Source organism: Ischnura elegans, chromosome 3, assembly GCF_921293095.1.
Source record: "Ischnura elegans chromosome 3, ioIscEleg1.1, whole genome shotgun sequence".
NCBI classification, from domain to species: Eukaryota; Metazoa; Arthropoda; class Insecta; order Odonata; family Coenagrionidae; genus Ischnura; species Ischnura elegans.
The window spans coordinates 79,964,938-80,037,026 of NC_060248.1; the positions used below are offsets into that span (position 1 = coordinate 79,964,938).

Consider the following 72,089-nt stretch of genomic DNA (forward strand, 5'->3'; position numbering starts at 1 on the left):
GGAGACTCCGGGAAAAATCGACAAGCCTGACACATTTTTTCCTCACACCCACAACGAATTTTTGAGGGGACTCGGGCCCCCTCGAGTCGGCACCACTGATTCCCACAGTTAGCGACCTAAATAGGATCAATGCATAGCATGGTGATCGATTTCTGAGAGAATAGAACTAGTGAAACTAGGATATAGAGAAAAATATCTCGATCATTCTTCTGCAAAGAATAATCTACCATTCCTCTAGATACAGCAAATTAAGTTCGCTCAAATTAGCTCGCGTCGCCATCACGACAGCGTTGAAATTCTGCCATTCCCTACCTTTAACCCTGGAGGCACGGGCCCTCAACGCCGCGGCGCTGCGTTTCCTTTTTCTTTCCCCCTCTAGGGGATCTCGGGCGTCTCCGACGTGGTTCCCGGCCCTCGAGAGTGTATCACCGGGCCCGCCCTAGGGTCTCGATTCCGTGGTGAAACTAGGGCAATTTTCATTTTACTTTCTATTGCATCTCGAACTCTTGCCGACTATATTCTCCATTTTAGTGAAAGTGTTTAGCGCAAGTGTAACGATGGGTTTGCCTGTTTTCACCCATATATTAGATAAGCTCAAGTCTTTCCATCTTTTCTACTCGTGGTATATCTACCTGTTTGGAGGTCTAATTGGATAACATAATATCGCTTTTTGAGCGTCTTAATCAGGATTATTAAGACAATCGGCATGATTGATATTTTATTTCAAGTGTCAATCAAAGTAAAATGCTATCGTAGACGACAGTGATAAATCCATTGACATATGTTTTACAAAATAGTACTAACTAGCTAACTACAAACATGTTGTCGTACGTTCGTAGTTGCTAGAAGATTCCTATTATTGGAAAAATCACGAATGCCATGATAACTAGCTTTTAGGACCTAATATTAGCGTCCGATAGTTTGACACAAAGCCAAATAGAGATTTTAAAAATTCTACCAACAAAAATATTTCTCCATATTTAAATAGGCATAAGAATTCTGTTTGAGCAAGCATATATTATTTCCTTCGCAGGAAGTGAAGTAGTGATTAATCATTAGTCGGTTGTCTTTTTTTTATCGTCGGTACCGGCTTTACTGGTTTAAAAACGGCGCGTATTTTTATCGGAAGTCAGATTAGTCCTCAGCATACAAAATTGTCGCAAGAGCTAATGGTCATGAAAGATAACATATTGCATCCAATGAAATTTTCAAGATACATTTTCCAAGCCGTCATAACCACTCTAGGACCTTGAAATAAATCTTTTTTTTTATCCCTAGCGACCCTTCTGGACTTCCTGTCTTTAGGCCGGCCTCTTCAGCTAATCGGAAGCGTTAACAAAAATTGATAAATACAAGTCGGACCGTCTCCGCAAAGTCACCGTTGGGTATGTGTTGTTGCCGCGGAATAATTAACACCAACAAATTCAGGTTTGGTTTCTTCATTATTGACGAGCCCGAGCGATAATACATTTGGGTATTCGCAGCGGACGAAGGCCCAGATGTGGGACCTTGGAGGATACATTCACGAGGGCCGGGAGCCAAGTAACTATAACTTCCGAGAAAAATATGCGCCATATTTCAGTAATGCCAGGATTGACGAAAAACAACTAATGATTAATAAGAACTTCGCTTCCTGCGAAGAAGGAAATTATATATGCTGTTTTATGTATGTATGCTCAAACAGAATTCTTGTACCTATTTTTAATTATGGGCATTTTGAAGGAAGATTTTTTAAAATATCTATTTGGTTTTGTGTCAAATTATTGGACATTAATATTTAGTTCCTGAAAACTAGTTTTTATGGCATTCGGGACACTTTCCCTGTAGTAATAATAATCTTCAATCAACTTATACACCCAGTCACTTCGGGGGGGAGAGTAAGGAGAAAAAGGAACAGAAGAAATTTAGGTGAGCCCGAAGACGCCTCCAGGGTAGGGATAGAGAAGGAAGGGTTTGAGATGGAAGTACCTCACGCTGTGGTTTACCATTAGCGAAACCATAATTTGATTCGCATACAGAAATGGAATAATAGTCTAGAAATAAGGCCATTCCGTGGATTTATATCCGTAGATTGGGTAACTTGACAGAGGATGAGGTCCCAGAGTGGGCCCTTAGAAGGTTACAACCATCGGGGCTGGGACCCAGTAACTTAACTGATTCGCCCATTCATTCCGGGAAGGTATTTAGTGGGGAAGAAAAACCAAAAGAAGCGCTGCCACAATGGGGAGCCTCCGGGGTGAGGATTGGATCGGAAGGGAGAGGATAGGGAAATCCTAACGCCATCATTAGGGCGGCGTGGGCCACTACTTGCAGAACACAATTTTTTGTGTCTATACAGAAGGGAAAGATTTTCCTACAAAGAAAAATAAAATCATACGATACTTCCGTAGAAAGTTGGGCATTCAAAGCAGATGAGGACCCAGGGTAGGCTGATAGCGCTTTCCCTTCCATTTTTTTAATTATATTTTTTTCAAAAAAATTTTAGGAAAAAAAGAAATGATTGATTGCTGCCCTCTAATGCTCTTATTTTATCGTTTAAAGTAAAAATCTACTGGTTTTAATCGTATCCATGTTCTACCAGTTTTTTCTTGGAAAATTTTCGATATGTGATACTCATCTCTTAAAATAATGTATAATCCCTTGAGCCCTTGTATAATCGCAGTGCCTTGTAATGTCGAGCTTCAGTAGCGGATACAGAAAACACTCAAGGGGGGGCACAAAAGATATCTTGAGTAGCCTTTAATTTTATGGTAATAACAAATACTCAAGTAGCAGGCAGAGTAAAAGAAAATTTTAATTAAAGCAATTATACACATACGTCAAACAATGCCATCTTATGATACAAAAAAGTCACAATTGTGGTTCTGCAATGTTTGGCAATACAGGCGGACCCGCAAGGGAGGGGCGTGCCCCCAATCTGTATCCGCGACTGGCTAAACTTGTCATTGGATCTGATACTAGCACTAGTGGTGTCGAGTCAGCCTCAATGTTGGACCGCATGGGGTTAAGAGGGTACAACACACAAGGGCCGCGAGCCAAGCTTAAATGCCCACTTATCCTGGGCAGGGGTGTGGATAGGAAGGAAGCGCTGCCTCGCTGTGGTAGGGAGCCCACCGATGCCTCTGGGGTGAGGATAGGGATGGAGAGGAAAGGATAGGGAAATTCCACCTCATCATTAGGATAATATGGGCCACTACTAGGGTGTTCCATTAATTACGTGACGTGATTTTTGGACTCCCTCTTCCTCCTTAGTGAGTTATCGAGAGATCTGGCTTGACTCCGTCCGTCTAATCTCACCTGAGATTGTTCAAAATATGTATTTGCAGTGTAAATAAGTTAATCTATACTTTATTACGTTGGATTTATTAGAAAAAAAAAAAACAATTTTTAAAATTATTTTTATTTAAGATTAGTTAAGACTAGTATTCAAGGCTACTAAGGTGGTAGTCTACAATCACATTTTAAACTGTTCTTTGCAGAAAAAAATTAGTTGATACTTGCCTGAGGACCCTCGCTGTCCTCCACGTGAGATTGGGTGAAAATCGGCTAGACCACTCATCTCCCAAAATACCTCACGTGATTAATGGATGCCCCCTGCTGATAACATGATTTTCTGTTCCTACAGAAATGGCAGAATATTCTATACATAAAAATATTCAACAGATTTTTTTCCGGAGAAACCTGGGTGTTCACAATAAAACTTCCTCTGCATTCATAATAACAGGCCCTTTCATAGTTGCCTTGAAGTCACTTGTTGCCTGCTCCGCGTCCTTAGCACCGATGCATTTCTGGTGTGCCGGTTAACTGTGCCTCCACGTGAACACGCCACAGGTTATAGATATAGCTGGAGAAGGGGGTATCTTCACCCTCCATTCTTCGAGAAAGTAGGAAGACACAGCAGGGCCGGAACTAGGAGTTTTGTAAGGGGGGAATGATCAGTTTGCCGTCCCTCCCTTACCAACATAATAACCCCCACAATACTAAATAATAATAAATTCGTAAGCTATTTTTTGAGATTCACAAGTTTTTGAATTACAAACCATATGCTTGCTATTAACAGTTTATGTTATCATTACTTAATAATTTATAATTATTGTTAAATAATATAATTAAATTAAATAAATAACTTTTATATATACTTTTATATATGTACTTTTATATACTTTATATAAATTAAATAACTTTTTTGATAAAGTTTTCTAATTTTGCCACCCCATGAAATCTGTCGCCAGGGCCACGTGCCCCCTCCGCCCCACCCTAGTTCTGAGATAGTCACATGCAGGTAGAAATATGCTTCAGGAGATGCTTTGTTGGCATACGGGTTGCCTATACTTTTTTTTCAAATAATTTGCACACAATGGAAAACCATAAATTTCATTAAATCTACAGATATAAAAGACGATGCCTGTTTGTCCGTCCGCTATGTGTTACAATACGGCTGCACAGATTGCGACCTAAGTTAATACATCTCATGCTCCCAGAAAAATTCGAAGTCTTTCATTATTTTGGACCACTCATTTGGTGGAGACAGGGGACTAACAAGAGCTTTCAAGGCATGAATTAAGTCAAACTGAGATTTTCCAAAACTACAATTGCCAATTTAAACTCACTTTTTCAGTTTTTAATAAGAAATAAATATACTTTTTATCATTAAAAGTGGTACATAGTGCCTATATTTCTCGGTAGGACCTCCCCACTATGGTTATGATAGGATGTAAAGCTTCACCAGCAAATTATGGCTGTTTGCATTCTGCAGGTTTTAGGTTCAGTTAAAATCTCAGTTTGTGCCTCGAGTCAAGTTTTCATGTGAATTGATGAGATGATTGATATCAAAATCAATAGCAGAGGAAAATAGATAAGCCTAGTCCAACAAATTGTAGGAATACTGGCCCAAACAGACACTTTAAGGAAGTAATTCCCATGACTCATTACGATACATAGTTTCTTTGACAAGCCAGTCAGCAATTAAATGGAAAAATTCAAATCAGAGGTAGAGCATATCCCTAGCTTAGCCAGCATAAATGAATATTGCATATACAGGATGAGGGATCAGCTCCATTCACTGGGCCACCTCTCACATAAGTGAATTTTTTAGGGCACCTGAAGGCATAACCTGAGATTTTAACCTAGAACCCTTTCATCAGCAGCCAAGCACTCTAACACGTAGATACAACAGTCCCCAAGAGTGGTTAGAAAACAATTAATCGAGAGTTAAAATTTCAGAAGAAATTGAAGGAAAATGATTTGCACAACAATAGCGAGGAATACTACAGGCCATTAATTACTAAATATTACTAAATCTGAGCTCCATTACATTGTCAATAATTAAAAACTTTTGTTTTTCTCGCTGTAGTTCAACAATAAAGGCATCCCAGGATCTAGAAACAGACAAAAATGAAGGCATACATGGTTGCTTTTGCCCTAACAGTACTCATTGCAGGTGAGTAGTAGTGAATGATATAGCTTTCATTTTAGTTCATAGTCTTCTAAAGTTTTTCATTAACATATGGGAATTTATTCTAGCAAAAAAAACCTAATTTTTATACAGTAAGAAATTGCAAAATTGACTAATGAATAATATGCTAAATAAAATTTACCATGATTACTTTCAGGTTTACTCTTGGTTGAGAGTGTTCCCACAGCATACTCTGACGAATTGGTATGTCCTTTAAGCATCCTGTTATATATATATTAAAGGCTAAAATTAATTATGCACATAGACGTAAGTTGTTGATGAAATACACATTAGGTTATATGAAGGCAGGCAGAATATATAAGTTAATGGTTTAATTAAGGAGGAAAATTGTCAACCTCATAAATGGTTTTAGCAATACATACATATACATCATAATTGCAAGGTCACATTCAAAATGCGAGATCTCAATTACAGTCGTATTCATGGATCAGAGCACTTCCAGAAGTCCGCCTCTCTTCTTTGTTTTTGAATGGGACTGGTTGTAATTTTTCACGCTGTTTCATGCTATAGCCACAGTCCATCAAAAAAACTCTCTTTTAACGGCATAAAGGCACATGTCAATGCTGAAGCCCTTCAGCAAGTTTTCTGCCTTTTGCTCCACAGTGTAGGTACACCATGCAGGAGAATCAGTTGAGGCTGTCTAGCATTATGAGATTGCCACTAACCTTGAAGTAACAACTTATGGTCAGAAATGGCTTGAGCATGTGGTGCAGAGGAGGTGCAGTTGCCCTATCTGCGCAGTACCCGCCCGTCGCTTTTATGGCGTTTTTGCAGAGCTATTGGAAAAAAACGGCCCTTGTAGGGGAATAAAGTTATCTTTGTAGATTCCATGTTGAACATTAATTAACAATGACCATGATTTCCATGCTGTTATATCATTTACAAGGATACTTTAATATTCATTAAAAAAGTAACTTTGTAATTGATATAACAGTATGGAAACTATGGTTGATGTTAATGCATTGTCAGTGTTGAAAGTACAAGGTAAAATTTATTTCCCTACCCTTTTCTTTATACAAGTGCTTTATCGTCCATAATCTCTTTATTAAATTAGAAACAGCAGTCACACATAAAAAGATAAACATACTACACTGCAGCTAGAAAAATGTGGACAAATTTGGGTTCATTCAGAGACAACACACTTAAGTCTGCATCTCTTAAAGATCTCATCTCATCGGTGTTTTGAACAGATAACCCCTTCCCCACTCGCTTGGACCTCAGGTTTCAGCTAAATGCAAAAAATAACATCATGCACAAAATGCATACATATTCTATAATCAAATTGAGAGCATCACTAAAAATTAACAATGTTTGAAAATAGGTTTTGCATGCATAGAAATCAGCAAACAAGTAACATGTTTAGGAGCCATGTTTCATTGAAATTGGAGATGGTTAGATCCAGTGCTAATTTTGTTGACTAAAATGACCCAATTACTTATTTTCACATGCCTTTTACTGTTTGAAATATGCATTTATAGATTTTCAGAGCCTTGCTTTTTTAAAGATTCAGATCAGTAAAAAACTGATGGGAATATGTTTTTCTCAGTGCACCAGACATAAATTTTATCATTTAATTTCATATTATTTCTATTTTCCTGGACCAGGAAAACCTAGTACAAAATATACCACAAGAGATGATTGGACAATTTCATGCAGATGAGAAGCCGGAATCAGAGGAGAATGCATTCCAGCAATTCCTCAGCAACCTCTTCAATATGATGAAACCTGGGAAGGGCGAACAGCCAAGTCAAGGAGATAAATAAGACTTCCATGTTTTCTACCCAAAAATCTATTGTAATTTATGAAAATGAATTTTCAACTAATTAATGCAAATGGACATACAATTTATGTAAATGGGTTTTAAAATAAATTAAATATTTTTAATTAAAAGCCTCTAAAGTATTTAATATTTGATTTAGTGACAGGAAAGGAATGAATATACAGCCTGGAAATTCAAGAGCAAGAACATTATTCTTGACATGGTTCCTCAAACAACGCATAGGTGAAGCAGCAAAAGGTTTTTAGAGAAACCACCATTCAAATATGAGCCATATTTTTCCATTATAGCTACAAGCCAAAATTGATTGTGAACAGTTGTTTTTGCTTTTTTTTCTTCTCAATTGGACGGAAATGTGAATTAGAAATACAGATTAGGTAAAAAGTCTAAGAGGAAGAGTATAAACAAGAAAAAATATTAAACCATTAATACCTATGGGTGCCATGTTTCTAATTACTATATTTCTTACCACCAGTGATCCTCTAAAAAATTTCACATTATCTTTTCTAGATACTCAAATTTCAGTGACAAAATTGAGAAAAATAGGTATTTTAAAAAGATAAAGTAAGAAATTGTAACAATGATGGTCATATATATGATTTTACACTTTCCCGGCGAACAACTTTAGAAAAATCTTCTCGGGATACCGCGCGGGTTAGATTATTTAAGAGCACCGACGTTTCGGGTACCGACTCGCTACCCATTCTCACGGCTACTGCTCAGTAGCCGTGAGAATGGGTAGCGAGTCGGTACCCGAAACGTCGGCGCTCTTAAATAATCTAACCCACGCGGTATCCCGAGAAGATTTTTCTACTGATGGTCATAGTTTTGCAGAGAATACCAAGATAGCATGTTAAACTTGCCACAAGTTTGTCTTGGCAAAGTTGCAAGTTTGATACAACTTTGTCATGAAAAGTCTGCTAACTTGCTGCAAGCTTGAATCAAATCTCCTAGGTATGCTTTTTCTAACTTGCTGCAAACTTGTCATATCTAACTATTTTAAAATTGGCTTTACCATGTACATGGAACTGAACTGAGGAAAAGGGTGGTGGTAGGAAGATGGAAAGCCATAAATGGATTTAGCAAGATTGTCAACAAATCAAATCACACACAAAATAAAAACCATGGCACACAGGAAAACACGAATAGGATTGAAGAAAGAAAGCGGAATGGAGAGAGAAGGAACACCTAAGTTAACACATTTTCAGCAGTGAGGCGGATCAGGTGCGGCATGGAAGTGAAGGCGACACTACATTCCTCAACCGGAAACACCCAGCAAAAAGCCAAAAGCCCTTTGGACCTTCAAATACATAGATGTTGGCCAATTTGATTCCTTCACTCCTTTCTGGAGAAACCAATGATTAGGACAGTCAACCGAAACCCAAGCCAAAGCCTTGACGCACTCTCCGGTTGCACCCCGTAAGGAAGTCGTTACTTCCACTTCTCAGAGGGACCACTTAGGATAAAGTGTCTTTCCTCGTTTTGAAATTCAGGATGAGCCCTCCAGCACACTAAAAAGAAGCCAGTGCCTAGTGTGATTAACTCATTAGGGTCTAGAGCAAGGGTCTTCAACCCGCAGCCCAGGGGCCACATGTGGCCTGCCGGCTTATTTCTTGTGGGCCCTAGAAGCTAAAGGAAATATTGTATTGAGCCACACTATATAAAATGTATTTCAACCTTCTCGTCAAAAATAAACAATGACCAAATCCACATTGATTAATTTATTTTCTTCACCAAAGAGATTATTACCCTTTGAAATGTTTTATTTTTTTATTTTATTGATGCGATGGTAAAGTGACATAGAGCAATGTGGTCCTCTGGGCAATGTGAAATAGATGTTTGTCCTTTGCAATAAAAAAGATTGAAGACCCCTGGTCCAGAGGATAGGACGAGAGAGGATACGGGGGTAAGGAAGTGACCGTAGCTCTATTGAATCTAGAGCTCTATTGGCAGACTCACATTATTTTCCAAGCCCAATGCAGTGGAAACTGAAAAGAAGAGCCCGAGCGCTACACTCTACAAAAATAATAGCTGAATCATACTGATAACCCCTTCCTCGGAACGGAATGGTAAATAGTGAATTTGGGAACCTGAGCCCCAGGGAAGAAATATCTCTAACCACTGATTTTTATTTTTCACTACTGTTACCCCTATATACCACTAACATATGCTGAAAACCTTTTCCGCATCGCCAGCTCCCAAAAAGAAAAAGTTTGTTTCTTGAACGGATGATGATTAAAACTTCCCTCAACGAAAGAGTTCAATATTTTAGTCGGCAAAGGTTATATCGCAAAAACAAATAATTTTCGAGGATTAGATGCTGTATATGATTAATATAAATGAGAAAAATAAATAATGGCCTGAGCAATTAGTGATGCACATTAAAATATTTTTAATCCGCATTGTGACGGATTGACTAACATGGCAAGCAGTGATCCAAAGACTACTACAAAATTGTATTACAACAAGAGTATAAATACTGAAAGCATTCATAAAACATGCTTCAAGTCAATGGAGTTTTTTGAAACTAAGAAGGCCTTTAATTATAAGCGCAATTGGTTGCAAAAGAAAACAGATAGATACTTCCTGAAATATCCATTCTCACAGAATGTTTCAAGATTTTTCCTTTACCGAGCGATGACTACAGCTTCCAAGTTTGAAGTTTCTTTGAGCCCTTCAACGTAAAGAGCATGAATTAACGGCGAAACATATGGAAAACCAGTGGTGAATATTGATAAAAAGTTTGGGAAGAGACAAAACATTGTAAAACAGTACCAAGGCTAGCCTTGTTTCAGAGGAGACAGTCCCTTTCCTAAAAATCCGACTACGAACCGAAGTTCGAGTGAGCTTATAATACATTCATGGGTGAATTTGAATAAATATTAATGTGTAAGCCAGGAATTCGGTTAGTTTTACAAGTAGATTAACACACTAAACCACTGAATTGATTCACCGATTAAAACAACGAATTAAAAACATGCATTAATGATACTTGATAATTTACCGGAGGAAGATAAAGAAAATGCTAACTATTTAACTCACAGAAAGTACTTTGAAAATTACGAGAGCGAAGATGAAGAGTAAAATCACATTAAACCACCAATAACTTAAAACTCCTTGACTGGACCTTCGCAAAATCGAGCATCGACATGAGTACATTCAGCTTTACCTGTAGCCTACGTTATTAATACCATTAATACGTAGCATGCGTAGGTATGAGTTGGTAAACTTCATAAGTCAGACCTCCGCGAAATTGAGTGATTCAGGAAAAATTAATTAATTATGAATCGATAAAATTTGAACGAATTCGGGCAAGTTTTCAGTTTTTATAACCATTCCATCGTGTCCACAATTCCGCCATACTTTTCAACACCAAATGCCATAATTTACAGAGCCATCTGCTTGACACTCTCTCATGCTGGGGATGTAGCTCAGTGGTAGAGCGTTCGCTTTGCATGTGAAAGGTCCCGGGTTCGATCCCCGGCATCTCCACAATTTTTGTAATTTTTCAGTGGCGCATTTGAAACTAAGTTTTCACAGCTCGTGATTGATCCTTTTCTTCACTTCTATAATTTCATTTTCTGCTGCTAGATTCTTCTTTTAAACCTTTTAGTGCCTGCCCATTTTTCCTGATTTGCTGAAGAATGCCAGGCTCAATTTGTAGGTTTGCTCTAAAAAAAAAAAATTGTATAAAGCCTAATATGCATTTTCTGAAATTAATTTTTTTTTCGTTGACTCTCAATACTTACGGGTATGTTAAAGTATGATAGATACAAAAAAATAGAGACAAAATCTATATGAAGCTCAAAAAATAAAAGACATCAGTGCAAAATAAGCCCGGCCGATATATTGGCCCTTGGCACTCTTCGTATATACTACCCGGGCCGATGGATCGGCCCCCTGGCACTAAAAGGGCTAATAGCAAGCCCTCTTCTCCTGTGCTATTCTACTGACTGCCAGTGACGCAGTGAGGGGGTTTTGGGGGATTAACATCCCCCTCCCCCCAGAAGTCAGAGAGATTTTACAATTTAATCCGTTTTACTTAATTGGATAAATGTAACTTATTGAATAGTATGTGGATTAATAAAATGTCCCTCAGAAAGCCATAAAACTCACCACTAATCTTAAAAATTTTGCGCTGTAAATGCGCCTTAATATTTGCCCAGCCTCTTCTTCTTTGCTGAGTACTTTATACTTTTTACACAACATACTCTATCTTAGTCATATTTTTGTTGCCATTTAACTGATATCTGGCCATCCTCCTCTCCATATTTGTTTAATTAGACAAGTATAAAAGATCTCTTCTTCAAATCATTTTGTCTCGGCTATGACTATTATGTTGTTCGAAAATCGCAGCTTACTAGGTAATTCAAATTCTTGACCCATTAGTAATAGCCATTATCTCAGTCTGAGGGACCCTCAGCCCTTTGCAGGCATATGCCCCTCTGTGGCATGGGTTGATATTCAAGACATATATACACTGGTTTTACACAATGTACATTGATTCAATGAAAATAAAATTAATTTCATGTGCTTTACTGAGCATGTTCAACTTTTTAAATGAAACTCCTGTGATTTAAATAATTTTGGATCAAATCGAATCAATCCGGAGAATCAACCCTATTTTTTATAAAAAGCAGCAAATATTTCTTTAGAAAAATTACTAAATGAAAAATAATATGATCCTCGATGATTATTACAAAGGGAATGCGAATACAGATGAGATCAGGTACTTGCTCCCTGTTTCCGAGTAAAAGGCGTGACCTCTATGGACTTGGGTCCCAACACCTAGAAGTGCTTCTGCACTTCGGAGGTAAAAACGAAGGGACGGGGGGATCGGGTTGGTGTGGTGGCTAGAGTGTTGGCTTCCCACCCGGCGTGCTCGGGTTCAAATCGCGGCAGTGGCAGAGAATTTTCATAGACTACCCGATCCCTGCTTGAGTGTTGTGTGGAGGACATTTCAAGCGCAACAGTCCGTCCGTCGGATGGGACGTTAAGCCGTGGTCCCCTAGGCGCCTTTCGTTAAGAGCAGGCTAATGCCGACGCCAGGTTTCTCTCCACCCTTACCTCCATACCTCATGGTGCAAATGACCTCAGCTGTCGGTCGCCTCCTCCAAATACCATACGAAGGGATGGATTTATAAGTTGTTCGTCTTGTTGACCAGATGCTAATAAATACACACATCATTAGTAGGAAAAGGGCTAAGATTACGTATGTTATTTGCCTAGGGCACTATTTTTGTAACTGAAAGGTCGATGACAGATTCAAAAGAATTGAAAAAAATAAATAAATAAAAAAAATTCAGTATCTTTTTTTTTCTCTTACCTTGCAAGAGTCATTCATAACTCTTAAGAAAATACAATAGTGCCATGAAATAGCTATCATATTTCTAGTACTTCAAACCAGGCCTCTCTTGGCTCAACCTCTCACTCCCTACTAACGTGCACATATTTCTATTGGTTGCTATGGTGGATGCCACTCTCCATCCATTTTTATGGATATTTAGTGTATGTTTTCATATTAACTTTACTCAAGTAACCCCACCAAATATTGGTTAACAAGCCCCTCCCCCCCAAATTTTCAATGGTGCACTATGTGCCAGAAACCAGCTGTAGCTAGTCAATTTTATTTATCTTCCCTGCTTTAATTTCTTTTGGTTAGCACAGTAAGTTATGTACTTGCTGGCACACAAGGTGTGCACAGCAAGTAACTTAAAAAACTACAAATTTATACACAAAATTGGTGCAAACCACTAAAAGATTTCAAAATAGAATAAATCCGCATTATTTCTCTTTCAACAAAATTAATAGGCATGGAAGGGTCCACAATGACCAGTAGGCCTTGATGCAAACATCTTTAACTGCGCCAAAACAATGCCTTATCATCTGAACTTTCAAGGCATGGTGCAAAAACACATTTGAGGGAGCCATATCGGGAGTATCAGAAGACTGATCAACAGTTAGCACCTTTGAATGGTCAAGAAACAGGTCACAAGGAAGGTGGTCTGAGCTGACACTGTCAAGGTGATGATTCCAACTATGTATTCTTAGTGCATATCGTGATAAATCCAATAAACCCTATATCTGGTCTCTTTAGAACTTCCAAACAGAAAATGGCTTTAAAGATTTTTATAATCTTGCACAAACTTGGGTGGACAATCATCTTATGCCTGAGAAAAAATGGAGCAATCAAATCTTGTATTTTATTTCCCTTGGTGGTAGTCTTCAAACAAGATTTCCATACCTTGATTTATCATGGGTTTAAAAACATCATTATGGCGCTGGTTGAGATATATCCAACAAACAATATTCACCAGTACCCTTCCTTTTCATGGAAAGTTTCCTTTGTAGCTAGCCCAGTTTCATAAAATATTTTAAGCAATCAATGATCAATACATTTCAAGTCTGGCTAAGACTCAAAAATGATGAAACAAAAATGTAATGAAACTGGATATCTTACTGTGCAAAAAAAAGTGGAAAATTTTAGTTCATTCAACACGAGATGCACTTCAAGACATACATATATCCATAAATATTTGGATGAGAGAAATTAAATACATATGTACGTATTGCTGTGATACAAGAATGGAATGGAAAGCTGAATACAGTGGAATAGCGACACTCCCGCTATATCGAGAGATAGCCGATGCACCGTCAATTGACCCTATAATAAGCGTGTTAAAAAAATCGTTTTAACGACACCCTTTAGGTGCTGCCTCTCGCCATAGCGAGGGTTTCACCGCCGGAAGACTTTCATCAAGACTCCTTAACCTCTATAATTTCTAGCGATCTGTTAGATATGAAGTTAATGGAGTGCTCAGTCTCAAATTTATGTGGTTAACTGTCGTTCGATAAATAAGTAGTTAATTTGGTGAAAATATTGTGGCATTAGCATTCGCGAATGCTTCATCTTCTTTTGTTCCTCGGACGGCAGAAAGCAGTCGGCAGCATACCCGCACGTCCGTGAATAGAAAGCATTTGATGGCAGTCACCATGGCCAAAAAACACCAAACACGTCTAAGTGAGAAAATAAAAATAAAGGAGTAATATGAGAGAGTCGAAATTAATGTATCTTCCTATTCGCTCTGCAAAATTATAAAAACACAGAAGCGCCCAAGGAATGCAGACGATGAATAGTTATAAGTAGCTTTGTTCGGGTGGTTTTGCCCATTCCAATCTGCGGGAACTTCTGAGAAAGGGGCTACGCCCAAGCCTAAAGCGGAACATTTCAGGGATAGATTGCGAATCGAGAATTTTAAGAGTGCAGAAGGTTGATTATACTAATGCGAAGCACCAAAGCGTTATCTCCCCTCATAATTGCTGGTCATGCCTGCGGTGTAAACCCGAAGTCGTGGAAGAAAGGACTCCGATCGTAAGTATCTTTAGAAGTATTCCCCGCGTCATATAACATAGACGAAACGGAACTTTTTTACATACAACTCCCCGACAAAACCCTTGCAGTATGAGGTATTTCTTGCAATGATGCCTCTAAATATAGGTAGTGCGCCTTAGCGATGATGTAGGATGTACGAAGCAATGATACTCAGCGTGAATTGCCCGGATGGACGTATTTATTCTCCGTTGCGGATTTACAAGGGTGAACTATTCGCGTCAGTGGTCGGAGTCGTACTGGCGCTCTCTTTTGTCACGTGGGTAGCCGAGCATCCCCTGGTGGCCGCTGGAAGAACTCGCAGAACAACTAACTCGTTTGCAGTGCCGTGGTAAACTCGGTGTATTACTTCAAATACGTTCCGAGCGTAACACTCAAAAAGAAACTTTTTTTCAACAACGGCAATTTTAATCACATCATTTTTCAAGCTTAGCAAATTTTTTACCGTAGATTGTGTAGGTATTACATTATTTGATAGAAAAAGTCTTCCAAGGCGGGAACGTTATACAACCTTCCACCGTTTTCGCCTGTAGAAACAAATGTAACGCGTTATTTCACTTCACTGCCGCATAACGTACAGAAACAATAAACATACACCAATGGAAACATTTGAGGCATTAAATAACCGCGATACTGTTTTATCAATTAATTTTTGAATTTTCAGTGGAAAATACCAAAATAATAGAATGATCACGTAAATGAACTAATTAAGTGCATAGAAAAATGGCTTCGTCGGTTGTGCATTGGCATAATGATTGACGAAACAATGCTTTCCATGATTTTTATTCAGTGCGGCGCTTATAAATTGTTTGAATAGTTAGTCATTGTTTGAGTTAGGAAATTTAGTGATGCAAAAAAAACATCGCCTTTCGTCTGGATTTATGCTTACGTTTATCGGATAGATGTTCATCTGTCGCCGCACCACTCCTGTTCCTGTATATCTGTTCGCAAAAGGTATATTGGCTATTATTTGCTCCACCTCCGGTAAAGCGACAATTCGCTATAGCGAGTGTTTATTAGTACACCGTGGGGTGTCGTTATATCGAGGTTGCACTGTACATATTTAGTTTTTTTTGGTAAAATATTTCAGGTTCATAGATTATCACACTTAGGCTATTATATCATTGGCAAAACAATATTATCCATGTGACCGACTTGAGCTTACCAGAAGGCTAAAAAAAAGGACAGCATGGATAAAAGGGAGATAATTCTGGAGTACACCTCATCTACTGATCAAACCTTCAGAGCATTCTAGTATTTCTCTAACAAGGAAAGTCCCTCAAGTGTCACCAGTAGATCTTGCTCAAATGCTGCTAATTAATAGGAAACGGATACCCAAAAGGTGTAGTTTTCATTTTATCTGCCAACGCTCAGTAACTTTCGAGATACTTTGTGCAGCCTGCAGCACAATAATACTACGTCCCTTATTAACCCTAGCAACGGATTACATATAAGGATCTACTGTTGTGCTGCGGTATGTTCAAATTTAGACGTTTTTCTGGTACTTTTCATCGCAAATATCTCAAAACATACATATAGAGCATTGGCAGCTGGGAAAAAAGTTACACCTCACACAGAGATGTAGCCAGGAATTTTGTTTGGGGTGGTCCACCAAATTTTTTAAAAACAAGGTATTAAGTAGAGGGTTTTAAACTAATTTTCACACTTTTCATAATCGAAAAAACTTCATAAAAAAAAATATATTGTAAATTAATGATTTTCCAATATCTGGTTTTCTTTTGTGATAAAAGTAAGTGTGCTTTTATATTTTGGGGGGTCCAGACCCACCTGACCCTCCCACTCGCCACTGACTTCATGGGCATCAATTTCCTATGACCTAGTAAAATTTAAACTAAATCTAGTGGTGTCACTTGAGGTGCCTACTTCCCTTGTAAGAGCTATTACAACAATAACTAAAATATTTTTAAAAAATTAAGGGATTAGGATAACTTGACCATTGGCATGACAACAAAGACCATAACATTTGAGAATTATTCTTAACAGATTTAATGGATAACTTGCCCAGAAAAACAGCAATAAGCATCTTGGAGCATTTCACACATGAATTCCATTCAATATACTCTTCATACATACACGCATAAATTATAAAAATATCACAATATTTAACATTAAAATTTACATCAGTAAAATTTATAAGAACCTGTAAGGCCTCAGATGCCTCGTCCATTAATAAATATAAAACATTTTTTAAAAAATCATTCAGGTACAAGAAGATTGACATTACCACCAGTTTGAATAGAGCCAATATATTTCTCTTCAAGGCCTCTTATGGACAACACCTCTGAGGGAAGAATTGGACCCTTCTTCTCCTAAAAGCAATAAAAGTAATATATTCTCAGTAATTCAACTCCAAAGTACATTAATATACAAAGTAAATAACTTAATATTGTAGCATACCATTCCAATAAATACTGCTAAGAAAACACAAACTTACATTATGATTAAATGATGAAATAATTGAATCATTTTCAAGGAAATTACATTGACTATCAGCTAAAATATCCATTAGATGCATCCTTACCCTCATCATTGGAGCCCTTTCCCAATGCGCACTGCCACAATTGTTACAAGGCTTCAACGGACACAATTCTAGGCTCACAGTCCTATTCCCACAATCATGACACTTGAAGAATCGCTTCACAGCATTAACAACCTTTGTTGGATGTCCTTCAGATTTGCAATACTCAGAGGCAGAAAATGCCAAATATTTGCACTGAAATAATAATGGAGCAATGTGAAACACCTAAAGAAATTTTTTCAAGATTCAATCATTCACAATACACACATTTAATAATGCATAAAAAACCATGATTTAAATACCAATTTTTGCATTTTATAGGATACATATATAAGATAAAAAAAAAGCTCTCAGCAAATAGCACATGTGAATGATGTGGACCTAAGAAAAGTCATCACCTTATATCTAGAGTGATATGCTATTTTTACTCCATGATCAGTCCACCATCTGCAATACATTTTCATGGCTGGATGCAATGCCATTTTAATTCCCTGTTCTGCCTTGCCCACTCTTTGTCATTTGCAGAGACACGGAAATATTCAAGAAACCAGTCTCTAAGCATTTGAACATCAAGTTGGGTCAGACATAAGCATGCAGTGCCACATGGGGAGTTTGAGCTAGTACTACATATTTGGGAGGGTAATGACAGTCAGCCTCCTAAAGTTCCAAATCAATTAATCATAACTGCTTGGAAATTTCGGTAAAATATTGTTTAATCCCATTTTCTTGGGAACATGAAGTGGATGATCAAGCTTATACACATATTAATTGAATTTCAACAATTCAGTGCACATATTAATGTTTTAATGAATATATTTTGGATGCTCACAGTTTCTTGCACTACCCTTGGCCACTGATACAAGAATTTAAAACACCAGCTTTTTTTGGCCATGAGAAGTACTTGACAAAAAAGGCCCAAATGAACACATATATTGTAACGGTTAGCCACCAACCATTTTATTTTATGTTGTATGCTTTGTTTTGAACTCGCGGGCCCGATCGAGGCCCGATCCAGCCATACTATCGAATCATCCGATTCGATAGTATGGCTGGTTTTCGCACGCCGCCGTCCCTAGGGACGGCATAAAAAGGCGCGGCGGGTTAGGACGGAGGACAGAAAAAGGAGTGCAACGATGTTGTAGTGAGTGGTGAGTGAAATAATTGAAACCAAGGACAGGAAGTTCGACACCGCGGAGCCATACGGACGCAGTAACGTCAAGGACAGAACGTAAAGTATCTGCACTCCATTCCCCCCCCCAGTGAAGACCCCCCGCCTCGTATACAGTGAACACTGTTCGTGTGTGGGAAAAGGGATTTTTTTTAATCTTTGGTTGTTATAACTTGGTCCTTTCATTGTTCAACAATTCTTTTTGATGCTATAATAAATTGTTATTTCTGTATTGTAAGGTGGCTAACCGTCATTTCCATCCGAATCATCAGCGTATTTTACTCGTGGGCGAACCCCAACACCCATCTGGGATTTCAAAATTTTCCAATTTTTTTTAATTTCGTGCAAATAACCACTTCCTTGGGACGTAGGCATCAGGGGAAGGGAGGACCCATTGAACGGGCTGGTTACAATATGGATTTAATTGGTATAATTCTTAATAATTAATGAAATTATTGCATACCTTCAGGCATCTCACTGCTTTACACTCCAGCTTGTAAGTGTTCAGCATTTTTTCCTCCATCTTTTCTTTCTTCTCTAAGCCGTGAAAATATTTCTCTTCAGCCTCCAAGTCTGCAATTTCCAACAACTCTGCATGCTTGGAGCCTTTCTCCATCAACTCCTTCATTTTCTCAGCACTAAATTTAAGGGAGAGGTTGTCCTCAGGGCCCCTCTTATTCACACTATTTGGAGAAACATTTTGACTGGTTCCAGCACCTGCACACAACAAAGAAATTTCTCATTGAATAAGAGAGAGAGGGGACCTCTTTCTTTGGCCAGGAAGAATAAACAGTTGAAGAGGAATTCCAAAAAGGTGGCCAGTGACACCTCTCCAAATTCATTCATAAAGAGTAAAATTAAAAATCAACTTCCCAAAATTTATAAGCTCAGGTACCACAATTCCCATCAGCAAGCAAAAACAAGAAAATCCACAAACAAAAAACATATGAAATATTGACAGATGATAGGCATATAACCTTCAGAATGAGGGGAGTGGGAAATTTCTCAAAGAGAAGGCAATGCATACATACAAAATAATTATTAGCCTTAGAAATTATTTTCTCTCACCTTTGAATGGGGAAAATTTCCCTCCCCACAATATATCTGCCCGATTCAAGCTATCTATATGAAAAAAATATGTACATAGTAAACAGGCAAGAGTTGTCCTGGTGGATTAATACACTCACTAAGCACTGCCTCTTCAGAGCAATTCCATGTCATTACAAATCAGTGAGATTTATACAATGTTAATGTATATTAAAGAATTATTTTTATACTTATTATGTATTGCATGATTATTAATGTTACCCACCATAAGAATATTGATAAAATTAATAGAACAGGTCATTTTGCTAAAAATTACTGCAGTTAATTGTGATATTTTAAAGGAACATAGGCCAAAAGCAAGTGATATCACAGACAATACCATAGAAAATAATAAAAATTACCTACACATGATTGGGATCAAGAGACAAGAACAGAGTTTCTGAACTGAAAATCTTTACATCAAAAGTTGTGATTGATACTATGTGGGTTTTCCAATAGAAAACAACCAACATTTTACAATCTCTGGAAAAACACAACCAGCTTTAAAGCATCTTAAGCCCTTGAAGCTCCAGGAGAAATCAGGAATTATAATCTTCCCTATTCGTTGAATGGCCACGTCTGAGTTTTTTCTTCACATGCCTAAGTATTGCTTTCGATAAATAATGAATACTTGTGAGCGAGGACTCAAAATACCCACCCTCTCCTTCAGCATCCCTATTCCTCTTCCTTGATACTGCTTTGGTTTCATTTTTGACTGCGTTTGGATCATTTTTCTGCAGTGGTCCATTCTTCTTGATCCATTGTAGGGCTTGAAGCTAAAAATATACAACACAACAACATAAAGTAAGCGACTACTTAGGTATTGCACATTGACTAAGGAATGACTTTGAGATCATTCACATCATGGATGAATAGGAGTTAATAAGAGTAAAACCATACCATGATTTGAAATAATAAAACAGCAAAACAGCTTAATTATTTAATTTAAAAGGTAAATATATCATAGGGTGGTTTTCTTTTTAATTGCCTTAATCGAAAGATTATTACTTCTGGAGTACGTATTTCACACTTTTAAATTTTTAAATGATATCTATTTTTCGCGATTAATTGATCAAATCATTGGCCAAATCTAATACCTAATTCTTCAGGTGAGAAAGCGTTTCATTCTAGATTTTTCAGGATCGATAAATGGGAAATAATTTTTCAAGTTTCTTTGAATCCGATTATGTTTTGTTAAGTGTGCTTCTTTCACTGCCTTTCCTGACTGATTGGCAACAGCTATAATCAGAACTAAGCAATTTTTTTGCATCTAGCTGCTGTCCTACCTTCCCTCAACACCTGGGGATGGTTATCAAAAGGGAACCAGCGACATTAAACATTTCGGCCAATTTGTAAATTATATAGTACTATGGTTATACCGCAGCTACCCAGCACTGAGTTTGAAAACACCATCATGATAGGTTGTGTTTTGCGGTAGGACTGTTTTTTTTATCGTAGCTCCAGATTTAAATATCGAACAAAGGATAGGAATTTTAAAATGCCAAAAGTTAGTGATACTGTTCATACCAGGGCAAGTGAATTCAGCTGAGAAGGATTTTATGTGAAAGACAGAGTATGATTGTGCAAAGTTTGCGATAAAATATTTTAATTTGAAAGATGTGACAATTTGTTAAAGCACATCAGTAGCGATACACATAAACGTGCGAAAGAAAGGGGACCTGCAAAACGACAGCTATCATTTGAACACACAGTCACTCAGTCAAAGAAAGCAAAGGAGGAGCTTGTTGTTGCTACTACAAAAGCATATTTAAAGGCTTTACTTAGTGCAGAGAAACGTGACAATTCAAAAATTCTGGAATAGCTCTCGAAGTTACATATATGAGGTAGTGGGAATTTACCATTTTCCGTACTAACCAAGACTACATACTTGAGCCATTCATATACCTTGAACCAATATAAATTGAACACTTACTTTCATTTAGTTTTATCAGAAATTTTGTACAATCCAAATTGTGTTAAATGTTACGTAAAATGCTTAATAAGAGTATAAGTATTCATGAAACGTTTGCCATAAAATGATAAAATGCCTAAAAATGTGGGAAAATTATAGCATTATAATAACACCGCCAAGATTTTCTATCATACCGAAAACACATGGTTTTAAAACGAATTTTAGCGAAAAATAAAACCACTTTCTTGGACCTCTACTAATCACATTTGAGACTGACTGAGCTTGATCGCTAAAGCATTGACAGCATTGGTTGAAACTATTACTGCTATGTCATCAGCATATAATACAGGTGAATTACCTATATGCTGCTGACACACTTTGCTTCTGCCAAGCATCTGGGTAACTTTCTAAAAACCTTTAATACAGCCAAATTTCAATTTTACCTTTGCCCGGTTTTTCTGCTTCTGATTGAAGGAACAGTCCAGATCAATACTTCCTCCGCCATTCGCCCCTCTGCCAAGCATTGGAGACAAAAATGCCTGGGATAGTTTTGGACTGCTAATGACCTGAGATGGGGTTGCTTCAACTTTCTTCACTTGCCTACTAATGCTCTGCATTACTTGAGAAGGAGAAGCTTCCGCCTTTTTATTCAGTTTTCCCAGGCTTTCAAGAACACATTTACCTCTGGTGATTGACGCAGACTTCAAACTACAACAAAATGTAGAAAACATTGAATGACACTTCCTTTGCGTACAATTATGGCATAATTAAAGTTGAAACGACCAAGAAATTTAAAAATCGAAACCAATTTGGCAATGTCTTGACAATGGGTCGTAAAGACTTTATCTCCGTTGAGGTACCTGTAGAAACTAAGATTAATTTAGACATAACTTAAACTAAAAGAGTGTGCTTCCCAGGTGAATCACAACGAAGATCATATGTAGCTGTTACAACCCACTGAAACAAGAGTTTTAACTCACTTCCTAACTCCATTCTGATAAGGAAATACAGTGAGTCCTCGTTTAACGTCACTTACCGTTCCTGAAAAATGTGACGATAAACGAAATGACGTTAATCGAAGCATAATATCCCATAAGAAATAATGTAAAAAGTGAATATTGGCTCCTAGACCTCACAATTCCTACGCGAAAAAAATGTAAGCGTATCATTTGTGGGGCAATTTGTACGGTGGGAATGCCAAACTATCGCATAGATACGAGTTCCTGTCCACAAATGAAAAAACGACTTCGTTTTCTTCCACTAATTTATTTTGACGGTACGACATCAAAAACGAAGTCGTTTTTTCATTTGTGAACTTCAACTTCTACAAAGTTGAGCCTCACACCATTGAACGAGTTCCTGTCTTCATCGACGACAATAGCAGCGGTGACGTAAATCCTTCTCCATTTTTGTATCTTCCAGCATTTGCATTTCGGCTTCGCTATGGTGGTCGCCCGGGCGAGCGTCGCCTGGGGCCTGGGCATCATCATCGCTGAAACATCGTCGCAGTTACAGGAACCAAAATTATTGTGAACTCGGCAAAAAAAGTGACGACAAAAACTCCGAGTTCTACACGGAAAAATACCTTGAATTCACTTTTTAGGTTCCTGAAAACCATTATGTCAAGTAAAACCTTGCGCACCTACGTAAGAATTAATTTTGAAGAAATTTTTGCTAAAACCGTAATCGCAGTTAAGAATAAACACACCGTTTTACACTTTGCTTAGACTGACTGTATTACTGCCCACAAAACGAACAACCTGCAACGCCCACCGCTTCGCCTTTTTTTCGCGCGAAATTTAAAAGACTTGACGTTATCGCGAAGCGTAGGTGCGATAAACGAATGACGGTCTCAAAATTTTCGTGACGTTATCGCGAAATGACGTTAAACGGGGTGACGTAGAACGAGGACTCACTGTAGGTACAGTAAACTCTTGATTTTACGAAGCAGGATTTTACGAAGTTTTCGATTTTACGAAGTGATATTGCGGTCCCGGTGAAAAGCCTATGCTAAATACATGGCGCTATTCGATTATACGAAGTTTCTATTATACGAATTTTTTTGAATTTACGAACCTCGGCTCGGTCCCTAGGAGCAAATGGCATTCGTTTATACGAACTACGGCGAAAAATTTGTTAACAAAACTAGTTACGCCGGCGTAAGTAGCTAAAAAATCAGCGCTTCCAACTGTGGTCCATCAAAAGTGGGAAATCATAAATGATAATGCAACTTTGGAGAGAAATGGGTCGCCAAAAACCTCACTGTGGGAATTTAGGGGGAGTAGGAGTTAAGTTAAAATATCGCGGCTGACATTATGCCCCTATTTACGTGCCTGTTCGTAAACATAGCATCGACAATAATTCGTAGTTTAACATGTCAGGAAGGTCGCGCGGAGTATTTCGTACACCCCTAATTAACCCTTTGCACTGCTGTGAACGTACTTCGAAGACTACTTGACTACTTTTCACCGAAGCACTTCGAAGGGTCCCTAATCCGGGACCCTTTCCTCGACGAGCTCACCCTCGCTGGCCCCTGAAACTGGGCTATTTTTTAATGCATTACCTGACGCAACCCTGGGTTTCAAAGGGCAAAGGTGCCATGGGGGGAAAAAGAGTAAAGTGCGTGTTACTGTGGGGCTGTGCGTCAACCAAACGGGCACGGACAAAATAAGCCCGTTGTCATTGGGAAATTTGAAAGGCCACGGTGCTTAAAACATGTAAAATTGGAAGCCCTCCCCGTTTTTTACCATGCAAATAAAAACAGCTGGATGACCCGAGAAATTTTCCAGCAAACGGTTATACGTCTACAGAGAAAAATTGCTGGAGAGAACAGCAAAATTGTTTTAATAATGGATAATGCCACCTTTCATAAATACGTGGAAGATCTAAAATTGGCTAATGTTCGAGTCCTCTTTTTACCCCCGAACTCGATTAGCAAGTCCCAGCCCTTGGACCAAGGCATTATCCAGAATTTTAAAGTCCTATACCGGAAGAAGCTTGAGCGGTATTACTTGCGATGGATCGGTATGTATACATTCATCTATTTTGCTCATGTGCGTTTGGATATCGATTTAGATATTTTTATTCATGATTATCATTCTTTCAAATCTATTTGCTACTTTTATAAATGGGAACAGAAATTAATAACATCCCGAAATGGACGTTGATACATGCAATCCGCGCCATATTATCTTTTCGTGTATATATTGGCCTTTGTGAATGAACAACTTAAATATCTTAAGTACTGGGCTCTATTTACCGCCAATTTATATTTCAGGCTTCTCGTAATGAAGACGCACTTCCAAGTCTAACCATGAACTTTCTTCTCACGCGCTTCCCCGTTCTCCCATGCTGTGGTTCTGTCTTTCCAAAGCCGTCCCTTCCCTCCTGCCGCCTTTGGCTGATCTTGCTGACACCCACCTTACGCATCCCAAACCCCTCCTTCCCCAGCATTTCCCATTCACTCCCTCCCTAAGGAGACTGAGCTTGTGTGCGTCGCAAAAAAATACGGCCCCCAAAAGTAGACTGAGGCAGAGCTGAAGGCCATTTCCCCACCCTTCTTTGCCCTGCCCCCTTCACCAGTCCTTGTGCTGACCACACTTCTTCCCTCAGGCAATCCCCATCCCACTCTTATTCACCCCACCCACTGGGAACGTTCCCCGATTGTGGAGAAGGGCATGGTTCATCTTTACCTGCAACGGGGGGAGGTTATTAACCGGAGAGAGGCGGAAGAAGTATCTTCCACTATAGGGAAAATGGTGCCGCGCTTATAATTGTCTCTTTTCTTCTCAGCTGACTTTTCAATTGAAATTAATTTTTTTGCTCTTTCCACACTATATTTATTTACGATTATGCCGTGACTATTTTTTAGTGCTAAAACTAAGAAAATCTTTTCTCTATGTCAATGATCCTTTGCCTAACTTTCAATACGGCGGAGAAAGGAACACGAAAACTAAATGAGGTGACGGTACAGGTTTTTGCGTGTCATTTTTTGGGAATTCACGCTAGCGAACCAATACTTAACCACGTTGAGAAATGATAAAACGTCTCTTGTAGGAAAACAATCAATGTGGATAATAACGTTTCTATTTTTATTTCTCCGATACTGTAAGATGTTTCTCCTGTCGTTTTCCGGTTGGAACCTTGCTCCTGTCGGCATAAAAGGAGAGAAACATACTATATGAACAGGTCACCTCACACCCGGTATGAAGAATACAGTCCTGATGAAGAATTAAGTCTTTTATGGCAACGTCTGCGAAGATGATGGAACACAGTAGTCGGACGGAGAAATCAAACAGAATTTACTTCAAATATTCGCCAGAAGATAATCACATCCTACGTTATTTATGATCGTAATTGAATCTCAGTGAAAATAGAGCACATTCTGCTGAAAATACGAAGTAACTCGAAATATTAACTTACGAAGGCTATTTTGGAAACGGGCTAAGACCCTTGTTTTTCTTTTTTTCTCGTCACTGAGCGATAGAGGGCGACATAAATGGCGGTTAGGCCGGCTGCCGCTAAAATTCCGTGGGTGTCAGAAACAAATATCTATCTTTTCCATACTTAATAGTAACTATTGGCTCCTAACCACAAATTTATAACTGTTAATTCTTATAATAAACATCGCAATTCATTATTTGATTACGTTTTCTAAACTGGTCGGGAATTTCTTTAGCGATCGTTGATGTTGAAGTATGAACAAGGAATGGGAATTTTATAGTGGTATAATTATTTAACGATTTTTCACATGATAAATCGATAGCAAAAAGCCTTCTCTATGAATTATACCGAGAATAACCACCGAAAACATTTAAATAAGACCACTAAAGACAAAAAACGGCGGAAGAAACAAAAGCGAACATTTTTTTCGTGACTTATGAAAAAGGTTTGAATTTACGAAACTCGATTTTACGAAGTGCCAATTTTCCGGTCCCACTGACTTCGTAAAATCAAGAGTTTACTGTAGTTCAAAAGGGTTAAAGCTAGGGATGGATGGATTCAGGAATTTTTTTGGATCCAAATCTGAATTGGATCCCTGATTTTCTGAGTCGAATCTTTGAATATTTTCAGATCCAAATGGACTTTTAATTGCCTGCTATAAAACGAAGTAATTATTCAAGTCTTTACAATCAAAGGCATGCTATTTTGATTATCATACACATTTTAATATTTTTACCAATTGAAAATCATTTTTATAAGCTTTCAAGTTATTTTAAAATAACACTAATATCTTTAGATGTTCAGGATCTAAACAGCTATACTTAGTATCACATAATAAGCCAGTGGTGCTTAAGGCTGTCTCACTGGCAACAGCAGCAGGGGGATTACAGAGAAACTTTTTCGCTAGCCTCTTACGTGTGTGTTGAAGGAGATTCCTTTGTCTTCCAATATTCAATTACCCAAGAATTTGAAAGAGAAGGTTCACAAAAATACCATTCAATTTCTTCTAAAACACAACCAGAAAGCCCTTTGTTGCTTGTTAACTCAATAAAGAGGCTGTGATACTGAACCTCTTGGGTTTGGCTATACACCCATGCCTTGTATAGCACAATTTCGATTAGCTTAATTTTGATGTAGCGCATATTCGTTCCTCGGGGAAACATTGCAACACAGGGTAGCCTAATCAAAAAACTTTAACACTCTCATGATAAAACGTGAACTTGTGCTAAGTACACACGAAATTGCTATCATTTTACGCATATTAATAGCATTGCTTGCCTCTAATCTTCTATTTTGTTCATATAAATCGAAATCCATTGTTGTGCAATGGCCAAAAGCATTACTCGCCACTAAGTCCAGATTGTCGGCCTACCAAAGTAATTTATCTCATCTCCTAAACAGAATGACAATAGTTAATTTAGATCATTAATTAAGCGTGGAGCTAGTGGAAATGAGTTTTTTTGAAGCAATAAGGTTTGAGACGTAATTTTGGCCATCATAGGTTATTGGGCGATTGACTTCCTGGTAGATGATCTACGCTAAACCCTTCAAGGTCATCGGTACTCACGGTGGAGATAGAAGTTGCGTATGAATAGCATCAACACATAAAAGGGTCTGCAATAGTCTCAAACACAATGGCTTCATTCCCTCCCAGCAGTCATAGGCCCTCTGCATCTCAGGAATACCGTGCAGTAGTAGACGGTGATTTCGATAGAGCCATACAGAGTAAAAACCATGAGAACAATGGCAAAAAATAGGAATGCAGGTAGAAAAATCAAGAAGTTATGAAGAAAACCCTTAAACCTAGAAGAGAAATTGAAAGAGGTCAATTGCTTTGAAAATGGAGAGCGTCAAAACGATATTGCGCGGAAGTTTAAACTCTCGATGCCTTATTCTGAATAAAGACGAAGTTAAAACATCAGTGATCTCAGCCACACCAACTTCAACCAAGTGGTCAACACATACGGAAAGTTCATTGTGAATCTGTACAAAAAGACGAGGGTCGTAATCGCTCCGAGACATTCAGTGAAAGCTCCGGTTGGTTCCAGAATTTTAAATGGCAAGCAGCTACTTTCAGTGTGGTGATATTAGGTGAATCTGCAAGTGTTGATAGTGCAGTCACTGCAACATTTTCTGACGAACTCGAAGCTGTGATTGAAATTGGCTCCTTTCCCCCTTAACTAGTTTTTAGTATCGACGAGACGATATTGTTTTGGAAAATAATGCAATCTCGTTCATTGATTGTGAGGGAAGGAAAACTGGATCAGGTTTCAAGGCATTTAAAGACTGTTTCATGTAGCTGCTAATGCCTCGGGGGACTTCAAATTAAAGCCAGTTATGATTTATCATTCACAAACTCCGCGAGCAATGAAATAGTATTCAAATTAGCACTAGCCTGTTATTTCGATGAGTGACAAAGGGGCCTGGGTGACACAATAATTGTTTTTAGACTGGTTTGAAAAGTAGTCAACTATTGGCAATGCATTACGAACCCCTGAGATAGCATATGGTAGCCCACACGCACAATACGAGGGAATTTCAAAAGCACGTATGTTTTTTTTTACGTGAATAAAAGTCTTTGAATGCTTGCCTACTATCTTTAATGATATTTTAAACTTTAAAAGTCTTTATGAATAAGGTTTTTTAAGGCTCTTAATATGAAAATATATGGTTTAGGGGAAATTCGATACCCATCACCTATGCTACCAGGAACGCATCCCTATCTAACCAATGTTAAAACGCTCTCATATAAATGCAAATTCGTATAGAGCAAAGACCCCAAGGAATGCATTCCTTGTGCTATACGAGGCATGGGTGTATTATATATTTTGCATTTAGACCTGAAGGTAGGCTTCTATCTTTGGAGAAATTATCGGCCAAATTCAAATTTTCCAGTTGCCTCCAGAAACCGGGTGAATTTGAAGCAGGTAAGTTGAAAAAGGACAGTGGGTGAGAGGGGGAGGGATTAATAACGTTTCCATTGTTCTCATTTAACTTGATATTTCCCTTCAAAGCTAATGATTTATGGTCTGCTGGGTCTCAGAGAGGAAAAAAATGTCAGAGCAATTGGCCACGGGCTGATGGAGGGCTGAGGGAGAGGGTTAGTGGTTTTGTGAAATCTGCGACGTAAATAGTTACTTTTGACGTGGTTATTATATTATGGCACTTATCTCTCTACTTGTCTGTCATATTTTGCCTTAAAATTATCCATTGCTGAAATTCTGCGATGCAACCCCTACGAGAGCTTTTAAACAAAATGGTTCACGAGTAGGACAAGTATCGCAGTGTATTGGTGCATGCGAAGAGAGAATTGGAACTCTTATGTGACACTGCATTAACTGAAGCATTAATTTAAAATCTCTGACACAGATTCGATGTCTTTTGTGACTTTGGATCCAATGTATCTGGTGAAGGGCAATATCCACAGATATTTGGATCTCATGTATCCAATCCGACCATCCCTAGTAGAAACCCATTGCAAAACAGTGAGGAATTTCATCATAGCTTCAACATTAGTCCATTTTCAGTGAGGGCCTACACTCCTTTATGGAAAAAGCATTCAATCACATCATTATTTCTACTTACACAGAGGGAGAAGATTGGGCTTGAGCAGATGATGATGATGAACTGCCCGCTGGACTGGCCATTAGCCGGCTTAATCGGTCAGCATCCTTCATTTGATAGTTGGTGCTAAGTCCTCTGGAAACCAAGGGAGAGCTCTGATCTAGTTCAAGCTTTGGAGCATCAAAAAAGTCAGAAAGTTTTTTTAACCTCTGCTCATCTTTAGCTTTGTTCTTGCTGGTCTTTTTGGAAGCAACAAAACTCTTTCCCCCGTAGAAGACCTGAAATAAAAACGTGATGAAAGAAAAAAATTAAGAATTACATGCATTGAAGGGCAGAGGACTGCTAGCCTACCACATAACTACTTCAATCTCATAAGATAAATGGGAAAATATGACACTGATCTTCAAAACCAACAAATATGTTTGAATACAAAAATTAACCTCAGGAGTAACGACTAATGAACATCTACTTTAATAAGATCAGTAAACAAGCATTTCTATAATTTTTGGACAAATCATTTTGAATAGTACATACAATATGCAAAAGATCCTTCCCTTCTATATATTACTCAATTTTACTGATTTTTGCAGTACCTAATTACATATTCAGTTTCAGGGTATGTATACTCCTTTCAGAAAAATTGGAGCCGAATATTGTGACAAAGGAGTTGATGCCAATACAATAATCAAAAATGTAACATTACCAACTGAGCATGGATTCTATGAATGAACTCCATTTCCTCTTACAAAACTGGCAAGAAAATAAATTAATTTTATAGTTTTTTACACGGCTGAAAATAAATTTCTTGCACCTAATTACAAGCCTTTTAAGATGCCTTATATAATCATCATCCTAATTTAATACTACAACCCAGTGGTGTAACTAGGAATATGCTTTGGGGGAGATGGAGGAGGCAACCCCCCCAGGCAACAGGGGGTTCGGGAAAATTTGTGAAAAATGGCATGCCTGGAAATACATTTTTACATCATTTTGGCAATTAAATTTTAACTTAAAACAGATGCAGTTATTATGCATTAAAACTGGACAATAGTTTTAAATATTTTAATAATGTCTCTGAGGGTTTGGGGGGGCATCCACCTCATCCCCCCCATAAATACGCCACTGCTCCAACCAACAGAAAAAGTCTCTTACCTCATTTTTTCCCAACACTTTATTTTTCAAGGACTGAAGACTTCCACCAGTAGGAGATTGAAGCTCTGACCTTTGAGAGAACTTCTTGTATTCTGATTGCACATGGTACACACAGTACTCACAGTCACCCATGTTGACAAATGAAGTACACTTCTCTCCATTCTTTTTCCTTAAATGACAAGAAATTGTTAGATATAACTTCCAGCAAAACAATTTGCCAGTGATCCATCTGTTTTATGACCCATTCCCAATAAAATTTTCAATCATACGCCATAGTCATTTTGTGACTGAAAAAAATTTACAAATCTTTTTATTCCCTTAGGTGCACTTGACAAACAGATTAAAAGCTGATTACCCAAATCTTATATTAAATGAACAGAACTTAAAAAGAGCAGTTCTACAATACTTAGAGAAAGCTACAACATAAGAACTTTCAATTCACAAGACAAAACTCAACATGGCAGCCATGCATCCCCCAAAATAGGGTCGTTTCCTATTATTTTTTTATTGCCTAAATCGAAAGATTATTACTCCTGGATTATGTGTTTCACGCTTTTAGATTTTTAAATGACGATATCTATTTTTCGCGATTAAATGAAAAGTGAAAATTTTCAAGCGCGCGAAAACGCGAGGGCTAAGTATGAATGATGGGAAAACTCCGTGTGACGTCATTCTGGTTCCCACTGCCGCAAATGAGGTGACCTTGGGGCTAGGCTTTGAGCGCAGATACAACGCAGGATGCTAGCAGGTAGCCGAGTACCATGCTAGCTGGTAGCAGTTGGCTTAAATAAGGATTATTAATACCTCATCAAATGAAGGAAACTTTCCGACCTTAGGCAGTGTTAATAGGTGATTATTAAGACATTTTTCCCTGAGCTCTGTGCCTTCTTGCATGCATTGCTAATCTCAGACGGTGTAAAACTCCTATCTACTCATATAGAAACTAGGTCACTGTGACGTCATGTGGAGTGGCATCGCATGGGTGCCAATCTGGCCTTTTTCAGATGAGGATAAAATTGACCATTGCCATTCGTCTAAACCGGTAATTCTAAAACCAAATAATTTGTATATTATGAATACACTAATGGTGGGTAACGAATCGCAATCAATACCTTTCATTAAGGAAACTACCCTATTGTACTACCAAGTAAACAATGAGAAAGGTATATAATCCAGGAATAGGAAAGAGAAAATGTAATTATTAGTGATGGGTCGATTCCAAAATTTTATCCATTCCGATCCCGATTCCGATTCTGAAATTTCGATTCCGATTCTACCGATACCGATTCCATCGATTCTGATGCCATTGGCTCCAAGAAAAATATTAATCCATCACTTAATTCCAGGCAATTAGAAAACCACTTTAAAAAATATTACTCTGTGAAAGAGTCAGTTGACAAAAGCATCTTTCATATCATCACTATGTAATTAAAATATAATAGCTAAATTTCAAAGCAGAACATACCTGAAAAGTGGTGTAACATGATAGGTATTACTTTAGAATATTGGCACTCATAATATGTCGACCATATATATGTATCCAAACTACAAGGGAGAGCCCTGAGTACAGAAATTTACTTAGCTGTAATAAAGATTGCATACTACGTATATGAATCATGTAATACTTGGCCCTTTCAAATTCTCAAGCAGAAAAACCAATTATTCTACATGCTCAGCCAGCAGGTTTTGACGTCTCCATGTTACATTATTACTGCCTGCAGAAAATTGCCTTTTGCTACACACTTGTGTGACTGGGCAAGTACTTTCCTACCAAAATTGCAAGATTTCAGAGACTTTGGAATTTTTATTAAAAATCATATCAACGATTTTTTTGGATCTTGAATCTTCATGGAATTCAAGTGGACGAAGCGAACGAACTAAAGAACTAAACTTCATTTTGTAGAGCCAAAAAAATTCTATACTTCTCACGTCATTTAATCAACCTTAAAATCTCCTTTTTTTCAGTTCAAGAAAGAAACTAAACGCTACAAATGAATATCACATCGGTCGGACGCAGTAATAAAAAAGGCTAAATGAGCCTTGTGGTGTGAAAACTACCCCTTCCGCGCGACTCACCTCGGCGAATGTGGAAAGGGAAAAAGGGTATCGGTTGTTGCCTTTCACGGAAACAGTTCATTTTTCTCTCTCTTAAGCATGCTGACATAATCTCTTCACTTTACTTCAATACCCGAGGCATATTTCTTATGCGTGGGATGGATCCGAAAAATATTCAATCCTTAGTATTTTCACTCGAGTAATGCGCTAAATGGTCTAGTCCATCTACACAATCCTTTTTAACATCCTCAGTTTAGTGTTTGAAGTCAATGAAGACGATTATCCATGCTTTAAATGATGATTTTCAAGACTAATGTTTTTAAAAACTTGAAAAATCGGCCTGAGTTACCGAGCCTTAGAGTTCCGCGGCGTGTAGCTCAGCCTTAACGCGGGATTGAAAAATCGCTCTTATTTCCTACATCACAAACGTTTTTTTCCAATATTTCTAATTAGTAATCTTTAGAAATCTCTACTTTATATTGTGGATCAAATTTTCCGAGTTATATTTTACGTAAACGAAAGATAATGTCTACTTTATGTCAAATTTCACGTGAAAAAGAGGTAGACCATTTTGCGTTGTAAAACCAGACAGATGAGAGTCAAAATCTTCAAAAGTCATTGAAAGTATAGGCAAATCACCAGATCAAAGGAATATTGCGTTTTTTATTCCATAAAACTCATACCAACGCATAACCACTTCGATAAATTCAAAGATTTTTTGAGGAAAAACGATATCTCGCGTGGTATTGAAAAATTGGTCATGTTTGGGCCTCTGTATCTCACCAAAGGTTCGTATTTATGTAAAATGGCATATAAATCTATATCTGGTAATGATTTATGAGTATTTATGCTAAGTTTCAAGTCTCTATCCCCAAAAAGGTCATTTTGGACTTTATTCCAGCTTTTTCCGATTTCGAACCAGTGTGCGCCGGGTAGGAAGACGATCGGCCGCCGCGGCTGGCGTAAAGGTATTCGGCGACCACGTCGACAACTATAGTGTATTCGGCAAGCTGAAACTACCAGGCCAAGGCATTAGAATGACTTATCGGCTTTAAAAACTGCATTATTACATGAGTTTCATGATAGCGCTTCCTGTCGGCAGATTGCTGGACCTACTAGCCTCGAAAGCTCTGTAACCTTAGCTACTCGACTCGACATTCGTAATGCTACTCGAAACGCTCGAGTCGAGTACCAACTACTCGATCGACTTGAATTTTCGAGTACTCGCACATCCCTGGAAGATATGTGTTTTGTTATTACGATTACGTGGCGCGAACATTCAAATGACTGTTGGAAACGCGGTCGTATATTTTGTTGTTTGAAGTACCACTGGAATCGGAATCGATTTTTCGCCTTGGCAAGTACTCGTTTTCGATTCCGGTTCTTGGCCGAGAATCGAGGAATCGAAGAAACGAGGAATCGAGGAATCGAACCGACCCATCACTAGTAATTATGCATTACAGAACTGCAATAGAGTATAACCATAGAATGTAACACCCTAGCTTTGGTCTACAAGAACTATTCAATTTCAATTAGTATCTGCATTTTTCTCACTCAACTATAACAAAATGAATTCAAAGTTACAATTTTATGTACGCACTTGAAAAATGTATGTTACAGATATTACATCACGCATGGGAAGTAGCAATTCTTCAGGCCAAAAATGCTGAGTAAAGTTTTGGATGAAATATTGCTAATTAGGTACAGCAGACTCCCCATTATCCGGGCGTGGCTTATCCGAGCACGATTTTCACTTTCTTTCAATGTTTTCTGCAATCTTTATAAAATATTACAATCAGACGCAAAATCAACAGAATTACTGCATTTTAATGCTAGGCTCCACCGGGCTTATTAATTCCATTGGAATCCCCTTCGTAAAACGGATTTTTTAAAATTTTCTCGCCGACAAGGAATGTTTCAAGTTTACTTGGACGTCTGCTCAAGTATTGAAAATGGCAATAAGCGGCAGAGAAAGAAACTCTTAATTAAGGTAAAAGATACTTCAACAATTAAACGATCACAAGTCAAGAAAAATATTATCCACGATCTTTAACTGTATGCTTCAATTGTAACTGCGCAATTATTGCTATGGTCTCTCATGCTGTTGAATACAACTCAAGAGAACTGGAAATTTCGTCGCACGTCGCTTATGCCATGATTAATCAAGGGCTAACTGGAGAGGAAGGGATTTGTAGAAGTTAAGGCAATGGGGGAAGTGGCACTGGCAAGACGTAGAGGCTAGTAAGTGTTCATCTGTAATTTATTCACTGATACAAACTGTCAATCCATAACCTTATGTGCAGTCTTCAACAAAATTTAATCGCTGAATGTGATCATTGCTGATTATATAAGAAATTATATTTTTGCTGCAAAATGGTGATTTATAGGTTCCAGAAAAACAATGTTAAATGATAAATAATCGAGAAAAATTTTCAGCAATTAAAATACACCATTAATTCTTAATTCTCCTGATTTGCAGACATGCTAGGCAAAATCAAACAAAGCAATATAAGACACCCTACATGAAGAACATACAAATACACATGCATTCATTTAAACCATGAAAAAACCAGAGGTAAATGAAGTATTTTTCAGAAAATAAATAAATAATGCTATGATCACCTAAAATATGAAAGTTTTACCAATTACATTAATATGCATGAACTAGTCATTTTATTTTGTTTGATTTAGGAATTTTTGTGGAATGTAAACAAGATTTCATTGGTGCATGGTGATATGTTTACAGTGTGCTGTCACTGAGAAATAAAGTTTAGATATCCCTTAGGAAAGTTAGTCAACAGCCACGATTATCTGTGTGATTTCAAAATTTATGTAGCTAGGATAAATGAATACAGCTACAGCAAGATAGGTTGCCAATAATACACAGCAATAACCGGTAAAGGACTTAAAAATGAGTACTTTTTTATGTTATCCAGTATTGAAGAATATACAAATACACATGCATTCATTTAAACCATGAAAAATCCAGAGGTAAATGAAGTATTTTTCAGGAAAAACTAAATAATGCTAACTATTATTATTATTCCTCTTATGTTAATTTTCAACTTGAGACATAATCCTGTGAAATTTTAACACCATTTAATACATGCATAGTGATATTTTTAGGTGACGAAAAATTCCTGAGGAGCCTACTGTGTCCAGAAATCTACTCCACTCAATTCCATATACTTAGCTAACATAGCAAGAGAGTTTCTATTATTTGTCAGATGATTTCTTACCATGATTTACAATAACCAAAGTCCTTTGAGGTACCAATCAGCAAAATTTTTTGGGCATTGTCAACTGATAAAGTTGCAATACAACTGGAATCCCTACAGAGAAATAAAAAAGCATAAGACAATAGCAATGGTCCACAAGGTTTATACAGCATGACAGGGTGTTCACTGTTAAATTGAAATACCATGAGATATCCAGGTTTAGCAAGGAAATTGGTTGATTTCCAGACTGGCATCCAATCTAAACTTGATTTTTGGAGTAAATATTGCTTATAGGGTAGGAATAACTGACAGCAATAATAGTTCAGTCATTTGTTTGATGCAAAGTTCAGGAAGTCTTCGGACACTAATGTTCCTCCGTTTTAAATATTCAAAACCTATGGAGAATAAATCACTAAGCCCAAACACTAGCCCGTTTTGGCAATAAATAGTGATAAATATTGCATTCAAGGTTATACTGACAAAATTTAAAGTTTATCTAAAGAATTTTATGGTTTTATGATGAGTGAGAATTATGAACAAACATTGAGAGTATGCAACCCCCGTGCCACCCATAATGTCTGCCTGGGGTGGCAAGCGCTCGATCTTGGGGCTTTCACTCGGGGACGAGAGGTCAAAATTGGAAAATATTTTAGGTGAACCATGCAAAATGTCCAAAGTATTGTTGGTTACCATATAAAATCAGTTGAAAAATACCAGCAGCTTCTTATCGCCATTCATATCCCAAAAACAAAAAATTGCCAAAATTTCTCAACTTTGAGCGCAATGCGGTACGTCTTCCCTTTATTCAATTGCAACAATATTTTACAGGATATGTTTTTATACCAGTTGGCATAAAATAAGAGGTTGTCCCAAAAGAAACTTGAAAAATCGACAAATATGGACCACCCTAGGATACCATTTTAAGATGGAAAAAACTTATCTCTACATGCAAGTCACCCCAGTGAGATGAAGTTAAATAAAGTCTCTATGTATACAATAAAACTTAAGCTCACACATTAACATATGAGAAAAAACCATGCAAGAATTACCACATTACTCTCATACATATACAACACCTACGCGGACTCCTTTTACATACTACCTCCTCCAAAAGCTATCTGCCTTGAACATTATTCACATTGCAGGGAATTTAAACCCAGAAGCAGCAGTAATCTAGAAGCAAAGTCCAGAACACAATCAGCTCTACTGACAGATTTCCAATTATGAGCTGCAAGTATGCAGATAAGCTACAACACTAACAGATAATTTCAAAGCACTGCCGGAACAAGTGACTTTGTACGCAGTCACGCGCACGGGTGCAAAGTTAAACACACCAATGGATGAAGTTCGCCATGAAAAAATATTTGACTTATCCGGGATTCGAGCCCAGATCTCCCAATTGCCGACAGTGGCTTAGTAAGCATGACCCTCACCACATGTGCCACAGTGTGGACTTGTGACGCCAACATCTTGTTTGGTAAAACCCATCCCAAAATTTGCTCTGAGAAAATGGCTTGGTGGTGTAACTGGCTATTACACCTGGCCGGCAATTGGGATATCCGGGTTGGAATCCTGGCTAAGTCAAATATTTTTTCATGGCAAACTTCATCCGTTGGTGTATTTAACAGATAATTGTTGAAATATAAAGTCATTAGAAGAGGAGCTTCCATTGTAAGGATTTAAATTTCTGTGAAAAATAGAAAAAGAGTCTAATAAAAATTATTATTTTGTGCAATAGATTTTTCCCAAAAATTCAACACATTGGGCTAGTTTATACAATTATTATAAAAATTCATGTGACAAAAAGGTGATTTTTCCAGGATACTTGCTGAATTCCCCTAGTTTTGCTAGAAGACCAAAAATCCCTGAGTAGCCCAAGTTTTCCTGGTTAGCTGACAACCAGGCATTATTTCAATACAAAAATGGAAGAAATAAGAAAGTAAGACAATGAAAAAGATTACCTGTTATTGAGGACGCTAGGATTAAGGATTCCCATCACAGTTCCAACGGGGAGCTTCCAGTGTGTTTTAAATGCACCACTAAACAAAAACAATGACACTTTTTTCAATCCTAATTTCAAATCACTAAGTGTCAATATTGAATATTGTGAACCCTGTAAACAGGAAACCAACAATGAAATAATTGTAATTTTCAAAATTTTATTTGTAATACTGATTCCTTGTTCATTTACCTTCTGGGATTTTTGGACATTAGATTTCTGAACAATTACACCAATAGTCACCCAATCAGCATCCAAGTCGCCATTGTTTATATGATTTTGTATATACGACATCATGACTAACTTTCGCCCAGCTAACTTTTCTTGCATTGATGTTGAGGAGACAAGAGGATTTCTGAAAATCAAAACATGAAAAATCAATATTCAGTTCTCACACCATAGTGAGTACCCAAAAAATTTCTGCAATAATGGGGTGCCACCATGCCCACCATCACATACATAGTGTGTTAAAGCATACAAAAGATTACAGTTTACAAAAATGTTACTCAGATAAACATCAGAAAAACATTTACATGAAATTAAACACTTTTTCTGTAAGAAATGTTGTGCATTTAAATATTTCACACTACCATTTGCTTACAATTCATAAATTACTATTTCAGAATTCATTTTTTCAGCACCTAGATCAACTACGCACAAGCCTATTAATGAATCCAAATTTTCAGGACGGTAGCCAGAAATGTTTTAGGGGTTTGTTTTGAAAAGGTATACTCCAAAAACTGACCCACCAAATATTTGAGGGGGCTTAAAATACTCGTTCCCCAGCTGACAATAGTTAATCTCACCTCATAAATTAATATGTAAAAAGAAAATAAAACTTACACCACTCTAATACCACATATTGGATCAAACTTCAGAGAATCCCCCTTCGCAGTTTGGCTCACTGGGGCAGCTAATTGACCTTTTTCTTTCCATGTCTTGCTCTTCCCTGATGGTCCCGAAAATGGCAAGCTTAGCCGCTTGCTTTCATCAATATGATTCATCATAGTTTTAACACTTTTTCCAAATTCATTCAGACGCTGCTGCTCAAAATACTTGTTGTCTTCATCTTCCGATGAATCAGTGTCACCAGCGTGAACAATGCTTGGTGCTTCATTCTGACTAAAGAGATCAGTGAGTCGGAGCCGCTGATTAGGTTTCTTTTCTTTCTTTGCCTCTGTCTCATTTTCTTGAGGTTTCAATGATTTTTTCTTCTCTTGAATTGGCTCGGATTCTGCGAATGAAACATAAAAAACAATGCAGTAAGATTACTTAATGAAAGAGTCATTTGCATCCACTTAGTGGAGAAAAAATGACATAATTATTCATAAAATGATGGGCGTTTAAGAACAGATCTGCAGCACTTTAAACGAAAACCCCCAACAAGGAATGTGATTTCAAGCATCGTTGTATTAGGCAAGGAAGAAATAAGAAAAATGAATAACGGCCAATGGGGCATCATAATGAGTTAAGTATTCTATCTTATATCCCCTGAAGCTACAAATAACATCAATGACACACTCAATTAATTCAAAACTGAATTTTGGTTAGGATGGGTAAATGTGGACCTCACCCCAGATCAAGTCACAGGCATGTGAATAACATATTTGGGGTATGGGGGCTAGCCTATCTTCCTTGCACATTAAGGATATTTGTTTGGGAGGGTCTAAAGTTTCCTTCAAGGCTTGGTACGTATGATGAATCAAAGAAATTTCCCAACAAATTGAGAGGCAACACTTATTCTCTCGGGGAAAATTTGACCCTGTCAATTGTTTCCCATTTTTGACTCTCTATTGGTTCTCCTGGCTTTTTTAGCCTTAGTGTCTTCATGTGTACGTGTGAGTGAGTGATTCTCCAGGCTTGCCGGATGACAGGTTGTTTTTCATTCCTGCGATCTTTAGTCCATCCCCGCAAACCAGTACAATAGTTCCTGGATTGGTGTAAAATGGACAAGTAGAATATGTTGTGGCTATTGGAGCACTTTATCTTACAATTCCTAATGAAGGCTTAAGAGCTCTAATCCTTATATTCACCTCTCTATAGTTATCTGTTATCTATGGCCCTACACTTGAATATTGAAATAATTTCCAGAGCCTTTCTTTTAGGAAGCAGTAACCAGCATTAAAATGTTGCTAAGAATATAATACTAAGCAAGACAAATGGTAAAACTTACATATTTATAATTTCTTTCCTACAGAGCTATGAACCACAGCACTTGAAATGGAGAATTCTCTGTAATTATACTTCCAGATCAAAAAGTAATCCTTGCATTTGTAATCACATTACCCTGATTTACGTGCATCTCCTTAGAATAAAATTCAGCAATAAACAGACTCTCATACTCAGTGATTCAACCAATAGCTTCGTTTGGATACGTGAGGGTAGATGTCAGCCCAAACTTATTCACTTGCATGTAAAGAACACATTCAGGGTAGGGGGCACAGTCTCTCCTCCTGAGCCACCAAGCACTTCCAAGGATTTTAGAGTGGGGTTGCCAACGTATCAGCCCGCAAGGCGAATTTAAACTCATCAAATGAGTTGCTCCCACCTGAAATCACCAGATGCTCCACTCACTGGACTGCCACATTCTACAGCAATACTTCAACAATAGACCTCATCTAATTTTGTCCAAGAGCATAGGTGGCACCACTGAATTCATTGGGAACTTTCTTGACCCATTGTAGATATCTGGCACCCTTCAGTCAGAAGACAAGTCTCATTTTGGAACCTTTCCTCCCTATCAAATACCCCAAAATACCCATCTCTGAGACTCAACCTACACCCCTACTTTTACCTCAAGGCAAAAGGACATTTTCTTAGGTGACACTCACAACACTTGATAATGCCGTAGCATATAATGAAACATGACACATGAATAAATTAAATGGAAAATTGAGCAATGTCTCATTAAATCATTCTTTGCCTCTCTTCAAATTGACAATGTTGAGCTAAATCATTTCTAACAAAGGGATTTCACTAGCATCAGGTGCCCAATCACAATGAAATTCACCAGATTTATAGTCCAAAATAATCTTGTCAATATTCAATGATAAAACAACACCCATTGCTCAATCTTGAAAGGGGGGAAAAAAACAAAAAATCAAACACCAAAGACTTGCTAGCCTCTGAGACAGCGGGGTAAAACCCTCACCAGCCAAACCAAAGGTTTGAGTTCCACCTAGGTAGGTTGCCCCAATCCAGGACATGAATGTTCATGTATTGTTGAATTTTTTATGTTGGGCCAAAGTGAAAGACCAAATAATGCTTTTCTCGGTGGTGTGGAAGTAAATAAATGAGGAATACCATTAATATCAAGGTGATGCATCACCTCTGTCAACAAAGGTGATTCTTAGGTTTGCAAATGATTTGTTATTTACTTTTCAGGATTGGAATATGTTATTTCCATAAATAAATAATGTTGTAACATCTGAAAGTCATGGGTTAGAAAGTTTAAAAATAATCATGGACTATTGGCCCAAGGGCATACCCAGGATCAAAACTACGGGGGGGAGAGGGGGCAAGCCATGGTTGCTCAAGTTATAGGTTAGATGGCATGGATAAGGTGAATGAAATTAACATTTTAAGGAAACTGTAACAGCTCTTTATAAGTTTTTAAAATTACTCGCTTGAAAAAATATTTTTTTCCTTAAAGACATTAGGTATATCTCAGCTCAAATAGCTACCAAATGGCTGCGTACTCCTAGGAAGGCCTATAGCACCTCTGAAAAATGGGAGGGAGGGCTAACTCTTGGAAATATCTATATGAGTAAGGAAAGGAGAGGAGGTGTGTCTACAAGGGGAAAGAGCAGTATGGAGGTTTCATAAAACCAAATAAATTTTGTACAGTGTTGTAAAACAGAGTCAAGTCCCAACAGATGGAAGAACAAATGATTTTGCAAATCAAGCAGTACCCAAAATAGGTGAGCCACAACCTCATTTCTGAAGGGACTGCAACAATGCTGAGGGGGTGAAAATGCCCCCCCAAGCCCTTCCCCAGTGCTCCTGCTTTACCACATAGACTGTACACGCAGGCCTTGCCAGAGTCACAAGAATACAACACTTGGATTACCAAAGATGGCACTGAATTAAAAAAAAACAAGTTGTCGTACTTTAGCACATTTAAGTGGAATTTTTCCAATTGGTATACCTGGTATTAGTGCAGTTAATAATGCCTAAAACCAATAAAAAGCTAAATTCAGGATTCTACGCAGCAAGATTTGAACAGGGCATTCCAAAAGGTCAAAAATGTCCCTGTATATCTTTACAGAGTGCTGCCTTGATCACTTTTCGAAAAATGGAGCACATATGGGAATTGATTTATCACACTTAAAATAGTTATGCCACTCTCAGTTAAGTCGAGTCATTATGTCAACAGCTATTCCGGCCATTAATTAACCAAACTAGTATTCCCTGCTCACCAGTTTTCACTTTCATTAACTGCAATTACCTTTAGGACAATCGTCTGCATCCGAATCTCCTTCCAGAAGATTGCCAAGTATTTCCATGTCATTGTCAGAGTCAGCATTACCTGTGATGAGAGCATCTGCAATGAATATTGATCACAATCAAGATCACATTGAACGAAAATATTGCTCATTCAGATACAAAATTGAGACACAGCTTCGACGAACAATCGAGACGACGTCCGCATGAATTCGCTGGTCCACATTCACAAAGTATGTTTAAGGTTTTGGATCAGACACAGCCCGAGAAAACGAATGAAAAAGAAAATTCGCAGACACATCATACACCAAGGATGAGCATAAACCCACATTGCTGATGGAATATCCTCAGACAGATTAATCTGTCACTGAATCATATAAATAAATTAAAAATTCGAAGGAACAAGTTAAAAGGGCCTACGTAAATATAGATTTTACAAGCATTGCTTGCGAATGTCTCTACATCACTCCGTATTCGGGATAGAAGTTTCCACCTAATGACCTTTGAATAAATTCTACATAATAATAAATAGCATTACCTTGACATATTTCACTCATGATTGACGATAATTAAACAAACGTTATTTGCGGGCTCGCTCTCACATCAACAACAGGACTTGGCGCCAGTTAGATTAATTGCACTATGTTCGTCAAGTAGAAACTATATGACAATAATAATCGTATAAAGGAGATAAAATTTTAAATCTAATGCATGAAAAACATATAAAATAAATTAAGTAAAATTAGATAACATTTTATGATTAAAATCTGTAAATCAAATGGAATAAAGAACTTATTTCTATGGCGCCAAAGTCAAACTAAGTTATCTTTTTTTCAATATAGGAATTGTATTTTCAATAGATGGACGCTGAATTATAGACCTCATCGCGCAAATACGATAAAATTTGATTTATTTTGTTCAAAAAGCAACATTGTGCTGGGGAGAACATACAATTGTCCAATTGAATACTATGGCTGGCCGGCAACAGGTTGAAATGGAGTTATCAGTGGAACGATTTGATACTGAAAATCTGAGTGTTTTGCTCTCCGAGAAATCAGTGGAACCGCAGATAGTATGCAATAGTGTTCGAGTAGTAACTCAATCCCTCTCAGTTATCGTTGTAAATCAATTGCAAAATGGACATGTGTTAATTTGAAGGAACTTCACAAGCATCAGACAACATTTTCAAAAATGAGAATAAGAATATTACCAACATTACGGTAATTTGGCATCAGAGCCCAATCAAGATATATCTAGTACTAGGCCTAGATATGAATTAGATGGAAATAATCTAGGGGTTTAATTTATATGAAGGAGGTCGTCATGTTGTACCAGTTGTACATGGTTGTACCTCTATCGCGAAGACCACCTGCGGAGAAGCTCTTGCTTTGGCAATCCTGCCAGCTATTGTAAACGGCATAAAGGAAAAACAGGTTGGCTAACTTCGCTATGCGGTCATTGGAAGTGTGGAGCGGTATAAAAACACGAAAATCTCGTGTTTTCTTTCGCAATTTGGAATTCATGTTTTGTTTGATGTGTAGCGGTGTAGCTCTATCGATGGTTGTGGATCCGTCCATCGGTCGTGGGTGAGGTGAAAGGTCTTGTTTCATTTGTTCGACATTCAAATGATTCAAATCTTCAAATATGTAAAAAATGAATACATACGCATGCGCTCTTTACGTTCTCAAAAATTTATTTGTGATGAAAATTCGGGTCTGGCCATTTCCACCGTGAATTATGCGGTTATTCTGTAGCTAACACTTTGGTTTTACAATCTTAAAGAGTTAAAAAAAGAAATTCTAAGGCATAAACGGTGCTGTAAAAATAGTACGCCAGCCTTCATCATGGGGAAATGGAGCAAAGAGGCGACAATAATGCTAATTGAAGAAATTAAGAAGCGTCCTTTTTTATATGACCCCTGCCACAAGAGTTATCACGATCGTGGAGCACGCCGAGCGGCTATGCAAGAAATTGCTGCTGTAATTTCTCAAGTACGTCCAGACACCCCGGGTGAGTATGTGCACGTCAAAATTGTGTTAAAATATATTTTTCAGCAGTCTCGGCTGTCAACTCGGAGTTGAATTTCATTTGTAGGTGAAGAGATAAAAATTAGATGGAGTGCACTGCGTTCTGCTTTCCAAGGATGCATATCTAAGATGAGACGGCAGCTGAATGGGACCTTGACGTCAGAATTCACCAAAGTTTGGTACTTTGATGAGATGTTATTTCTGTGCAAAGTGAGGCCGGCTAGAAATGGTTCATTCCGTATCGGCAACGAAGGAGCAGAGACGCGTGATAGTTTTGTTCAGGCAAGTATACACTTTGGTGAGCCTCTTTTCTCCTGAAATGTGATTCTCGAAGCATGATTTCTTTCAGGTATTGCAATCTTAATATTGGTATTCTGAAGTCCTCAATTCCTCAAGTTCCCTGAGGTTTGCCTTCTTAGTGTCCTTCTGTATGTGCCCCGTGTGCATATTTTTCCCTTCCTCGGTGGATTTTTTCTTCCTTCATATTTCGAGTATAATCAATGTGTCTAATTGCACGTTCACCAGGTCCTTCTTTGTCATGTGGTGGTCTGCAGTTCTCTCTTTTCTGCTATTTGTTGTAGTTAACTCCTTCACCCTATTCATCCATATGATATTCTACCAGGTCTAGAGGACCTCTACTCTGTTTTGTCCGTGTTTCTAAAGGCTTAGTTATGCGATGAATTAACATGTACTCTTAAATGTCTAAATGTATTAACAGATGAATACACGGTGTAACCACCCCACTTGTGCTAACGTATGAGCAAAAAATAGAACCTGCTCTGATTTTGTTCATACATTGATACATGTTCCATTCAGGCCCACCAAAATCATTCATGCATTCACGCAGTAACTCATATTAGTTATTGTACTGTGTAATCAGGCCTTAATACCTAGTTATCCATTTTTACCTCATTGCTTTCTTAGAATTAGTTAAAATGTGCCACATTATAGAGGACCACAACCTCTATAGCACTACCTTACCCTTCCTCTCCTGACATTCCATATCATTCTTTTGCACACTTGCTTTGTTGATTCTTGAAGTGCTTTTCATTTGTCTCACCTTCCTGCTAAGACCATCAACATTGTATTGCACCCGCAATTAATGCACCATCTCGTAGTAATATTCGGAAAGCTTAAAGAGTCTATCACTAAATGGCTATTTGGGTCCTTTAAGCCAATGAGCCATTTGAGAGCCAAATAGTGACTGTGTTGAATTTTCTCCCCTATATGTACGTAGCACCAGTATTGCACCATAGCAAAGGCAGCACTGCATAGTTCCTTTTCAGTTACCAAATGATTTATTTCAGCAGAATTTAGCTGACTAGATATGTATGCCATAGTGTGTTCTTCCCTTTCAACCTCTTGGGAAAGAACTGCCTATATTGCAAAGTTGAACGCAGCGGTAGAAGTAAGAAAGGGTTAATTAAGTCCTTTATATGATGGCATGGGGCTCTTAGTGAGGTCATTTTTGTAACTACTTAAAAGACCCTACACTTTCTTTATCCTAGTTGAACATTGCATCTTTTCTTAGTAACTGAGTCAATGACCACACTATTTCTTCATAACCAACTACAAAGCTATGATAACAGTTTGTAAATCCTAAAAAAAAGACTTAAGTTCCTTTGTGTTGGTGGGGATGGGAAATGTTTGCACAGTGGATACTTTTCCTGGGTACGATTGAACTACCTGCTTTGAGAATTATTAACCCTTTCCTCAGCAGACTTACACTAATCAAATAATTACACGAATTTCCACAGGGAGGAATGATGCATTGGTAACTTAAATGGCCAAAGCACTTGGTGGATCGGGGTTCAAATCCCAGTCAAGGTGAATGATTTTTTTCTCTGTGGACTTTTCGCACAATTTGTGCATTGCGGGTCACCCTGTTATAGTTATCACCATGGCTATCTTTGGTAAACTGAAAATTAACTAAAGAGAAGATGGCTACTTGAATGATTTGAAGGGCGTTGAGAAATCCAGGGAAGGGTTGGTAGATGAAATGGTGTTGAACAAGGTGGGGTATCTGTAAAAATAGTGACCTCTGGGAGAGAAAGATGGAATTTAAGTTGTTGTAGTTGGTGGTTATTACAATAGGCACAGATGGGAATGTGGAGTGAAAAGAATGGGAGAATTTCAGAGGAGCGGTACTTATCATGTAAGACATTTTTAATGAAAGAAAGATCATAAATATTCCTACGGATGCGTAATAATGGAGCAGACATTACTTCACAGCGAGAAGACTGACAGAGGTGAGGAATTCAGAGTCAGGCAACTGAAATGAAGAAATAACCTATTCATTCAAGAATTTTCAGGTTGGAATGGCAGGCAGCGGAGAAGATAATGGAGCATTGAGGGATTTGAGGATTGGGAGAACGCAGCCAGTGAATATAGCTTTCATGGCAATAGGGTCATTGATGGTAATGAATCTATGAAGAACAATTGACATAGCCTTTATTTAATTTAATTTAGGTGCTAAACAAAAGAATTGGAGGTCGAAAGTAACACTCAGGTCATTTTTTTTGGAAGAAATTGGAATTATTTCATGAAAAATAATCTAGTTATTAGGAGTGACAGTGCACTTTAAGGAAGAAGGTATGTATTTTGAATTACTCTTATTAATTTTTTGTTGCCAATTCAGGCTCTAGGCCTGGAGGGAATGAGGGGTAGACAGCAATGACTGAGATTCAGAAGTATTCTCAACACTTTTGAATATTTAGCAGTCATCTTCAAATAGCAGAATTCCACATGAGATGGAAAGTGCTTATTATGCTGTCACGCTGATTATATCGTCAATAATATGGTATAGTGATAAGGACTACTGTCAACATTAAAAGCAGTCTTTTCTTGGTCACCCTAGTGCATAGGTATCTGTTGATACCTGTTTGGCAAATTCAGCATTTAAAAGAAGCAGGAATTTTCCTAATAGACAATTGATGCCTCGAGGTTGGAGATGGGATATATGTCATGGATAGTCACCACGTTCAGCACTCAGAGGTCCATGCAAAATCAGTTGGGTGGCTTTCTGTTTGCCTATTTCTTTGGCACAATCACAATTGCGCCAATTGCGACCAGTCCCTGCGGAGACTGGAAGTCCATTGAATGCCAACCACTTTGGGCAGTAGCGATCGGGAAAATGCATTCGGCAGCTGTATCATGTTGTCACCGTGGGTGACTTGTCCGGTGGAGATAAGGTGGATGAGTGTTCTTTAGAGACTGCATCGCCTCCGGGGTCAGCTGCAGGAAGGTCGTCGGCCAAAATAAAAGCTGGTTTTATCCTGTCAATAGAAACAATAACATTATTGTTTTTAATTCCCAGGGTGAAATTCTTACTATCCCAGTTGATCACACGATATGGCCCGGTGTACGTAGGGCTTAAGCTGCCACGCTCTGTGTCATCTCTTAAGAAGACATGTGTAGATGTGGCAAGCTCCTTAAAAATGAATGTCCCTGGTGTGGCATGGCATGAGGTGGAAACAGGTTGCAAACGAGCTGTAAATTGTCGAAGCTGGACCACGAATTGGGTGATATCCAGGGGATGCTCGGAGTCAGGTCGAAGTCTCCAGAGAGCCTTAGTGGCTCGCCGTACAGTATCTCTGCAGTAGATGCCTGTATATCCTCCTTGAAGGTGCTCTGAATTCCGAGGAGAATAAATAGCGAGGCATCGTACCACGATGAACCGGGATGGCACATAAGCACTGCCTTTAATTGTCTATGTAGGCGCTCCACAATGCCGTTTGCTTGGGGGTGATTGGGTAATGATTGAGAGCGATGTGCACCTGTGAATACTGATAAAGCATAAAATAGTTTGGACTCAAATTGGTGGCCTTGATCCGTAGTTATGCGTTCCAGGCTGCCAAATCTTGAAATCCGGCCCTGGGTGAAAGCGTCTGCGACATCTTCGGCCGTGATCCTTTCTAGAGGATATACTTCTGGCCAGCGGGAGAAACAGTCTTTTGCTGTGAGGCAGTAGTGGAAGTTATTGGCCAATGGCAGTGGACCAGTGATGTCCAGATGAACATGCACAAAGCGGGCAAACAGTGGTGCGATGTGTCCGAGTGGCGAAGAGGCGTGCCAGGTAATTTTGGTTCATTGGCAAGCAACACATGTTCGACTCCAAGTGTGAACATCTCGTTGAATAAGAAGCCAGACGAATTGCTCTGCAACAAGCTTGGCAGCGGCATTAAGAACTGGGAGAGATTCGAAAACCTGCCGCCTTAGTGATGCTGGGACATATGGTCTGGTGTGACCAGTTGATATATTACAGTAAATTTCGGTAATTAGTCCAGGAATATGTATTCGTTGCAAATGCAATGATGAATTTCCACCGAGTACTTCTTGAAGTTCAGAATCTTCAAACTGACTTTGTGCAAGAGAGGCTAGCTCAACTGGTCACAGATTAATGGCGTCGGTTCGGGAAAGCGCATCTGCGGCGATATTTTCTGATTCGCTAATGTGGCGAATATCCATCGTAAATTGTGTAATGAAGGTGAGGTTAAGTTGGACAGGAGGAAGTTTGTTTCCCTGTTGCTGGAATGCAAAGCACAGCAGCTTATGGCGTGCTGCACTTTGAGGATGTGTTGGAAATCTCTTACCACCAAAGAAATTGCCAGGAGTTTACGGTAATATGCCAGCACTTAGACTGTCCAGTGGTGAGATTCTTGGAAAAAAAGCCCAGGGGTTGGCAACTATGGTCGACTTGTTGTTGTAAACAAGCACCTACCGCTGTTTGGGAGGCGTCCGTAAACAAGCCGAGGGTTGCTTCAGGAATGGGATGTGCCAGCATTGCCGTCCTGGAGATGGCAGTCTTGCAACCCGAAAAAGCTTTTTCCATAGGCGGTGTCTATTTGTTGCTCTGCAAACTGCGAAGTCCGTAAAGGGCCGTGTGAAGTGCTGCCTGATACTCTGAGGCATGCAGCAGGTATTGGCGGTAGAAATTCATTATTCCTAAAAATAGTCATAGAGCACGTGCAATTGTTGGTTTTGTATATTCTAATTAGGCTGCAACTTTCTCAGGAAGGGCTCGATTGCTGTCTGTTGTGATTTGGTGACCCAAGAAGGTCACTGATTGTGAGCTGAGCATGCTTTTGACAAAATTCACCACGATGCCGTGCTGCTCCAATCGATGGAAGACTGCCTTGAAATGCTTCTCGTGCTCACTTGGGTTAGATTAGAACTAAAGACGAGGATGTCGTCCACGTATGGAAAACAGAAATCAAAGGCCTGGAGTACCTTGTCTATAAATTGCTGAAATATCTGGCCAGATTTACTAAGTTCATAAGTCATAAATGGTAATTCGTAGAGACCAAACATGATGGCGGTTTTTTGCACGTCAGCAGGATGAACGGGAATTTGGGTGTAGGCTTTCATGAGATCAAGGACAGAAAATATCTTACTTACGTGAAGGTTGGCTGCAAAGTCTTGCATGTGCCGCATTCGATATCGGTCTGGGATGGTGCGAGCGTTCATGGTATGTGATCACCACATGGCACCAACCATTATTCTTCTTTGGGACAAGATGTAATGGTGATGCCCATGGGCTCTCTGATCGATGAGCTGTTCCGTTCCGGATCTTTGCTTCAAACTCTGCTTTTGCGATGGCAAGATGCTCTCAAGCAAAGCGACACTGGTGGCCCAGGTGTAGTCCTAATATAATGGACTGTCTTGTGGCGAGTCTCCTGCAGGATACCGGGAGAATGGTTTGGATGGCTGCTGGAAGACGCTGCAGCCATAGTGTTCGAAGTAGATTATTCTGGACTTGGGTAGTACCTGCCAACTTACAAAGGTGGCGGAGGAATTGTGAAGGAGTCCTCTCACCTAGCTCTTCCTTGGTGAGCAGTTGCCTAACCTGCTTTTCTTCTGACAGGGAGAGACTCCAAAGAAGTTCTTCTTTCGGGCGAAGATACGGACCCTTACTGGGGGGATTAATTAGAATGTCCTGAACCTCCGCTGCCCATCTGGCATCGAGATGAGATGTGACATACCCTTATTTAGTAGCGTCCTAAATGATGCCCAAAAGAGTGAATTGAGCTTCCAGCAAACCAGAGGATAGGATTACCAGGCCAGAAGGGCAGAAGCTTCAGTGTCACGCAGTTTATGCCTAATGTATGTGTGGTCTGGTGTTAATCAAGCTCTCCTGCATCGGAATGAGTCCCAAGTTGAGTTTTCCACCGCAGCTCTTCATTTTTCTGCTTGAGGAGAGGAAGATGCCGTTGAATTTCCTCTACTGCGCATGCAGTGATTGACGTGAAAAAGTATCTTCAAATAATGACGATGAGCAGATCACGTCGGGGTCACCATTGTGGGAGAAGATACTTCAAATTACACACTCTTATACATTTATCCCTTGGCCGAACATTCTGGACGGAGGTTCTCTGGAAAAAAATACATTTAAAATTATCATACTGGTTGGTATTTCTACTCTTTTGGAATGGCAATGGAACATGCTTCCTCTTGATTGTTTGAAGGGAGTTGGTTTTGAAATTTTCCTGAAACATTTAACTTGAAAGAAGATGAAGTTTTGTTGCAAGTGGCTGATGTGCAAGGATGTATTTGGGTAGAATTAGGTTAGTGGAGTTGCTTCAATGTAATTCCAGTGGAGATATTAATAATATGAATAAATTACTTGTTCTTTTAATAATTTTTAAAATTTTACTTCCTCAATGTGGGAACTTGCTAGGGAAGTGTTAGGCTAATAACCCAATTGTGGTTGATTGAATAATTAATAATTGAGGCTCTACTGTAAGCAATAGTCAACTTCGGTGATGACCGGAAATGACTATTGCTAAACCAATGAAGATGACAGTGATTCTTACATCTGCCCACAAATATGATGCCTTCGAGGGCTTTTGTCCTCTAGAGATGAATTACAAACATTTGCTCCTATTTGTGGGCAGCCTGTATGTCTTTTGTTTTTGACTACACGTGTCGATACCTCCACTGCACAAATGTTCAACAATTGCCCACCGAATCAAATCTGCTCATTTAGTACTACTATGGCTATTAGATGAGTGGATTTGATTCGGTGAGTGATTGATGAGCGTTCATGCAGTGGAGGTATCAGTGTGTGCAAATTTGACCGAGCTAATAGTTTCTGAAAACATGCAAATCAATTTCTGAGTTTTGTGTTAATGACTTAAATTGAATTTTAATAGTTAAATCTAACTGCTCAAGAAACAAATAGCTTTCTATACTTCTATTAATAAATTTGAATCTTCATAATTTTTCAAATCATTTACATATGCTGATTATGCTTTGATGAATGCATAAGTGATCTCTCTTTCTTGTAGCATTGTCTAACAGACAGTTATTTGGTCTGTTATTTTTATCTTGATTAGTTATAAATTAATGATCTTTCGTATCTCTATTCCAGAATGAAGATGTTTTACATCCTGTGACAATAGTGGATGATTCAATGGATGGATGCCATGAAGAAAGTAATATGTGTGAAGTGTATATATCGGAAAGTCCACCCCCAAAAGAAAATAACACAGATTGTCTCCAGAAGGAAAGTCTGATTGGTGGATTGATCCAGAGGGAATTCGAGAGGGAAAATCTTCAGAGACAGAATTTATCTGGGGAGAGTCTAGAGAGGGTAAATCTGCAGAAAGAAAATCCTCAAGCGGAAAATCTTCAAATAGAGAATGTTCAGAGTGAAAGTCTTCAGGGTGAAAACAGTCAAAGGGATAATCCTCAAAGGGAAATTATTCAGAGGGATAACACTCAGAGGGAAGCTATTCAGAGAGAAAACCTTTCGAGGGAAGCTCTGAGAGAAAATATACCCAGGGAAGTTCTTCAGAGGGAAAGTATCCCAAGGGAAATTCTGCAGAGGGAAAACCTTCAAAGAGAAAATCTTCAGAGAGATATTCTTCGAAGAGAAAACGTGCAAAGGGATAACTTTCCAAGGGAAAATTTCTACAGGGAAAACTTACTGAGGGAAAATCTTTACAGGGAAAATCTTCAAAGAGAAAACCAAAGAGAAAGTCTTCAGAGGGAGAATACCGTGGAAGAAAATCCTCATAGGGGTAATTTTCAGAGGGAAGTAGTACTGTGTGATAGTCCTGTAGGGGTAAAATTACTCAGAGATAATGTGAGGAGAGGAAGTTTTCCGGGGGAAAATCTCCAAGTTGATGGTCGTCAGGAAGAAATTAGTGTTATTGACCCCTTGTCTGACAGAGAACCCCCAAGAGACTATTTTGCAAGCAAAAGAAAAAGGAATCCAGAGAACTCATGTTTACCCTCTCTTGATTTAAGTGTGAAGAAGTTGATGGACCAATCAGTCGAAGATCCTGATTTCATCTTTGGAAAATTAGTCGCTCATGAGCTGAAGTCGCTTAAGTCTCCAATCTTGAAAAAAAAATTGAAGCATAAAATCATGCTAGATATTATAGAAATTCAGAATTTGCAAGATTGAATTCTAATGCATTTCAGTTTATTTGACACTTTTGTGCTCTATTGGTGTCCTGACTGGAAATGAATCAACTGGTCAGGAAACGGATTATATAGAGTGATTGAAATAGTCCTACTGCCTATAAATTCCACTAATTTCAGTCATGAGTCATGTTGACATGAATAATCATGAGAAGAGAAATCGTTTGCATTTAGCTATTTTTTGTGCATTTATGTTCCACATGCTATGGCAGAAATGCAACTGTGTGTGGTATTCTGCTGTTCATAAGACCTTGTAGTGATTTATTCTTGAGAAAGAATAATTTAAAATTAGAGATGTGCGAATAGTATCCGCGAATACTCGAATACCTCGAATACTAGAAAGTATTCGATGTTCGAGATTTCGAATAGTTATGCGAAAAGTACCGCCTCGAATACCTCGAATACTTTGAATTTCGCGTCATACACTGTCGCACGCACGTCGTTGGTAGTGACTCGGAAAAATGTAGAGAACTGTAGTCATTTAGTGCTCGCAGCGCCGTTTTACGCAAGTTGACGAATTGCATCAAATTCGTGGATTTTAGTGGTGAAAAGTGTTCGACGAGGGGAACCGAAAATAGTCGGGTGAAAAAATCCGAAAATCCCCGATTCCCCCCACCAGAAGAAACTCAGTGCCGTGGGATAGCAACCTTAGGGCATTTCCCACGATCCTCTATCCCCCTCCATTCAGCACTCGCCTCAACCACTCTGACGCTTTCCTCTTCTCCGAAATCAAACAAAAGGTCCCAGCTCGCGCAGGGATCGCATTACGAAGACCCCTGCTTCGAAAAAAATATCGAGTTACGAGAACAATAAAAACGTGTTTCACGCCCTCCCCCCTTTTCTCACCCACTGACCTTTTTCAGGCTACCTGCTTCGAAGTTCCCCATTTCTGGAGGTCAACTGCTGTGTGAGTACCGTGGGATACTTACATTAGCGCATTTCCCAAGGTCCAGTATCCCTCTCCATTCAGCACTAGCCCCCCCTCTGAGGCTTTCCTCTTCTTCAAAATAAAAAAAGGTCACAGCTCGCGCAGGGATCATATTACGAAGCCCTTAGCTTCGAAAAAATACGCGAGAACAATAGAAACGTGTTTCGGGCCCTCCCTTTCCTCCCCCACTGACCTTTTTTTTTCCAACCAGCTTCGAAGTTCCCCATTTCTGTGGAGGTCAACCGCTGCATGAGTCATCTATAAGCACAAAGGGTGTCTAAGAATGACTTTCGTCAATTGATGTTACACCTTTATTGAATTGAAATATTAGTAATGTGCGCGTAATTTCAAAAAGAATAAGACCAAACTCGACGTATTTCTGAGTTTATTTAAGCATTTTACGCAAAGAAATAAATGTCAAAACACGACGGAGACTTAGCATTCTGGCGAAACTCGATATGAGCAGCAGAGCTTCTCGGAAGTTGATGCGGTATTTTTTTCCGAAAACACATATCAAGTTACAATTTATGAGTGGTGCTATAAATCTTTATTGTTACAGTCACAGAAAAAAGGATATTTTCTCAGAATATTTGGTTTCTCCCTGATAGCAATTCCAATTCATCTTCTTATCTCCTGAGAACTCTCAAAGATGGACTGAAAATAATTGAAGAAAATCCGGTGGAAAAGAGCTTGTATTTTGCAAAATGCCTCAGATTGTCAGCTAGCACTTGGCAGCAGGAGTGGGGGTAAAGCGATGTTAGTTGAATTAATTATATGCCCAATTGTTTCCATAAAATTAAATTATTCATTAATCAGCTAAATTCCTGTTCGAATCATTTTAAGGAAATCAAAATTACTCCCCAAAATCTTGTGTTTCCTGCTGCATAGGCAACCGAGTCAAACATTCCAGCATTCATCATTTAGTATTCGAGGTATTCGAAATTCGAGGTATTCGAATATTCGAGCTATGATTTAATATTCGAATTTGATATTCGAATTCGAGAAATCTGCTATTCGACCCATCTCTATTTAAAATACATTCAAGCCGAACAGTGCAATTTAAACTGTATTAAGGTAAGGTGGGGTAAGTGCGACCCCTAAATAGCATACATCAACTTTAACTAGCCTAGGAAAATTTTCTAGGCTAGCTAAAAACAGGAGATTCAATGTATAATATGTATGTGAGTCACTGAAAATGATTATTAGATTAAAAATCCTCTCTTTGTAAAGTGGTAATTTTTATAAATTTTTACTTAAAATCTTGTAGAGGGATCGCACTTACCCCCTACATGGGGCAAGTGCATCCCATGGCTGATGTGCAATATATTTATACATTACGCGGCACATGGGGTAAGTGCGATTTGCCCAGAAATTCAGCTGTACATTACTTTTTAAATTACCAAATTATGTTTAACCATTCTTGAGAAATCAACTTTTATCTTAGGTAATGTAAGTAGATTTTTTTTCTCGCGTTTTTTGGTTAATTATGGCACAGTATGGAATTGATTTTTAATGTGTTTTTTAATGATAGTAACAGTATTCAACTGTTACACATTAATTCAAAAGTGTATTTAAAATATCTAGTGTGCATAAAAGCTGAATAAATAAATATAAAAAAATTATAAATCTTGCATATGACAACAAATCTGAATACAAACTAGATTGTAATGAACAAAGAATTTCTTCTCTAATGTAATACACGTTATTAATATAAAAAAGCAAAAGCAAAAAACTCATGGTCTTCAACCAATTGAACATTGAATATTTATTTGTTTATTCTAAGTTTTACCCCGAGAAAGATAGGCAAAACGTTAACTTTCCTCGACGACCGACAGAGTGCTTCGGTAATATTTTTACATCATCTTCCCTGTGTCTGTGCCCACCTGGAAGGGTAAAGGCGACGTCGCAGAATGCTCTAACTACCGCCCGATCCGGCTTTTATGATACGCCATGAAAATATTCGAAAGAGTGATTGATGCTAGGCTCAGACACATTGTTCACATCACATCCAACCAGTGTGGATTTGTAAAGGGGAGTGGCACAACAGACGCAATACACGCAGCTAGGCTGCTCTTGGAGAGGCACCGAGAGAAGAACAAGCCAGTGCATATATCTTTCCTTGATCTGGAGAAGGCCTTCGATCGCGTGCCACACGACCTTATCTGGCATGCCCTCAGATCTCACGACGTCCCTGAAGTCTACGTGTCATGGGTGAAGCTTCTCTACACCAACGTCACCAGCTTCGTCCGTTGCCCATCAGGAATATCACCGCCTTTCCCAATAACTGTTTGCGTCCACCAAGGATCGGCCCTCTCTCCGCTCCCTTTCATCCTGTGCATGGACACACTCATGGCCTGTCTCCAAGAATCACATCCTTGGTCACTACTGTTCGCCGATGATGTCTTCCTTGCCGGCACCACCAGACCCGAATTACAGTAACGAACTCAACTATGGAAGGTACGACTCGACAACTATGGGTTGCGATTAAACTCCAAGAAGACTGGGTACATGGAGTGTGGACCTCAAAACGATGGCATGATCAGCATCGACGGCGAGGGCCTTGAAAAGGTCGAGAAGTTTAAATATTTGGGCTCTGTCATCAGCAACGATGGAAACACAACCGCCAACACACGAGCTCGAATTAATGCAACATGGCTGAAATGGCGCCAAGTGACTGACGTATTGTGCGACCGTCGAATGCCCGAACGATTCAGGGCCAAAGTATACAAGACCGTAGTCCGCCCAATGGCCCTATATGGAGCAGAATGTTGGCCAGCCACAGCAAATCAAGAACAGGCCATGCATGTCATGGAAATGATGATGCTGCGATGGATCCTAGGCATCTCCCGCCTGGATCACATCAGGAACGAAGACATTCGGAAAAGAATGGGAGTTGCACCGATCACAGACAAGATGCGGGAGACTCGACTGCGGTGGCATGGGCATGTGGTGTGTAGTGATGAGAACTCCGTGGCCAAAATAGCAATGTGGCTGAGTACTGAAGGACGCCGACCACGAGGACGACCAAAGATGCGCTGGCTCGACAAAATTAAGGCGGACATGAAGACCATCAACGCCACGCCAGTAGACGCCCTGGATCGAGCCAAGTGGAGAAGACTTTGCAGAACAGCGGACCCTGCAATAGCACGGGACAAACGCTAGGATGAAGAAGAAGAAGAGATCTTCCCTAGGTATTTCGCTGGAATCCTCATTCCGTGGATAGGTGAAACTTAATTCAGTTCCAAAAAATGTCCTCAAAAAGCAAACCACGGCATCACCTTATTCATTAATCTCCAGAATTTTCCCTACATAGTGAGCAACTGACTTTTTGCTGCTGAATCTAGCCAGAATCCAATCTCCACTTTGAATGTTAGTCACCGAATTTGTTAAGCTTTTTCGACTCATGCTATCTTGTTTCAGGCATTAATACCATGTCGTCTACATCCTCCTCGTCAGAAGACATGATATCCAATGCCCTATCATAATCAATCAAAACAAACTGAAGTAACCTATCTTTATCAGATAAACCTTCAAAATAAGAGTTAATGAGAGGACTCTAATTAAAAGACCTAGTTTTATAAACTTCGGTGTTTTGCAACATTTATTTAAGAAAGTTTAACGCAAGAACTGTTAGACAGAAACTAAAAATTCAATCCATACTTCAACCTCGTAGCCTGGGGTAAGTGCGACAGGGGGTCGCACTTACCCCAGGCAACGGGGTCGCACTTGCCCCGGAAGGTAGGAATGGATGGTTACGACGGGGAAAGTGCGACCCCCCATCTAAACTAAATATGATGACCCGAGTTCCTAAATTTAAAGTAAAGCAAGGAAAACCAATTCATGAAGAAGAGAAAAGATATAGTTCTTACCTAACACCTCCGATGCGTTGATTCAGAGGAAACGGCGGTATAGCCTCTCCTCACAACCAACTAAGACTACGAGATGAACGGACGGGTATATTTCCTAAGCATGTGGAACGAGAAATTAAGGGATAAGTATTACAAAGTCGTTGGCTCTGGTTTCATTACTATGTGTAGAATATGTTGCACGACCGCCACCTGCTTCAAGAACGGAAATACGATTTTCCTGAAGGGGGGTCGCACTTACCCCGCAGTCGCACTTACCCCACCTCACCTTACATACATTTTATGATCTGCTATGAATCTACAGATATGTGTTCCGACAAATGCAAGAAATATGTACTTAGCTGCCTTTAGTAGTGCTCTGTTAACTACATAATTGTTCTATGCCATAGTATATTTATAATAATCTATGGACCTACTCTTTTATATGATTTATATGTATATCATGCACTTTTCTTTATTGTGAGAATTTGTGATGGTTGGGTAAGTTCCTGTGCTGTGAAATTTTTTATTAAATTATTTATATTACTCTTGTATATTTTTCCAAACATTTTGAAACACATTGTGGTGTGTAATTAATTACATAATTAGTAATTAAGATCTTGATTTTGGACAGACCTCAATAACGATGAGGTTATATATTGGTCAAGACATAATCATGTATTAGTGGCAGTCAAGCATTTTCAAACTAGGATAATGAACCAAGCAACATTTTATTGCCATTTGGTTTTCAGGCAGGGGAATAAGGTGATAAACAGTCGGGGGTGAATGCAAGAGGGGATTCAAAATGCCTGTGCCCCCCCTTCAAATGAGGAAAAGTGTTCATGCTTAAACTGTCTATTACCTAATGGTTAGAGGTATTCTTATACTGCCTATGTGTCATCCAATGATATCATATGACCTTGATTTTAAAAAATTCACATTCAATTTGGTTATTAAATATCGAGGGTTGTCATTATTTGAAAGTGCTTTATCTAATCTTACATTGATCTTGGTCCCCCAAAGATTTAATCTATGTATGCTGCTGTTAGCAGTGGTGCGGAAAACCCTGAAAAAATGTATTCAAACTCAATTAAATTAGGGAAATTTTATGATTGCCTTTGATTTTTTTTCCAGCAACCAGCAAAAACTGTTAGAATGTCGTGCAGTTACTTTATATGCTTCATGCAGTGGATTTGAAAATGCATCTTGGTGCATTCATTACAAGAGGTATTCAAAATTTATTTTGTACTAAAACTATTCCTATGACATTGACCAGGACTCATAATACCACAAAGTCTCTAATATGATTTCTAGTAGATTGCGTTTAAAAATTGATTGTTTAAAAATTCATTGATTTGCAGTAAAAATAATGGAAAATTTATTTATGAATTATAAACGATTTAAGTTTTTCCTGGTGAATACTTCTGACAAATATTTCTCGGGTTTGCATCCAGGTTAAAGCTTTTATGCAAGCCGACGTTTCGGAAGACGACCTGTCTTCCATCCTCAAGGCTGTGTTACTTTATCGAAGTTCAATTTCACACTTAATGAATTAGTTTTTTCGCTCGTACTGGGTTACATTTAATAGTTGGGTGAATCTTTTAATAATTAATACAAGAAAGAACTAGCCACATTACCTTGAAACCGGTATCAGATACCTCATATTTCAGAAGTTATAACTTTCTCATGCTTAGTAAGCAACTTTCAGTGCAAGAAACTTCTGTCTCCTAGCATCCTTATGTTTAAAGATATGCCCTTCGATGTCCTAGAAACTGTGACACCCGCTTCACCATTGAACTTCAGCCTTATGAAGATTTTTAAATTGAATGTGGTAAATAATTGTTTCACCATTTGTGCACATTTGATCACAGCCATTGGAATTAAATACGCAATTATGTCATCATGTCTTTGTGTTAATAAATTTAAATATCATTAAAGACATGCTTTTAAAAGAAAAGTGGCAGTTTTATTATAGAAATCAGGTAAAAATTTGGGCGATATTTATTTTAGGAAAATATGTCGTGGATAATGGGTTTAGTTTACCAAAAGATAACCTAGTGCATTCAGTTGTGCAAATGGCCATGCATGCTGTCACATGATATGCATGTAAATTTCATTTTACTAAGGATGAAATTGTTGAAAAAGTCATGCCTCAGTTTCTACCATGGAATTTCATTCACTCATAGATTTTCATAGATTATAGATTTCACTCACTCATGGAACTCATAGATTTTTTAGAAATCTTTGTTCTCTTTGCAGAGGGAATAATTGTAAGCAACTCAACTTCAGAGTTAATATTTAAGCATTTGATGTTTCAATAATGTTTTATTTACCTGTATTAACACACCAGTCTTTTCAAACCTCATGACTCCTGCTGCTATGCCAGCAAAACTGTTAGCACAAAAATGAATCAATGCGAAGGACAACCAAGAAACCTAGCTGTTTCTATTGCTATTATTGGAAACTTCCATCAATAATTTTTTATTTAAACATACAAATGCTACACTTAAAAGAGCACAAAATATATATGAGCAATTAAGCTTGAAGAAAACCAAGATCTTAGTATGCAGCAGAAGAGAGGAAGTCAAGACTAACATTAAAATAGGGAAGCAAAAACTGATAGAGGTGGATGAATTCGGTTATTTGGGAAGCAAGATAACTAGTGACGGGAGAAGTAAGAAAGAAATTATTAGCAGAATAGCCCAGGCGAAGAGAGCATTCCACCAAAAGAAAGACCTCCTCACAGCGGGAAACTTAAATATGGAAGTAAAGAAACAATTTATAAGAACCTACATCTGGAGTATGCTCCTATACGGAAGTGAGGCATGGACAATGACTGCAGCGGAGAAAGCAAGGATAGAGGCCTCCGAAATGTGGTGCTGCAGAAGAATGATGAAAATCAAATGGATCGACCAAGTTAGTAACGAGGAAGTCCTAAGAAGAGTAGGAGAGAAGAGAAGCCTCATGAAAACCTTAACAAGAAGACGGAGCAACCTGATAGGCCACATTTTGAGACATGATAGCCTGATGAAGACAATCGTCAAAGGACAGGTGGAGGGCAAGAACGGAAAAGGAAGACCTCGAACAAAATATATGGAACAAGTAAAGAAAGATGTGATAGAGAAGAAATACGTAGATGTGAAAAGATAAGCTGATAGGAGAACTGAGGGGAGAGCTGCGTCAAACCAATCCTAGGATTGCTGACCAGTGATGATGATGATGAGTATGACTATGAAAAAGGAGACACATACAAATATACCAGATTAGGGGAGGGTTACCTTCCCATTCCTTTGACTTAAATGCATTGGCATTGCATTGCATGGAAAAACAGTTCCACCTCAGGGTTAAGAGGTTATTTTACTTTTGTGCATAGTGGAAAATAGGGTAGTTTCCTTCATCAAAGAAAACGAAAGGCATTGATTGCGATTCATTACCCACCAGTAGTGTATTCATGATATACAAATTATTTGGTTTTACAAATCCCAGTTTAGATGAATGACAATGGTCAATTTTAACTGCATTTGAAAAAGGCCAGATTGGCGCCCATGCGATGCCACTCCACGTGACTTCACAGGGACCTAGTTTCTATATGAGTAGATAGGAGTTTTACATCGTCTGAGATTACCAATGCATGCATGAGGCACAGAGCTCAGGGAAGCATCTCTTAATAATCACCTATTAAAACTGCCTAAAATCGGAAAGTTTCCTTCGTTTGATAAGGTATTAATAATCCTTATTTAGGCCAAGCCTGACCTGATAGCAGGGTACTCTGCTACCTGCTAGCAGCCTGCATCTTATCAGCGCTCAGAGCCTCATCCCAAAGTCACCTCACACGGCGACAGCGGGAACCAGAATGATGTCACACAGGGTTTTCCCAGCATTCATACTTATGTTAGCCATCGCATTTTCGCGAGCTTGAAAATTTTCACTTTTCATTTAATCGCGAAAAATAGATATCGTCAATAAAAAATCTAAAAGCGTGAAATATATACTTCAGGGGTAATAATATTTCTATTTAGGCATTAAAAAATAATAGGAAACCACCCTATAATTAAAGTAATAGTTACAAATAAATGAAGTGATATAACATTTACAATTTTTACAGATAAAAGAAAAAAGTTACAATTTTAGTGGTTGATGGGCAAAGATTACTCCAAGCCCAACATAAAATCCTTCAGGCTATAATAGTTATTTTCCATTAAATATATCTTCAAAGCATTCTTGAATGGTGTAGGTGGAAGACATTTAATATCATACGGTAGTCTGTTGTATATTTTTGATAGGGAGAAAAGGGGTCCTTTTTGGCAGAAAGTGCTATGGTAGTCTTTGAGGTGAATGTCATTGGTGGTTCTGGTAGCGTGATTATGGAGAGAACTATTTTTTGGAAAGTATTCAGGGTTATTCTTAACAAAAGAGGCACAGTTGAGTATGTACAGTGATGGGAATGTTAGTATTTTCAGATCATTGTAAAGAGGTAAGCCAGGTGCTCGCATAGAAACGCTATAGCATTATTAGAAAAAATAAATTAAGAGCTTTGGTAAAATAACTCGGGATAACGACCCTTATTGTTGCATTGTTACCTCTTCCCTCCTACACCTCCCAAATAATTGTCAGCAATTGAACTACTTACTCATCTGAGGTGAATGGACAAAAGCTATTGTGGAGGTTACATGACGACACTTAGGTGCACGAGAATGCATGCTCAAATATTGAATAGTCTTCTATTTGAAGTATGCAATTTTGATTAAATAAAACCAGAGTAATAGAAACTTTGGCCACATGAGTTTAGCTCTGGTATTCAGCAGAGGGAGGGGGTAAAGCACCACCTATCCTCAAGGAGTACAGCTGGTTCAAGAGGAATTGTTTCCTTGCTGGTAAATTATGTGTATTTTAATATTGATTCTGTTAAAAAAATTTTAACAATCACTTGAAACCTTTCATGAGAATGAAAATCTTAAAAACCCCGGACTTGGATAAATTATGTTGAATATATACTGTTAAAACCAAGTTAATTTATATTGATTTAAATTTTTTGGCCATTTGCCAAAATTTTGGCCATTAAAAATTTTGGTATATGAGATCTTATTGATAATTTCATTTCATCAGTTAGAAATGGTTAATAATTATACACCGAGATGGTTTCAGCATTTAAACCTACCCAGATATGAAGCATAAATTTCAGTTTACTGAAAGAAAGTCATAGTTGGTTTAGTATTTTTCATTTTCTTGGTGGCTACACATACAAGATATTATTTTTCAGTATTACTTACATTCATCACCAATATCACTACCAATCACATTAAAAAATATGTATTTTTAAGTTTAGTTAACTTACCCAATTGCAAGAGAGGTGGTATGTAGTTTTGTTCTGTCAAATCTTCGGCAGTGGATACAACTACGATAAGATCTAGTTTTTAGTCAAACTGTGCTTTTAGCTCTGATAATATCACATCCAAAACTTCAAAATAAGCTTTTTCATTATGAATGAAGTGGTTGAAATGAAATTAATATTTAGAGGCAACTCTCCAGAAAAATAGTTCGATTCTAAGACTCCCGGGTCTGGTGAAAATTTTCCCGAGCTGGTAGAGACGTCCTCCTCTCCCCCCCTAATCCTCTGGCTATGGCCCTGTCTTAGTAGTTAAATTTTTAGACACGGTTCCAACGACATTCATTCATACTTACCAAAAATAATTGCCAAATAACATCCATAATACGAAATTTCAGGGTACATACAGCAGTACCTAACCTTAAGATACTGGCTCAAATTTATTTATTAAATAAAATAATTATGAGTGAAATCAACACAGTCAAAAAAAAAAAGATGATGAAAGGGAGCGTATGAGATATCTTACGGCTGAATAGCATGATGCTTGACTTCATTCCAAGGATGCTTCTGTTAATAGATTTTTCGGATGCTGAAAAGCTTTCCCGAAGATTGGTCGATCAATTTACCACTACGTACATACATACTTGGACTTGCTCAGGATTTGTTTTTTTGGGTTAGTTGCTTTGTTGCCAATAGATACATTGGTTTTCCCAGATGATACCGTGGAGTCGATGCAAACATAGGTAATAGCTAAACAATAAAAGGCAAATATTCTGCACAGAGTGGCTCCCAAAAACATTTACATATTTTACTTTTAAGATTTAACTATGTATTGACATTTTGAATAATTCTTATCCTTGCTGCACCATGGGAAGTAGATGAACCTCAATATTCTTGATTAAATGGGCCTCTTTCTAGGACAGGTTATAAAGGATGTAAAAGAGAAGAAATATGTAGATATGAAAAGGATAGCGGATCAGATAGAGGAATGGAGAGCTGCGTCAAATCAATCTTAGAATTATTGACTAATGATTATGATTTCATACCTATAATCCCTCGGTACCTTGAAGAGCAGAAGCATATACTAGTCCAGCATTTACTATTGCCCAAATGTAGCAGCATGAATTTTGTCAACATATGGCGTTAATATATGTATCTACTATTGGAGCAAGATAGGGATTCTTCTGCAGTGTTATATGTGAGAGAAAATATTGGATGTAATTTTGATAGCATTACAATTAAAACTCTCTCATTTCACAGGCCTGTATTGTCAGCTTTCGAACTCAAAAGGTCTTGTCTATTGAAGTGAGGAACAGATACTGCCGTATTTGTGTTAGAAGCAGGACTAAAAAATCGGAGGTGAAAGAGCCATGCTACAAAAATTTGAGCAAATCCTCGACAGCAATGGAAGCTGACATATTAGTCGAAGGGTTCAAAACAAGTATAAAGATGCACAAATTAAAATATCATTGATTAATTGGTGCGATAATATAAGGCACGGAATACTTCAGTTTTATTGTTCTGAAAGATACTTTAATACTGTCATACCATTCGCAGACAATGGCGACAGCAGTGTTATAAAGAAATTGATTGAAGTACTGCCCTACGGTATCAACTGCCCAGTTGTTAAGAGTGCATAATTCATTTATTGTGCAACTACTGCAACAGGCTGAGGGAAATCGTAAAGAAATCAAACATAATATGGGAAGGGTGTTAGTCACTTTGTGTCAGAATAGGGAGACAATGTCCCACAGAAAGGGACATCTTTTCGTTCCTCGGCCGACACTAATTTTGAACAAAGCTGATCATTTGAATCCACACCCCCTTGAAAGTAGGAAGAATTTTGTGGCCACTTGAGGCATTAATACTTGCATCATAGTGAATGGTAGAAATAAGTACTACATGGATTTTATAGCAACGTAGGTATTACAACGCGGAAATGTCGGGAGTAAAGCCAAAAAGGGAAGGTGGTAAAGCAAGGGTGTACCCAGGATAATAACTAGGGGGGGCAAGCCATGGTCTAGGAGGGGGGCAAGCCAAGTTGTGACATTTTAGCATGGAAAAGGTGAATGAAACCAATATTTTAAGAAAATTATTACAGCACTTTATTAGTATATGATATTATTTCCTAGAAAAAATAGAGAGACGTGTGGTACTTCACACCAATCTTATATTGGTATTAATCTGCTCAGCACTCCTGGGCTTTTCAGATTTTGATTCGCTTTTGGTTGCCAAGGGACTTATTCCCTGTAAAAGCCTCCTGTGTTGAGGCCGTAAATCCCGTTACGGGACCTTATTCTTTTGTTCCTTCAGAGGAAGATCTTTGGTTTGACCGGTTCCAGTGCAGGGTCTTCTGTATTTGTCCCAGGGCCGGACAGGTAATTCTGCTATCCGTCGCAGCTCCGGAAACTTTGATTCCGCGACCTCCTGGAAAAATTTCTGTGTCTAGGAACGAAGTATCTCCTCCAGTGGCTCCTTCCGCGCTAACGGCCAGAGGGCATCATTATGCGGTGTCCATCTGAGACAAAAGGGCAATTTGAAGCGATTTTCTCTCTGATACTTCCTGGATATGCTGAGCAGATTTGTTTGCAACACCAATCCATGCTGGTGCTGCGTATGAAATAATGGGCTGGATTATGGTCCTATTAAGATGCACTCTTCTGTGTTGTGGGAGATTCACGTTTCCAAGCATTGATGATAACTGATGCCTCTGTACTCCCACGATGGCTGCTTTGCGGTGGGTGTGATGCTTCATGGTGAGCCTGCGATCCAGATGGACTCCAAGGTATTCCACCAATTCTTGCCAGAGTACTTCCGTACACCTGATGAGGAGTTCGCTGGGTTCCATCCATCCTCTAGAGAAAACGATGGCTTGTGTTTTCCTCTCGTTCACGCCAAAACGCCACTTGGACTGCCAAGCCACCAGGTCGTCGCTAGCTCGCTGCAGGTAAGTGACTGCCACTAGGTATTCATTGATCTCGCGAGGAGTGCCCCATCATCTGCATACAGGGCTGCCAACATATTTGTGCCGAAGTCTCCTGGAATATCCGCTGTATAGATTTTGAACAGAATGGGGGACAGAAAGCTGCCCTGCAGTACTCCAGGCTTGATGTGCCGATTCCTGGAAACTGCGGGTCCCCATTCAACGTAGAATTCTCGGTGCTGGAGCCAGGAAACAATGATACGGAGAATCCATCGCTAGTATCTGAAGCAGTGCATCTTCCACAGGAGACCCTTGTGTCACACCTTGTCGAATGCCTTGCCGATGTCGAAAAAGGCTCCAACCATATGACAGTTAAGATTGAAACCTTCCACGACAAAATTCAGCAGGCGAGTGACTTGGTGGGTCGTAGAGTGCTCACTGTGGAATCCAAACTCGTGTGGCGGTAGGATGTTGAGTGCATCCGTGGCTTCTTGAAGCCACGGATGGTGTTGCCCCATGGTGTTGAGTAATAAGATGGACCTGAAGTTCTTGCGATGCGTCGGCGGTTTCCCCGGTTTCGGCTGGCAGATGACTCTTGCTATTTTCCATGGAGCAGGAAAGTATCCTATGGACAGGCATGCCTGAAAAATAGTGAGAAGAACGAACGCCATCGATTTTGGCATAGCCTTAATCGCAGCATTAGTGACTCCTTCAGGTCCTGGTGCTATCCGCGCCTTTGTTCTTTTCATTGCCCTGAGAAGGGCAGCGGCGGCGACTACTGGCTTTTCTTCTGTTGTCCACTGCTGTCGAATCGGCTTGTCCGCGGGCTGCTAGTATTGCGGCTTGGCCACCCGTTCTCCCAGTGGATTCGGGATCCCTGCTAATGGCGGTGAGGGCGAAAAGATGCCTTCAAGGTAATCAGCCATTGCATCCGCTTTGGCATCCGGAGAGCAGATTAATCCAGTTGTTCTTAGTGGGGCCTCCTCTGAGGATTCATCCCTCAGCGCTATAGCTATTCTCCTGATGGATCCGTCCTCGACGTTTAGGGAAGCGATTTTTCTATCCCACGATGTTTGCCGAAGTCCGCAATGGGGCTCCTGGCATGATATCTAGAGCAGCATTCGCAAGCGCCTTATCTTATTCCTCCCTCGAACGTTGGTATCTCCGCCGAAGTCTATTCTTGGTCCGGATGGCTGCTGTGATTTGCGGCGGTAAGGCGGGGTGATTCCATGGCCGGACGGTTTTTGATAGCGCCGATTTATCGATAGCTGCCGTGACGACCGCTGTTAAAGATGCGACGGTGTTGTCAATTGCCTCGGTGGTTTTCAGCGCTGCGATAGCGATGTTTTCCTCGATCCCGTTTGTGACTGCGTGACGAAAAACTTCCCAGTCTGCGTGTTTGTAATCCTTTATGATGCACTCAGGGAGCAGCATTGGACGTCGGCCATGATGAAAGATCACTGGAGAGTGATCGCTGTCCAACGCCATAATTGTCCTCGCCGTCAGCACCGTGGGAAGATCGTGAACGGCGATATCCATGATGTCGCCTTCATTCCTCCAATGGAAGTGAGTCGGAGAATGCGGGGCTAAGATGTTGCGGTTGTGTGTTGATGCCCAGCTGAATAGTCGGCAGCCTTTGGCGTTGGCTCCTCTGGAGTTCCATTGCCAGTGCTTGGCTTTGAAGTCTCCCGCTGCGATAGTGGCGCTGCTGGCGTGGAATAAGGCGTCTAAGTCAGCCTGGCGCAGGGTGGAGTTTGGCGGGCAATAGGCGCTCACTAGTCGTAGCGGGCCCTCGGCGGTCTCCAAAGTGATGGCCGTTGCTTCCATGGATGACAGTTGAGGCAGCACGCAGCGTTGTGCAGCAAGGTGTTCAGAGACGATAATCGCGGTGCCTCCGCCACTGGTGGCTCCTTTTGCGATCATTCCTGATCACCTTGTATCCGGGTGCGGTGAGACGTGATCCTTGCTTCAGGAAGGTCTCTTGAAGGAGAGCTACATCACACTTTTGACGAGCCAAAAATGCTAGCAGTTCTGGGATCTTCAGTGAGGTGGAGCCGCCAGCATTCCATGTGGCGATGGTAATGTTGTCCCTGTGAGGTTGCTCAGCCATTGATGGTTCTCAGGAGTGTTGGCAGCTGCTGCAGGGTGGCGGTAAGCATTGATAATTGCGTCTGCAAAGACGCGGTGATTTGGAATAGCGTCTCAAGGACGCCAACCAATGCGTTCTGCGCCGATAAATCGGCGGTATGAGCATGCGGAGAGTCGATCTCTTGGGCTCTTAGAAATGCCTTTTTGCTTGATGCCTTTAATTGCAGTAAAGGCACTTGAATGGTAGCGGCCTTGTCGCGAGGCACGACAGATCAAGGTTGTGGCAGGTCCGGATATTCTACGTCAAGGCGTTGTCGTGTTGTCTCTCTCTGCTTGGGGGGGGGGGGGGGGGTGGACGAGTGGAGTTTCCGTTCCCCCACGGGTCTTGTTCACCAAATGTCTTTTTCTTGGCGGCTTGTTTCGTCGGCGGTCGACTATCCTCATTGACAGTCATCCGAAGAGATCTCTGAGTCGGCGTCAATTGCGGCCGCGACTGATGATTTCTTGTCCTGTGGCTTAGCAGTATTTTTCTTTGTCTTTTGGCATCCTGGCTCCCGGTTGTGTCGAGCTTTCTTTGCTGCGTAGATTGCACACTCTTCTGAATATGCAGCGTGGCCTTCTTTATTAGACATTGATGAAAGACATTTTTATCAGTATATCATTAAATTAAATTGCAACTGCGCAATCAGCAACACAATTAACAGTATTTAAAACAGCAAGTCACGTCACTTGAGACGTGGTGCTCGACCGCTCAGCATGAGGAAGGGGTGGGCAGCAGAAGAGCGTAAAGGAGAGATGGAGGGGAAGGAGCGCGCTCCCTCCGTATTTGAAGCAACGAGGCTACAAATGAGGGAGTCAAGGACGAACTAGTCAAATCTTCCTTCAGTGACATCGTTGCCATCAAAGCGAAGCCGGGCGCGCTACGTGATATATGACGTTGGCGTTTCCGATCCGTCTCTACTTGTTTGACGGGTTAATGCTGCGCTTGTTTCTTTGAAAATTGTGCTGTTTGGATAATGTTGCATATTGGTAGAGTCTAATTGTAAATAGAGAACTTAGTGGCAATTAATAAGAGCTGAAAAATAAACAGAAATATCGTCAGGAATGCGTCGCGTTTGGTCTAATTCTTTTTATAAATCTCATGCATATCATCTAATTATCGAAGCTATCGAGACATCTTCTGGCCCTGGACTCACTCACCTAGCATCTGTCGTCTAGAAACGGAGAATTGAAGCAGGTAGGCCAGAAAAGGTCAGTTGGTGAAATGGGGTAGGGATGAAACACGCTTCAATTGTTCTCGTGTAATTTGATATTTTTCTTAGAAGACAATGATTTATGGTACGTGTGATTTCGGAAACAGAAAAGCAACAGAGGCACGGGCTTATGGACGACCGAGGGTGGTTTTCTGAAATCTGCGACGTAGTTACTTTTGACGTGGTTATTATCCTCCGACGCTGAGATTCCCCAGATGATTGTTCAATATCTTGGGAAGAGTCACACTATGTGCCAGTCGTATTTTGCCTTTTTTATTTTCCTCGGCTGAAATTCTGCTAATTAACCTCTGCGAGAGCTTTCAAACAAAACGGTTCATGAGTAGGACAAGGCTCACATGCGACGGCGCATTCGAAGAGACAATCGGAACTCTTTCCACCCTTAAGGGGCGTTGCATTCACTAGAGCTATTATTTAAAATTTTGGAACAAGATCCGAGGTCTTCCCCGACTTTGGATCCGATGTATCCTATCCGATCATCCTTAGTCATAATGTATACATTTCGGTAATTAAATAATTAATCAGAACATTGGGAATTAACACACAAAATCAGGAGCGTAATAATTTGATTTGCTTGCAAGCGCTATGGCAAACGACAACGACTCACGTGTACTTACTTTGATTTTAAATAAAGTCCTGTTCTTCACACCCTGAAGTTTATTATTCCTTATCGTAATTGCGTTTCCAGAATAGTACTCTCAAACAAAATAGTTCCATAAACCCATCTTTTCCTCATTAATTTAAGATTTTTCAAGAATCGTTCAATTCACCACCTAACTAACAACTAACAACAACGGCAATATGGCTACGAAGCTGCCTACCTCGCCAGACCAGAATATGCCCGTGTGGAAAAAAATAATTCGTAGAGTAAACTGCGAACGATACGAAACTTAGTAATGTATTAAAATATAATTTTTCACATTTTTTGATACAGAGGATGCATAATCACCGATTTTTACGGATATATTTTGTTACATATACGGTTTATACGGATATCCAACCGATATTTTGTGCTGTGTGGGTATATATCCATGAGAAAATATGTACATATTATGTAAACATTATTTACAGTTTTCGATGGTATAATATTTGCATATTATTCGCATATTTTGCGCATAATAGACCGAATATGTTTTGCATTTTATACGTATCTATTTATGCAACTTTTATGCGGAATAAATTTTGAGTTTTCTGGGTGGCCGTTAACTTATAACTCTTATTGGAATAAAAATAAACGACGAAATGTTGCTAACCACGTAATAGTATACATATTATGTAAATATTATTTACTGCTTTCGATGGCATAATATTTGCACATTATTCGCATATTTGTCGAATATTATGTACATAATCGACGGAATATTATTTGCATATTATACGAATCCATTTATGCAACTTTTATACGGTATAAATTTTGAGTGTGCTGTGTGGTTATTGGGGGGGGGGGGGTTGTAGGTAGCAAAGGTTAAATTACTTAATTTTAAAGATTAAATTACTTTATTAGTCATGGAATTTTTGGTGACGGCCTCCAAGTGATTTCAGCGAAGAGGAGCAAATAACTATGAAGTGGGATGGACTCTACTCTTGATTTCAATGTTGAAAAAACACACATTTGATCTTTGTAACTGATGTATATGACGGAGCTGAATAATTGTTATCAAGAATGTGCTGTCAAACATTTCCGAGGGGGATTAGAAACCATTTGCCCTGATCCCAAACTGATCTGTACTTGGCTGGTGATGGTAGTGATAAATATAACACGGAAGCTCCAAAGATATTTATATTATTTATTACGTAGCCCCTGAAAGGACAACGTTCTGCCGTGGAGAAAGCAAAATGAGTTTCTTGAAATGAATATGCGATAGTTTGCTAAAATTGGTGGGTCGAATATTTATTTGCTTTTCACTGTGTGGGATATAGCTTATTATTTCCACTATCTTAGGTACATGAAATAGCATTTACACATCTTCATCATTGGTCATGGATGATTTACAATTGATTAAATAGCGTATTTTTTCAGAATCCTTTACGACATGCAGACTGTGTAGTGGAGTGGTCACCAGGGCTAGGAAAATTACAGCCTGAGGAGTATTTGAAATACAAAATACCGCTCCAAATGAATTTTAAGTGCAAAATAAAAAATACCTTTGAGTTGGGTATTTGAAAAACAAACTACGAAATAGTATTTTAAATTCCTTTTTAAATACAAAATACATTTGCTTGGAAATTTAGAGACCTTAAAAAATATAACCTGCCTTGTCACATTATGGATAGTGGCAAACATGAAGAAAACGATTCCAATGATGACACTTAAATAAAGTAATAACTAGATGTTAAAACATAGAGACACAGAAAAAGGGACACTCACAAAATGTTTTGCCATACGTTTGAGTGGGATAACCCACTATTGCCCAATGAGAGAATAGATTGCTACTGGCTTCTCTTTAAGCGCTCTTCAGCGACGTGGGGTGATTTGAAGGGGTGGGTGGAGGTTAGGGGGGAAAGGTGATAGGATGATTCCATCGGATCAGAATTCCAGCAGATTCAGCGGGGTCTGCCATATTATAGCTTGCTCTAAAGACCTGGGTACACGGTGCATTAACATGCCCGCAGTGGCGCCGACTCCATGGGGCCTGAGGGGGCCCGAGCCCCCCCAAAAATTCGTTACAGATGTGAGGAAAAAATGTGTAAGGCTTGTCGATTTTCCCCGGAGTGTCCAGATATCGAGATTCGAATGATCAGGGTTCTAATGTTGATCATATGACTCTTCTAAAATGCTTAAAAACTTAAAATCCACTACTTATAAAACTTACCGGGGCAAGGTCCCCGGTTCGGGACGCCCTAATATTTTTTGTAAGTCGGCACCCTTGCATACACGAGTTAATGTCTGTTTGAATGAATGCCTTTTTTTGACCGGAACATGTACCTACGGATGCATGAACCAAATTAGAACAGGTTCTATTTTCCGTTCATGCGTTCGCACAAGTTGGGTGGTTACATGGTGCATTTCCTTAAATGGTCAAAAATATTGA

General features: G+C 39.0%; 2 protein-coding genes and 1 non-coding gene across 3 annotated transcripts; 2 read left to right on the plus strand and 1 right to left on the minus strand.

The window, feature by feature from the left end:
• Positions 1–10,673: 10,673 nt before the first annotated feature.
• Positions 10,674–10,745, plus strand: Trnaa-ugc. The gene has a single exon. It is a non-coding gene; the product is annotated as a tRNA-Ala (tRNA).
• A 6,112-nt stretch (positions 10,746–16,857) lies between these two features.
• On the minus strand, positions 16,858–42,848 carry LOC124156060 (protein MCM10 homolog). Its single transcript, XM_046530368.1, has 13 exons — positions 42,761–42,848; positions 42,227–42,322; positions 38,623–39,013; positions 37,972–38,134; positions 37,742–37,893; positions 35,802–35,894; positions 30,508–30,676; positions 29,377–29,633; positions 21,792–22,056; positions 20,095–20,212; positions 18,814–19,067; positions 17,186–17,377; positions 16,858–16,973 (listed from the first exon to the last, which is right to left on the minus strand). Exons 1-13 carry the CDS (start codon positions 42,777–42,779, stop codon positions 16,860–16,862), a joined length of 2,283 nt encoding a protein of 760 aa, XP_046386324.1. The 5' UTR covers positions 42,780–42,848; the 3' UTR covers positions 16,858–16,859.
• A 737-nt stretch (positions 42,849–43,585) lies between these two features.
• On the plus strand, positions 43,586–52,985 carry LOC124156061. Its single transcript, XM_046530369.1, has 3 exons — positions 43,586–44,232; positions 44,317–44,531; positions 51,619–52,985. Exons 1-3 carry the CDS (start codon positions 44,067–44,069, stop codon positions 52,657–52,659), a joined length of 1,422 nt encoding a protein of 473 aa, XP_046386325.1. The 5' UTR covers positions 43,586–44,066; the 3' UTR covers positions 52,660–52,985.
• Positions 52,986–72,089: the final 19,104 nt, after the last annotated feature.

Excerpts from the sequence above, each read along its gene's own strand:
- LOC124156061 (XM_046530369.1), top strand. The coding sequence starts at position 44,067 with ATGGGGAAATGGAGCAAAGAGGCGACAATAATGCTAATTGAAGAAATT. Across the intron at positions 44,233-44,316 it reads AGTACGTCCAGACACCCCGG|GTGAAGAGATAAAAATTAGA; the intron begins GTGAGTATGTGC and ends TTTCATTTGTAG. Across the intron at positions 44,532-51,618 it reads CGCGTGATAGTTTTGTTCAG|AATGAAGATGTTTTACATCC; the intron begins GCAAGTATACAC and ends TCTCTATTCCAG.
- LOC124156060 (XM_046530368.1), bottom strand. Across the intron at positions 29,634-30,507 it reads AAGTGTTGGGAAAAAATGAG|GTCTTCTACGGGGGAAAGAG; the intron begins GTAAGAGACTTT and ends TTTTTATTTCAG. Across the intron at positions 16,974-17,185 it reads AAAGGGCTCCAATGATGAGG|GAGAAGAAGGGTCCAATTCT; the intron begins GTAAGGATGCAT and ends TATTGCTTTTAG.